The sequence below is a fragment of the Mirounga leonina genome, unplaced genomic scaffold (assembly GCF_011800145.1).
Source record: "Mirounga leonina isolate KUSES-001 unplaced genomic scaffold, KU_Mleo_1.0 Mir_165, whole genome shotgun sequence".
NCBI classification, from domain to species: Eukaryota; Metazoa; Chordata; class Mammalia; order Carnivora; family Phocidae; genus Mirounga; species Mirounga leonina.
In genome coordinates this window covers 14,969,065-15,020,763 of record NW_023270415.1, presented here as the reverse complement: position 1 = coordinate 15,020,763, position 51,699 = coordinate 14,969,065, and the positions used below count along the sequence as shown (strand labels likewise).

Here is a 51,699-nt window from a genome sequence, read left to right as displayed (position 1 = left end):
GGAAGGAAGGAAGGAAGGAAGGAAGGAAGGAAGGAAGGAAGGAAGGAAGGAAGGAAGGAGGCAGATCTCCAAAGCAGTTAAAGAGAATACTGAAGGTAAATGGGGATGTTTCAGCAGCCTACTTCCTCCTTGATAAGGAAAATGAATGTCACATAGCTGTTTTTCAAGCAGTAATTAGCAGCACCAATTTTCTCCTACTCTGTGCCTCCCCAGTTCAGAGGCTGACTTCTGGTTCCCAAGCAATGAAGGTCACCACTGCAGCAGTGATGGCCATGGTGGCCTCCCTCAATCTAAGAACAGGCTTGGAGGAGTGCCTGACTCATTCAGCAGCTCTTGAGCACTTTCTGTGCTAGGCAGCATTTATGGCAATAAAGAAGACACAGTCCCTTAACCTCATGAATGTCACACTTTACAGAACAAAGACCATACAGAGAAAACTTTAGATAAGTTCTAGGAAGAAAATAGGAGGTAAGAGAATAGGGTAACAGAGTAACTACTTCAGATACGGTGATGAGGGACTTACTCTCTGAAAGTTCTTGTAGCAGAGAAGAGAGAAAATATCCAATACAGGCAGAGGACAGAAAAACTTGGAGGTAGCAGTGAATCTTGGGTTTGTGGGGGGACAAGAAAGCCATTGTGGCTGGAGCAGAAGTGACAAGGCAGAAAGAAGGCAGGGACCCCAGCGGGGACCCAGGCTGCCTAACAAATAGGAATGAAAACACAGCTGAGGAAAGTGGAGACAGCAATCACTGATTACTCGGCAATTTCTCTGGCTCTGGTTACCACGGCCTTTGCTTGACGTGTGGTCAGTTAAGTCAGTGGCACGGGAAGAAGTGCAGAGGCCAAGGGCGGTGAGGGAATGCTGACTGAGTGGGAGGGCGGGGCTTAGGGAGACAAGTAAGGAAGACCCAGGATAAAAACCAACACTTCCCTTCAGACACAAGTATCCTCATAAAAGCTCCTTACGCATACATACGTATCCATACTAATTTCATGGCACAAATCAAAACTAACTTCTGGTTAAACCATTCCTGTTCTTATTTTTATAGGCAATAAAGTATCAGATAAGGTGAGCAAATATGAAGTTAAAAAAGTTCAGCGATGACAAAAGCTAACGAATCAATAGATCCCTTGTAACGAATCTGCTGAAATGTGATTTTGACTTTATGTTCATAGATCAAAAAGGAAGAAGACTGGTGTGCACCTGCAGGAAGGTAAGGGGGCCTGGGAGTGTGTATGGTTGCCAAGGGGAGTTGCCAAGACAACTCAAGAAGTGGTTCGACAGATCTTGTTAAGGATACCCATTCACACAGCAGAGTATGTACACCCCCAGTCCATCAACAAAGTGTGCCCCAGAGGGGTCTGCAGAGTCCAATGTATATTCATAATCATACTAAGACTTTTCCTCTCATCTCTCAGGAGGGCACAAGTCCAGTTTTCCAGAGGATTACATGGAAAGTGATACTGCAAAGACCGAACACAAGAAAGATGAAAATCCAGTTACTTTACAATGTTTCAGTTTTAACTTCAGTATGGTGACTATCAACAGATACAACCCGCATGAACAAAAGCTCTTTGGGTTCCTCAATAATTTGTGTGTAACGGGGTCCTGAGACTAAAATGTTTTGAGTACTGCTGCCCAACCTGTTAATAGATTTGACATTATTAATATTATATATTATGAATATTGTACATTACAAATAGGACATTTATATTGGTGGTAGTTTTATTATTAATAAATTAGGAGAGTCCACTAAGTACTGGGAGGTAGATCCAGGTATCAAAACCATTCAAAAACCACTCGAAGGTAGGAAGAATCTGTGTGTCTACTGTTGGCCTGTGCAAAACTCCTGAATGGTGTAAAAAAAGATACACAATACACAATAACACAATAACACTACTTTAAGACCTCACTATGAATGCAAGAGTTTCCTCACCCAACTATAAACATGAACTAAAGAAGACAGGTACCTACATGTTGAGTAAAACTTGGTATTGATGGGTCTTTTTAAAATTTGAACCTTTGTGAGAAAGCTGTTCAAAGGGTCTTCTGTAAAATCTTTTTAATCCGGTTGAAAATAAATACTAATGTGAATAAGTAGTTTATTTCTTCAATTATATGCTATAGGAAAGAATTCCATTGGTTTTTCGTTTGTTTTTAATGTGTGACCTTTCAAATATTGCCTGGACAGCAGTAAAAATTAACAAACAAAATCAAAACGAAGAAAACAAGCCTATCTGGAAAGCCTAGGCTACATAATTCCAAAATAACTATTTAATGGCTTACTTCCTCTTCCTTTTTTTTTTTTTTTCCCTTATTAAAAGGGAGTAATGGGGGAGAAACCACCAGTTTCTATAAGCTCTTAGAAATGAAACATGTGCCTTTCTTTCCAAAAGAGAAGTGGTTTACTCAAAGCAATTTCCAAGACTTGAACAAGGTTTCTGCGGCTGTAAATGTAGATACCAGTAATTATTCTGGGTGTATGTCTTCTCTCCAGCATTTCATACAGAAAACATTTCTTACACTTTAGATATTTGAAATAAATACATAAGTGCTAGCACATTACATTTTCTAAGTGGTATGAATACTTCTTTCTCTTTATTAAATTTATTTGCCAAGATATCGTAACAGATTATCATCACACACGTACACATGCAGCCACATGCAGAAAACGGTTAACCTGTGTAATGCAGAGGGGAGAAAAGGTTTTGGACTTTAAAAGAATAGTTTAGGTTAAAATCTTAAAAACGAACAGTGTTAAATAATGAAATCGATGTTGGTTAAGGAATGGATTCATAAGACGTGATACAAACTTTAAGCATTTTAATTTAAGAGACGTAGACTTTAATTCACCAATTATTTGCTATACGTCCAAGACTTTTTCTTTGATTCGGAATCTGGTGATGCAAGTTCGTTGATGTCTTTCTTCTATGAACCATGCCTCACCTTTAATCGCCTAAGGTTTCCCACGGGAGTGAGAACTGAAAATACACTCGCACACTATGTGCAAACTTGCACATTTTTCTGACTTTGCTGACAAGTATTTACAGTTTTCTGATCTATACCTAATTAGACAACTCACCTCTATCAAGTATTTCCAAAGCCGTCAATTCAGTTTTCATAGAAACAACTCGTTGTCACATTTTATCAGTTTACATGTTTAAATCTCATAATAAAAGAAACAAGTACAACTGGAAGCAACGAGTGCAGAAAGCAGCATAGATGACTTTTTTTTTTTTTTAAAGATTTTATTTTATTTATTTGACAGAGAGAGAGAGAGACAGCTAGAGAGGGAACACAAGCAGGGGGAGTGGGAGAGGGAGAAGCAGGCTTCCCGCTGAGCAGGGAGCCCGATGCGGGGCTCGATCCCAGAACCCTGAGATCATGACCTGAGCCGAAGGCAGACGCTTAACGACTGAGCCACCCAGGTGCCCCTACAAGCACTATTTTTAGTGGGAGTACTATGGCATTCCTCTGCAGGTCCGTCATGGGCCTTTGTATATATTTTTCTAGAATGTATCTTTTTTTTCCTATTGTCAAATTTTCTGCTCTCTGGAATTTTAAATTAATCCCTAAAGTATATCCAGGCTGAATCTATATGGAATTCTTCATCACATTAGTTTTGGGTACTGTCTATGTAGTAGATTCTTATGAGCCATTCTTCACACTTCTTCTGGTTTGTACACAGTATCAAAAGCCTTTCTTTTTTTTTAAAAAAAGATTTTATTTATTTATTTATTTATTTATTTATTTGAGACAGAATGAGAGAGACAGAGAGCACATGAGGGGGGGAGGGTCAGAGGACGAAGCAGACCCCCCGCCGAGCAGGGAGCCCGATGCGGGACTCGATCCCAGGACCCTGGGATCATGACCTGAGCCGAAGGCAGACGCTTAACGACTGAGCCACCCAGGCGCCCCAGCACAGATGACTCTTGGGCATCATACACACATGGACAAACTACAGAACAGCCACGAGATGCGCGAACCGAGCATGCTCCAAGCACCGGGTGCTTCCCAGAGGAGTGCAAAAGTCAGCTCATACAGCGAGCCCAAGCAGAAATAATCCACTTAGTATCTTAGTTGGAGATCACAGCTTCACTATTAGCATGCAACGATATTATGTTGAAGTTGTATTTGTAAACATTTTATCTCAAGGTATCTTTCTTTCAAATACGTACGAGAGGGCTAAAAGTGCCATCTTGTTTCATGGATGTCAAATACCTCTTGCTTCTAAATTGCACAGCATCGCTGATGAAACACGGAGGTAACACATCCACAGTAGTGTTTTTCATTCTGAATTGTTACTATTCATGACGAAGCTTTTACTATTTACTAATGATAAAGTTAATTTGTATAGTGGCACCCACAAAATGGAGGCTGCCCCGGGGGCCAGGCCATCGGGAAACTGAACCCACTTAAGTCAGGCTGCACTCATACCTGAAACACCTGTCAAGGAAACCGAACACACACCAGTCACAGTCCTCCAACTCAGCCTTAGCTAGCTCACCGTACCCTAGGAAAAAGGACCTACTAACCAGGCATGACCTGTTTCCCTGTTGCCTCTTATTGCATTCTGTAAAACTGGCACTTGCCCAAAATCCTTCTTGAAGCATGTTCCACTGCTTGGGAGGCACAGTACTGCCCAATCCATGGATTATTTTCCCTTGAATAAAGGGCATCAAACTCATTACTAAATTGTTTTAGCTTTGTCATCCGATACTAATACACTTAAATGGTATCAATATCAAGGAGTGTGTGTAACAAAGCAAAAAATTTCTTCTTAGGACCTAATTTTCATCTTTGGCTTCAATTTTCTTCTATTGTTTATAGGTTTTCTTTTCTTCTTTTTTTTTTTTTAAGATTTTATTTATTTGAGAGACAGAGAGCAGGAGAGGGAGGAGGGTCAGAGGGAGAAGCAGACTCCCCGCTGAGCAGGGAGGCCGATGCAGGACTCGATCCCGGGACTCCAGGACCATGACCTGAGCCGAAGGCAGTCGCTTAACCAACTGAGCCACCCAGGCGCCCCGGTTTATAGGTTTTCTTATGCTATTCCCCCATATTTGCTTTCCTTTTAGTCTAATTTGCCTTTGGTTCTGCCATCTGCTCTGCTCTAGCCAGATAAACTAATTTTATGTTGTTACATTTTACTTATTTAGAAAAAGCATGGCTGACAGTCAGCTAAAACTCTGGAAACCAAAAGTTGGCAAAACAAAGATAAATGATAATTTAAGCTTTATTCAGGAAGTGACTGTTCTCAGGATCTCAATAATAAAACATGAATTTAAAGTAATCAGTTTTCTACAATCTCTAAACTGCATGTAAGTAGTGAAGATTACCCTGAGAAATCTTCAGTGGCAATCAATAAATTCTAAATTCTCCTAAATCTCTAAATTCTAAATAAAAGAGAATAGAACAGTTAACATTTGAAGGTTTGCCACAGGTCCAGGGATTGTGCTAAGCACTTTCTGAATGTTACCTCATTTAATCCTCCTGGAAAAGGGTCTATTTTCATTCTTTTATTTTTAATTTTTTTAATTGATGAGAAAATCTAGGCTTGGATCTAGTTTAGTGGACCCAGGATTCAAGGACAGGTCTCTAGGCCTCCAAAGTCCATGCTTTTTGCCAGAATATTATGCAGCAGCCTCAGAAGTTATTTCAAAAGAATTCCATCAAAAGACATGCCAAGCTGTTTAAATCACTCTTTCTTTTTAATGGAAAGAACCACTGTAACCTGTTTAGCTCCTAACTCAGGACTTTCAACCCAGCCAAATCTGAATTTGTTCAGATTTGACCATCTGTTCTTATTTATACACATAAGATCAAGATATTTTGCCATCATCTAAATCTCCTTTATTAAGATTTATTTAATACATCTTCAATCCCTTTGTTAAAAATCATCATGCCATACACAAATTTAGAACTCAGGGAGTGGTATGAGTCTCCATTAGAATTCCTCCAATATACAACTGTTTTGAAAAAAGGAGAAAGTGGAAAGAGTTCTAAAATGATACAAGCAAAAAGGAAAATGTATTGACACAACCTGCTGGGATGAGGCTAAGTAGTAATAAAATATGTTCTTATAATTCCTCTTCAAAATTACAAGGATAAGGGGGAACACAACTGCCCACTGAAGTGTAGACTGATTCTTTAGGAGCACAGTACGGCAAGGAGGAAAAGAGTGACTTTACAATGGAGAAAGAGAAACCTAACACTACCTCGGCCAGGTGACCAAGGTCAACATCAACAGGGTAAGTTGGGGCTATGCATCTTCGATATGATGTGATGGGAATGGCAATTTCCCTATGGGTTATAGCCCTTCCCAAAACTCATAACCTCAGTCTAATCCTAAGAAAATCACAAGATATAATTAGAGAGAGACAATCTACAAAATATCTGACCAGTAATGTCAAGATCATCAAAAACAAGTCTGAGAAGCCACCACAGCCAAGAGGAACCTATGAAGACATGGAACTACAAGTAATGTGCTATCCTCAATGGCATCCTGGACTAGAAAGTGGACATTAGGTAAAACTTTAGAATCTCAAAAAAGTATGATGATAATGTATCATCAAAATTGGTCTATTAATTGTAAAAAAACATACCCTACAAATATAAGATGTTAATAGGGAATAGCTGGGCACAAGGTATACGGGAGCTCTGTACTGTCCTCCCAACCTTTCTGTAAAACTATTCTAAAAAAAATAATGTACTGGGGCGCCTGGGTGGCTCAGTCGTTAAGCGTCTGCCTTCAGCTCAGGTCATGATCCCAGGGTCCTGGGATCAAGCCCCGCATCAGGCTCCCTGCTCAGCGGGAAGCCTGCTGCTCCCTCTCCCACTCCCCCTGCTTGTGTTCCCTCTCTCACTGTCGCTCTCTCTGTGTCAAACAAATAAAATCTTAAAAAAAGTGTACTTAAAAAAAAAAATCCATAAGGATAATGTAAAATGGTAGTATAATGGGAAAAAAAAAACAAAAAACCAACCTTGGATTTCTTTGGAACACATTCTCATCTCTTTTTATCAATACTATGGAAAAGGTGGGGATTTTGTACCACTGAACTTCAAAATTCACTAAAGGGAAGCATATTCCCATCAAATACAATGAATAAAATCTAATTTGGGATTTTCATTACTTATATTCTGAAAATAAAGGACTATTAAAAATTATATTCGTTTCCGAATTTATTTTCAAAAGACCTAATATTCACCATTGCTAGAGTAAGTCATAGCGTACAAAGCTATTTAAATCATAAATTATAGGGGCGCCTGGGTGGCTCAGTCTTAAGCATCTGCCTTTGGCTCAGGTCATGATCTCAGGGTCCTGGGATCGAGCCTCACATCGGGCTCCCTGCTCAGCGGGGAGTCTGCTTCTCCCTCTGCCTTTCCTTGTGCTGTCTCAAATAAATAAAATCATCTTAAAAAATCATAAATTATGAAACGAGAAAGGCAAAGAACCTTGCATGCATTCTACACCAATCTCTTGGTAAGTGCACTAAAACAAAGGAAATTTGCTCACTGTCAACCTACCATTTAGAAGTAACTCGAAGTCTGGTCTTTCAACTTTCAATTCTAAGATCTTCCCCTACACGATAATTCCATTCTGATTGCAGACACGTCAGATAGAGCCAATAATGTTTTTAAATGACATTCAAATATCTACATCCCTAAGTGTATTCTATGTAAGGGGTATTCTTTTGACGGGCAAGTGGGGTGGCAGAAGGGATGAGGAACCCATCAGTGTTACAAACTTCACATTTATATCTTCCTTGCATTCTAAGTTTTACAAAAATAGTGTTTCATTTACATTTAGTCCCAATGCTGTACAGGTAACTCAACTTAGAGAGTAGACAAATTCTGAACTTCATGCAGTATTTATAAATAAACTATTTAAGCTGTTACTACCACGTGTAGGTGATATATAGTTCTACTTATCACTAGTACACCAAGAGGAATGAGAAAAGAATACACCTCAAGATTATGCAATTCGAAATACTGTAATTAAAAAGCCTTGGGTTGGTCTGTTAACTTCTGACTGCAAGAATATTTTAGTTCCTAAACTAGACTTACTAAACCTAGTATCACTAAGCAAGATAAAGCCAGGCAGGTAAGAAGTAGGGTCCCAACAATAAATGAGTAGCCTCGAATATGCTGATGAGATGCAAACCCTCCCTTTAGGAAATGACCAGTAAAAAGGAGGTTTCTGATGATGCCAGTGTGGGACACCTGGGGTGATTCTGTTAAACTGTGCCCCAATCACATGCCAACAATGCTGTACGCATCTGGAAAGTTTTGACAGCACAAAACTGAACTCTGGTTTGCCCCATCAGAACAAGTACCTTAGAGCCCAGCCAATAATCAATGCACCAGCCAGATTCATCACGATCTACATAAGCTCTATCTATCCCAAAGGATAACATACAGACTGTTAGAAAAGCATTCCTTGGTACCAAAAATGGGGGATTAGGGTTATTAGACAGCTGGTACCACCACTTCCTCCTGTTACATGAAAACAAATAGGCCTCTTTCTCTTTTGCTCTAAGTTTAGTATTAAGAGCATGTAATTCAATAAGCTCACTGGAGCGGATAAAGATTAGGATAAACTGTTATCCTCCCTCTCTTTAATTCCCCCACTTAATTTAAATGGCCAACTAAAACAAGAGATACAATCTATTTGTACTCGAGAGAAACGTCAATCAGGAAATCCGTAATAGGACAGACAAAAATGTTATGTTTTCTGGCAGGCAATACATATTTTTGAAGATAAAATGGAAAAAACACAGATATGAGTGAACAATTTTTATTGAAACCCTCAAAGATTAAAGAGGACCAAATGGTGAGTTTGGGTACCATAACAGAAAATCTCACCTAACTGTACCATCATTCACAGGAATGAACAAACCCAAACACGACAAAATTCAAATTCTCATGTAATTGCTACAAGTGAATGTAAATGAGCTAATCATTTTATCATAACCTTTCTTTAATCATACGAAAAAGGGAATTTACATGGCATAACAAAAGATATGCAAAACTTAATGAAAACACAATTCTCTTAAATTTTTCAAACTTATTTTTATAGGATGCAGAATGCACTTGAAATGATTAAATGACTTAAGCTGATTCTTTTTTTATTGCAAACTGTTTTAACATCAGCTTAACCCCCATGCATGGTATTCAAAAAGAACACAGCTTTTGAATTAGAAAGACCACTTGAGTTAAAATGAGGAATTAAGTATCGAAATTAGGAAAAGGCTGGGGTTTCTTCTGAAAGGAATCTTCAAGTACCAATACGTATAGAGAAAGAATACTAATTTTGGTTACATTTTCCCCCTTACTGTTAAATATACAAACTATAATACCTTTCAAAATAAAATACCCACATAAGATAACTTTAATAAGAAACATTCAAACCAGATCTTGGAAAAATATTAAGCAAGAAGTTTACTGGGTCAATAATGTCTTAATTTGTGATTATTCCAACATTTGATGATGTGTCTCCTGCTGTAGAGCCCAGGTTCTCTCCCTTTTGGTCCCTACAGTTAAGAAATAGTTAGTTAGTTGTGCTACTGAGACAATCTGTAATAATTTCACTTAGAGAAAAAAACTTTTGCCATACACTGACAGACCAAAGAGGAAGAGAAGGTAGGTGCTCTGAAGAAAACTTAAATGAGAAAAAAATTACCAATTTTGAAAAGTTTTTTTGTTTTTTGTTGTTTTTGTTTTTTTTTTTTTCCCCAAAGGAATGCTGCACCCATTTCACTTAATATTAGAAATCCAGGTTAAAGGCACTGGGATGTAACTCCTCACCATGAGCAGACTACTCAACTACATCTGACATCAGAGTCTGCTATTGCAATCAGCCTGCTTGCTGAGCGAGTGACACTTCTTACATAGAAACCTACTGTAAATTAAACAAGTTTGAATCCACTTATAATGTAACTAGTTTTATAAAAATATTCAGAGTTGCTAATAAAGCACCAAGAAAAAGAGAACCTCAGAGAGGATTCAGACCCGTCCTACAAGGTCACCCCTTTATAGTTTTGTCTAATAGGACCTCCAGAGTGACAACAGTCATCTTTGACATGTCCTACCTACATAATCTTAGGGATGTAGAACATTGCTATGGTGACTATACCCAAATGCCAATTTTCACTATAAATAGTTAAGAGACATGTTACAAGATTTCATGGCTTACTCTTAAAAAGGTAAAATAGGTGCAATTTTCCTTTAAGAAAGTCTTTATAGTGTAATATACCATTAACATTTTGATGTTCCCTTCAGTAAACACTGATATAACTACACTGGGACTACCAAAGAACTGTGAAGTAGCTACGATTACCTACAAATACTGTATTTTTTTCCACTTGAATACAGTATTTGTACATTTAAGAAAACATTGTACAAAAAAGTTATATAAATGAAAGCCTCAAAGAAATATCTGTCACTAAATTTTTGAATTGAAGTGACCAAAGACCATAGTAAATGAAAACATTTCTAAACATGATGTAAACATAAATGGAGTAATGCAAAACATCAAGGTATTCAAATCTACTATATTGCTATTTTCACCCTTAATGTATCTTTCTACATAGTTTTCTCCTTTTGGAACAGTAATATAAGGGGCAGTACATTATCTTCATAACCTTATGCCATCAAATCAATTAATACAGATGCTTGACACATTTAATTATACAAAATCAATTTGTTTCAAGTTACAAAATTAATGTTGATATGTAATTAATGAAAAAAAATAAGATGTTAAAAAGATAACTATAAGAATACCCAGATATATGCTGTATTCCCATTTATATAGATCTGATCAATAAAACATCAACACATTCACTTAGATACTGATTTACCCATGGATCAAGGCCATATTTTCAAAGTATTTTAAGGATGCCAGGACACTGCAAAAGCTGGAGAAAAGAGTTGAGGAACAGTATATGCTTGCTAAACAAGAACTATGTTTATTTAGCTAGTGAATACCTAGAGTAATAAATTTTTACTTCATGATAGCAATCAGGCTCGCAAACACCCAGAAAAGGAATTAAGGGTTTTAAATGTAGTTATAAAGGTCATAAAAAGTCTGATTAGACTGAGGTACATTTACTCAAAATTTTGAGATTCATTAAGTGGTAGCAAACAAAATAATTCCTCAGACAAATGCACATTTTTCAGTATACATATTATTGGGGGAAGGAGGGGAGAAGAATGTGCATTAACTGGTGAAATCCACCAAGCTGCATATCAATATTCTGTTACACCAAACAGTTTGAAGACAAGGGAAATGTTCTAATATAATTTCAGATTATGTTTCATTTGGCTAAAATAGAGCTTAAGGTTGCTTTGCCATATTAAAAGTTTACTACAATAATTTTTCACATAAACATTTAGACTTGAACTCCAGGACTAAATATGGCATGATTATTTTGCTTTTAATCTGTCAAATAGCTAAAAACTGACAATTTAAAAACTACAACAAAGAAAAAGTTGAAGCAGTGTGACTCTTACATCATTGAACCACTTCTAATGGTTAACTGTTAGTACTTAACAAATTCAAAGAGTTAATGAATCCTTGCATTCATTCAGTCTTCTGTGCCTTAGCTAGGATGCATAATTACAAAAGACAGCAGATACTGGTAAAAGCTTCAGGACAGAAAGTGCTTGACAAAGTTACAGTTCTCAAGTGTGTTTGGTGAGAGTATAAGGGCAGATGCGCTGATGAAAACCATTACAAGAAGAGTCAATTCTGTGTTAGAGTTCAAAGATGTCACCTTAAGCAGAAAAAAAGCTTTAATAATGTCTTCTTTGACTTATTAGGCATTTCCAGAGTCTACATCATTAGTGTTGTAATTCTAACAGGACATCTTCATATGGTTATTGTTTGTTTCTATTTCTCTCCTGAAAGAAAAACACAAAAAATTTTAATAATATACTATCATTATTTAAAAATTTAAATTATTTGTACTATAATGCAAACCATCTTCATAAAAACTTCTTCAAATACTAATTGGAGTAATTAAAAAAGATTTACTACTACCCATACACACCATAGAGGGATGATTACCACAAAACATTTTAAAATAAAGCAATCCAAACACAAAGACCTATTTCAGGAGAGTATGGCCCCCTCTATAGCCCTACTTTCCCACGAGATTTTATTTAAGGTGAGAATATGAAATGTCTTTTTAGGCCTTTCAGTGAGTTTTTAATGGTGACGTATCAAATAGACTAAAAGGCCGCTGAAGCAATTTTAAAACTATTGGCTAGGTAGAGTTAGAAGGAAAGGAAGAGTTGCATCAAATTGCGTTCAAGTTGCATTACATTAAGATTCTATTGTTAACTGAAAAATACTATGAATCATAAACTTCCTCTATATCACATTCTTACATTCATCATATTGTAACTTTTTCATATCAAGAAACATGATTATTTATTAATTCCTTTAAGAAAGTGGAAATCCCTTGAACAAAAAGTTAAACTGAGTGATGTTTTCACGATGTTTATTAACCAAATATTTATCTATAGTACTTCTGTCTGTGAAAAATGGATGACCAGCACTGTGCATGTCTATCAAGTGAATGTATCATACAGTTTGTTTGCATCATCGTTTCATTTTTTTTTTAAAGATTTTATTTATTTATTTGAGAGAGAGAAAGAAAGTACAAGTGGGGAGGCGAAGGGCAGAGGGAGAGGGAGAAGCAGCCCCCCCCCCACCACCAAGCAGGGAGCCTGATGAGAAGCTGGATCCCAGGACCCCGGGATCATGACCCAAGCCGAAGGCAGATGCTTAACCGACTGAGCCACCCAAGTGCCCCTAATAAGTTTGAACTTTTAACAAGTTCACAGGTGATCCAGACACTGCTGGTCCAGAGAACACACTTTGAAAACCACCTGTGTTTAAACAAATTATAAGACTCACTCTTTCTGTTTTCACTACTCCCACTTAATTTTCCATGAGTAATACATGTTCCATAATAAATATGAATACACTTTGCAAATGGTCAAATTAGTTTCCCATCCTGTGACAGCATCAGAAAACTGTATTTTACATTCTAAAGAGAACTTTTAAGTTCTTTGTTACTAAATTCCTTTCTTTTTTAATTTACTCCTAGAACTTGAAGAACAGTATTTTTTTTTTTTTTAAAAGATTTTATTTATTTATTTGAGAAAGAGAGAATGAGAGACAGAGAGCATGAGAGGGAGGAGGGTCAGAGGGAGAAGCAGACTCCCTGCCGAGCAGGGAGCCCGATGCGGGACTCGATCCCAGGACTCCAGGATCATGACCTGAGCCGAAGGCAGTCGCCCAACCAACTGAGCCACCCAGGCACCCCCTGAAGAACAGTATTTTATACAGAAAGCTAATAAAATAAATGCCCTACTACATGACAGCTACAAATAATTTTATACACACATTAGTGGGAGACTCTGAAATTAAATAAAACAAAATGAAAGCAGACACAAAGCTAGCTGACTAATCACATTTCAAAAGGATAAACAAAAACAAGAATCCAACAACATAAAGAAAAAAAAGACAAAAAGAGAATTGATACCAGGAAGCTATAGTCTAATTTTATAAAGGCCCTAAGCTCTTAAAAAAAATCCTAAACATAAAATTCAGCTCTAAACTGAAGGAAACAAATAGATTTGTATGAAAAATTTTGAAGCCTGCTTTAATTAGCCAGATATAAAAAACCAGAGAAATTCATCAACTCCACGAAGAGTCCCAGAAGTACAGACAAAAAAAAAAAAAAAAAAAAAAAAAAGACACTATTTAAGGATATGTTAGACAAAGAGAAGTTTAACTCAAGGGAGATGATCAGCTGTATCAGTGAGGATCATGTATTATTTAAATAGAAGTTAGAGATGCTATTTCAGTTTGAACAGTAATCAACTATGCACTTTAACTGGATCAAATTTAAAATATATAAATTACACATGTATTATAAATCTATGTATGTAATGTGTAACTTCGAAAAAAAGGAAAATAAAAAAGAAATCAATCCAACAGAACAGATGGGTCGGGGGTGGGGGGGCTTGAATGATCTAGATTTAATTAGAAAGTATAAAATAAGACAGCAGAAATACACATTTATATCAAGCATCAAAAAATGTATGTTCATCAATGAAAACATAACAGTTCAGATGCTTCAAAAATCCAGTTATACATGATTACAAGAAAACAACCTAAAACATAAGGACACAAAGTTAAAAGTAATGAAAAGACGTAAGACAACACAAACCAAATAAAGACTGACACAACTATATTAATACCAGACAAAACTGATTTGAAGGCAAAAACCATTGTTGGGGAGGTAAAATGGTCACTACATACTAAATTACAGACATTTTTAAAATAAGCTTGACAATATTAAACTAAAAAAACTTTACATTATTAGAAGTTGTCAGAATTATAAAGAAAATTTGACAGGCTTCTCATTATAGCCGAAGAATTTAACACATTTCTCTAAGTAATTGGTAAAACAGAAATATTAGTAAAAATACAGACTGAATATACATAATACAGAAAACGGAGGCAATTATAGGGTACCCTGAACCACCACAAAAGGTGACTATATGTCAGACTAGAAAGCAAATCTCAATAAATACCAAGAGTCCATGTCATGCAACATCACATTTTCTGACATCAGTTTTAGAAGCAAAACAGATAAACAACAAAAAAACACTGTACCCACATTTGGAAATTCTAAAACCACACTTCTAAAAGTCTCCCAAAAAATCATAATGGAAATTCAAAAATTTTTACATCAGTACAATGAAAATGCTTAGTCTAAGCCCCACCGAACACTTAGAAATTTACATGTGCAAAACTGGGGGGGGGGGGAAGCTGAAAAATAATGAGCTCATCATCCAACTCAATATGTTAGGAAATGAGTAATAAGTCCCCAAAAGTAGAAGGAATGAAATAAGATAGCAGAAGAAAATATTGAAACAGAAAACAAGAATAAAGAGAACCAAAGAGAATAAAAATTGGCACTGGCGGGGGGAAGAGCTAGTGTCTGGGGAGGAAAAAACCTAACAACAGCAGAAAAATCTCTGGGAAGACTGATTTAAAAAGAAGATGCATTTAATATCATGAAGACTGATACAACTAAAAAATAAAAATACTATTCATGCCAATATGCAAAAAAAAAGAACCTTAAAACAACTTCCTAAAAATGTAATTTACCTACATACAATTTACCAAACCAAACTCAAGAATAAACAGAAAACCTGACGAGACCTGTAATAACTAAAGAACATAAATCAACAATTAAAAATCTACCCCACACAAAAGCCTACCAGGCTCACGTTTTTGTCTGTTATGTACGTACGTATGTATGTATGCATGTATGAGTGCATGTATGTAATCTCTACACCTAACGTGGGGCTCAAACTCAAGACCCTGAGATTAAGAGCCAGCCAAGAGCCCCCAGACTCACATGGTTTTAGATGTACATTTAACTGAGTTTGTCCTAGAATTGATCATTCTAAACTTAACACCAACTATTCCAGAGACTAGAAAAAGGGAGACTATTTCCTGAGTATTTTGAGGTTAGCAATACTTTGATACCAACAGTGTCAAGAGAAGAATGAAAAAGTAACAGTCTAGTCTCACTTGTCACAAAAGGATCTCTTAAAGGCTGTTTTGCTGGTAACAGACTGTAGAGGAGCAAAGTGAGAATGGGAAGGCCAGAAGGCTAGCACAGTAATAATCCAGGACAATAATAATAGCCCTTAGGTGGGGATGAAAGATGCAGAGCTAGTGAAGAGCCTGGATTCGGGATACATTCTGAAAGCAGAATCAACAAGACTGACTTACTCATGTGTCAACTGATTAGATGCAGAGTGAGAAAAAGTATCAAGAATGAGTCCCGTGACTGGAAGGGCAGTGACCTGTACATAGAGAAGGCTGGGGGCAGGCAAAGAAACAGGAGAGTTATATTAGATTTCAGATGCTTATTAGACAGCCATGAGAAGACAGGCAGTTCGGTGAGTATGGAGACAGGAGGAAAGCTCCAGGGTGGGCATACGAACTCGGAAGTCCTCAGCATAGTAAATGTCCACCAACTTTTAAAACTCAGGTCTTCCTGAATATGATCAATACCTTGGCTTTGAGACAACAAAACCCACATTTACATTAACAAGACCTAGAACTGAGCCTGACACTGTTAATATTAAATAAATATTTAAATATAATGAGAGATCTAGGGCATGCTATCAACTACAGACCACCAGAAATAGGAGACTAAGCAGTATGGAGCTATCAGTGATAACTTCTTGTGCTGTTCTAAAATGAGATACATATTACACAGCTGACATCATAAATTACATGTACTGGCGTGTCGTTGGGAAGTAACACAGGGAGAAAGAAAACCTGAATTATACAGAGGGAGCCATGGTCCAGTACACCTAAAGGACTATGTCTTTAGTGATAGTTCAGAAGAAGGCACTTTAAACACACACTCTTTAGGACACAAACTTTCCAAACTTTTAAAAATCACTGACAATTCAAAAAACAATTGGCAGAGAGATCCCTCCCTCTCTCATTTTCCATTAATAGAGCTAGGCCTCAACCAAGCAGATTTGGGGATTTGAGGGCTTTTGAATCTCTAGTATAGGGCTTCTTCCCCACCTTGAGCTGAGCAGACATTGGAGACCAACATATGATCCTAAGGCCCAGACCCAGAACTTGGCCTGTGGAGACGAGCTCCAGGAGGAAGTTTACTTGCCAACCCATGTCTTTTTGACTGAGCATAATGGATGAGCTAAGACTTCCCTACCTAGTAAACAGCTGGAAAACGAAATTTTCTTCAGGGTCCTCAGAGGGGCCAACAGCTTGCCCTTAATGTTATTTCCTTTTAATCACTGGTAGGTTTATCACTATTAGTGATATTTCAGTAACCAGACCTGAGACTACATAAGCCACAAGGGAAAAAGCAACTGTGTATCTAAGAAGCCACACCATCCAAAAAGAAAATGAGAATAAGCACTAGGAACATAAGTACAATACAAGAGAACTGCAGAAAGAGCCAGTGAATACCTGGGAGGGGTGGGGGAGGAAAGAAAGAGAAAGAGAGAAAGCAGGCAGGCAGGCAGTCACTTGAGACCCAAATGCAACAAACACCTTTTGTCTAGCTTAAAAATCTGACTTCCAAATTGAAAATTTCAGTAGATGAATTAAAAGGGGAAAATGGTCACTGCCTCATTTAAGGAGTAGAATATTAAGTCCAAGAATTACCTCAAATTACAAAGCAGGAAAAAGAGAGCTGGATATCGCAAAGGAAAAAAATAAGAGAACTGTAGGATAGATCTAAAACAAAATGAATATTCTAGAAGTAGGAAAAAGAACAAATACAAGAGCTAAATAAATAACAACTAAATAACAACCAAAAGAATTTCACAAATTCTTTAATATTCTTTCCTGCATGAGGTGGGGGGCTTGCTTTTCGTCCTCTAAAGTGTGGGGCTGGACATTCTGACTTGCTTCTAATTCTAAGAACAGAGTATGCAAAGAGAAAAAAGGGATATTTACATTAGAGAAGCCTAGCAAACACAACCTTAACCAAGTAATCAAAACTAGTATCACTGAGTAGTAAGTTACATATAATCAGATGAGGACACACCACTCACACAATATTCTTCCCATAAACTCAGTCTAATCATGAGAAAGCATTAGGCAAACCAACACTGAAAGACACCTTATAAAACACCTGACCAGCGTCTTCAAAAATGTTAAAGCCATGAGTGGCAAGGCAAGACAGAGAATTGTCATAGCTTAGAGAAGACTTAGGAGACATAAAAACTAAATGCAAAACTGGTTTTCCAAATCTTGAACAGAAAAAGACATTAGTGGGAAAAGTGGGGAAATCTGGAAAAAAGTCTGTAGTTAACAGTACTGTACCAATGTTCATTTCTTAGTTTGGATAAACATACTAGCATTATGTAACATATGTACATATGTAACCAGAAATAGGAGACTAAGCAGTATGGAGCTATCAGTGATAACTTCTTGTGCTGTTCTAAAATGAGATACATATTACACAGCTGACATCATAAATTACATGTACTGGCGTGTCGTTGGGAATTATATATATATAAATATATAATTAGGAGAAATTATATATACAGAAACATCCTGTATTATCTTTGTAACATTTCTGCAAATCTAAAAATTATTCAATATAAAGTTTTAAAAAAGCATGATAAAAAGTTAGAAAAGTGCAACTCCCAAATATATTAAATATCAGTGCTATAGAAATATGAAATACATAGATGTTCTACAGGGTATTGTTAATTTAATGGCTGCCCAGCTTCTCTTTTTATTGTTTATGGGGATAAGTGTTAAATTCTGAAATTTAAAGTTAAAACCAGTAAATTATCAGACTTCATTTTTAAATTAAAAAAAGGGGGGGGATAGGCATGTTTCAAAAAAGACAGATTATATATGAAGAATGACTACAGTTAAAATATATAATACATTCAATTCTTCAGTAAAATTAATTACTTACCAGGAATAAAATCTACTTAGATTGGCTTACAAGACTGAAAATTTCACACTAGAGAGTAGAACAAGGGCAGTAACAGATGGATAAAACCCCCAGCTGTTCAAAAGCCTGTACATTTGTCCAGATCCATTAAAGTGCTTTAATACTGAGATAAGCTTCTGACCTGTACTGTCCCAAAAACATGATCAATCATTTTGCATTAAGAAAGCAAAAGACAAAGAATATAAATATAAAGGAAACAAACCAATTCTGTACTGTAAAATAAATTCAAAATTAAAAAAATCATCACAGGAAAGGACAATGATTATGCTTTGGAGGCTCTCTTTTAGGAAGCCAACTTTTCAATTTTTTTAAACTTGCTTGTCTATGTAACTGAGACGTAACATTCTTGATCCTCTGCATGACCACACTATTAATAAAAAAAAACTGCTTTAAAAGATTCCAGTGCCCAAGTTTGCATTTACAGAATAAAGAAGTATTTCAGGGTTTGAATAAGTATATGCAGTCTGATAATTCATAAACAATTCAGCTGTACCAACCAAAGATAAGTAATCTCAAAGTGTACTATAAAATGGAAGAGTTAAGAGTAAGTTCAAATAGTGAAAAATGGTGAAAAGCCATAATATGTGTCAGTTTAGGTCCAAATGAGAGCAACAGCATGATTCTAAGAAGTCTTAGAATTAGGACTAATTTTGTTTGAGCTGTGATTTAGTTTCAACAAAATAGCATCACTCATCACACTAAATTAACTTTTTTGTTGATGTGTAGCCTTATTTTGGTTTTAGAGTTTTCACTTAATTTCACATTTAAGTCACACTATAAAATCACATACAAAAATGAAGCATAAAGATCAAAAAGGAAGAAAATGGTCTCTATTTACACACAACGTGACTGTTAGGCAGAAAATCCTAAGGATGTTCTATTAGAACTACTAGAACTAATAGGTGAATTTACGAAAGTCACAGGACATAAAATATTTCTATAAATCAGCAATAAACAACTGAAAAAACTGAAATGACAATTACATTTACAATAACATTAAAGAATATAAAATACTAAACAAAAATTAAAAATTAAATATATAAAATCCTTAGAATAAATTCATCAAGAGACATGCGCAGGTCCCCAGCACTGAAAAATACAAAACTTCACTGAGAGAAATTAAGTGTCTGTCTGTCAAGCAGATTGAGTTCTACAAAGAAAGGGCTATTTATCTTTAGTGGCTCACTGGTAACCTTTAATATTTACCTGTTGACTGAATAAGAGATCACAGTTAAGAAAAGAACATACAGGATCAAAATATATGGTGATATAGGTTGACCAGAACACAAGATGTGTGCTAGTTTTCTCACATAAAAAGGATGGTCTGGGGACCCAGGAACAGAGGTTCTGAAAGCCAAACAAAGGAATCCATATGCAATTCCATCTGGGATCATATTTTAGTCTGTTTACAATAAAATGAAAATAATAAAATCATTACATTCCAGACTTTCATTCACAAGTGGAATTTTTCACTAGTAGCTTTTTTATATCTTAGTTCTTTCATTATATATCCTATAATCTTTTTTATTCCCTTATGTTATTTCAAATACAAAAAAATATCAGTATTGAATGTGTAATGTCCAAGAATTGAAATACCTTTCAATAAATTCAGTTTTCTGCCAGGACACAGTAAAGTCAGTTTCACTCAGTAATTAGAGTGTGATATAAATTTCTAAATTAAGAAATTGCACATCAAAATTTTAAAATAATTGTAAGTAAATAGGAAAGATAATTCAACAACTTAAGTTACTTCCTGAAACTTAAAAAAGATATTTCATATTAACCTAAATACGTTCCTGCAGTTAATTAATCATGTATTTGCTGCTCAAGAAAAATAAATAACGGAAATACCATTAAATTTAATGATGACTGTTCATACCGTAATAGGTATGAAAGAAGTATCTCCGAAAGATCTGTAATTAATCCAGTAAATTACAGATAGTTCATTTACTAAATTCCTAAAATTCTTTATCAGCACTGGAACAAAATATAGCCACTATTAACTCTCCTATGGGGCAACAATATTAATCTGAGAAAAAAACAGAAACAAATCGGTATTATAAAATGTTAAATCAAAGCACCTCTTTTTCCACCTCTGGCCTACAAGGAGTATTTACCAAGTTCAAAACAGAGTCTACTACAATTAAAACTACACCTCTTTTTCCACCTCTGGCCTACAAGGAATATTTACCAAGTTCAAAACAGAGTCTACTACAATTAAAACTGTATCATCTTTTTTTTTAAGTGTATCATCTTGAATATACAAAATGTCACTCAATGTTTTATCAGAGAATTTGTCACTTAAATATGCAATATAAAAGTTTATGGTATCCGGGTACCTGGCTGGCTCAGTCAGTATAGCATGCAACTCTTAGGGTCATGAGTTCAAGCCCCACGTTGGGTGTGGAGCCTACTTAAAAAAAAAAAAAAAAAGCTTATGGTATCCAGGTGCCAAAATCTACTTTCCAAAGAAATATTCTCCAAATTTTACAGTAAAGATAAAAGGAAAAGCAAGATTTTATGTACTAAATTTGTTTCTGTTCATCATAATCAACTCATTCAATAAAAAGGAAGTCCATCCATAAAAAAAATTTACCAAAACGTAGTTGAGCACAGACTTTGATTCATTCTTCATCCTAAGCACTATAATTTGATTAATGGGAAAGCATTAAACTAAATGTTCTACTTGAGAAAAAGAAATATAGAACTGTCAGGGAAATGCTGACTGTTGTCACAGGTACAGTTATCGTTGAAGTGACTTTTTTTTTTTAAGATTTTATTTATTTTATTAATTTGACAGAGAGAGACACAGCGAGAGAGGGAACACAAGTAGGGGGAGTGTGAGAGGGAGAAGCAGGCTTCCCGCTAAACAGGGAGCCTGATGAGGAACTCGATCCCAGGACCCCGGGATCATGACCTGAGCCGAAGGCAGACGTTTAATGACTGAGCCACCCAGGTGCCCCTGTTGAAGTGACTTCTTGTATATTAACAAAATCTTGGTTACTCTGAGAAAGACCTATCATCTCAGAATTAAAATTATTCCCATTATGAAAAATAATGTATGAGGTACTAAAACTTACTCTTTCAAAATACCTAACAATATAAAATAGTATACATGACTAAAATTCATAGAAGATTCTAGAAATTAAAACCATTTAATAAGGATTTTATTATAATTATGCCTTGCTTAATTCTACATAAACTGCAGGTTTTCATCTCTTTCTGTGCAACTAGGTAAATGCCATATTTTGGAAATCCATCTCAAAGTTACAGGCAATTGAAAACTCTAATTTTTTTTTTTTTTTAAAGATTTTATTTATTTATTTGACAGAGAGAGACACAGCGAGAGAGGGAACACAAGCAGGGGGAGGGGTAGAGGGAGAAGCAGGCTCCCCGCAGAGCAGGGAACCCGATGTGGGACTCGATCCCGGGACTCCAGGATCATGACCTGAGCCGAAGTCAGTCGCTTAACCGACTGAGCCACCCAGGCGCCCAACTCTAATTTCTATATAGAGATAAAAGAGCTATTAAACAAAAAATTTCACTTGAGATTATGTTTCCTGGTCAATAAGGATTTATAAGAATGAAAGAAACTAGTAGGATCTAAATGACTCACAATCAAGTGCAACAAAAGTAAAATTTCAATAAAAGGATTATCTAAAGTAAATTCTGTCGTGCAGATTACTTAATCTGTACAAATATACTCAGAACATGACTGGTTCTTTGTTTTATTTTCCAATTAAACTAGCTTTATCATTATAAGTAATACAAACAAACAGCAAGTTAAATGTAAAAAGTAAGCTCCCCTATCCACCTCTAGCCCTTTCTATTTTAAGTTCCTCCTATGGGTTGCCCCTATAAGTAGCATACTAATACATCAATTTCTTGTTTTCTCAATGCAGACACTATCAATTCCCATTGTATATAAGTAATTTATCACAGTGGATGGATATGTTATATTCTCCTTCTCTTCTCCCTCCTTACACTAGAAGCCACACTATTTTTAGTTTTAGTGATTATCTTTATGACTCTAAATAATACGCAAGGCACAAGTGCTTGATATATCATCTTTAAACAATTCATTGTTACCTTCAGAAAGATGAGAAAAATACTGCATTTAGTTGTTACTCTTCCTCAAATCTTTCCTTCCCATTCCATCTCATAACATTTTGTTCTAACTATAACTAAATCTTTTACATGTTAGTGTCCATTTCTACAGATGGAAAAACCAAGAGGCAGCATTCATTATGTAACTTGAATGATCAAGTACATAGTTCCTAAATTTAAAAAGTACAGCAATTTAAACCAATAAAGAAAAATTCAATGACATTCAAACTTTCCAAAGGGAAAGAGATTCTTCAAAGCATTTACTCATTTAACAAATATTTAATCGCCTATTTATTTATCAATCATTAGGTGCTAGGGATTCAGCAGAGAACAAAGCAAGCCCTGCTCTCACAGAGCTTATGTTCCAATGAGAACATGATTAGCTAGCAATGTTATTTTCTTTTTAGCTTCCTTCACTTCTCCAAGGTCAGTGGTTCCCCACTGAGGGCTCATTTTCATTTGTCAGGCTTCAAAGACCACAGTGCCAATTTAACAGACTGAGTGGAGATGCTTATAGTCCTGAGATAAACTACATACAATGAAGACCTATCTGATGCACAGTCCCTGTTGAGAGATACTTATTCTAGTATAACCAGTTACCAGGTGTTATCTTTCTTGAAATCCTTTTTCTGCTGAAAAACCTCTTCAGGTTACTTTCTCATGAAGGATAATGTGGCTACTCCTGTACACCTGAAATCTTTATTTTGCATTTCCCCTTCAATGATAAAATGTGACACTCATCTTTAAGAACATAATTCTATATACCCCATTCCCCTCCACTCTGAAATAAGATTTTCCCTATGAGTATCCAGAGTTGTAGATGGAAAAATTCTGATGATAATCTGATTCTCCTTTGTCTGCAGTACGTAATTTGTCTTTTGCTCAGGAAGCTTAAGATTTTCTCTTTATCCTGTCTTTAGTTCTTTTCAATTTGAAATAATCCTGCTACTTACTCAGCTTGAGCCCATTCCTTCTGAAAACATGTATCTTTTGTCTTTGGGCATTTTTCTCCAATCATTCTTCCCTTTGTTTTGGGAAATCTCTTTGATTTGAAATTTCAGATTAACTGGATTTAAAACATTAACATTTTATTATCTGCTGTGCACCGATTTTTTTTTGACATTCATGTTTCTCATTTCCAAGAAAATTTTCTAGTTTTCTTTTTTTACATATGAATCCTCCCTCACTAACAAATTAAATTTTATATTTTAAATTATCTTCTGCTCCCTAAATTCTTTGAGTTTGTCTTCACTGTTCTGCCATTAAGCTTGATTTTAATCAAATATATCAAAAGTATGTGTTCAAATCTAAGAATGAAGAACTAGACAAATACTATGATAACTAGCATGGATTCCTCTTCCAGTTTTAAGTTTCACCAATATCCCTTACTCTAAAAGACACAGCATGACTTTCCAAGTATTATATTAACCTGACAGGATGTCTAGCAAACTCTTCCATGGGGTGCTTTGATGGCAAGGTAACCTGGAGACTTACTCCATTGTCAAAATAACCAGAAGAAAAAACAAAAAGAAAGTCAAAGACCCAGTGATGAAAAGATGGAATTAGCTTCTTAAAGTCCTTGTCTTCTATCACAAGTAGGCCCAAGAACTTAATGAAAAACATGAACACACTAGGAAGAGAAATGAAAATTACTATAACCACAGACCCAAATGTAAAATTTAAAACTAAAAACCCTAGGAAAAACCATAGGAAAAAATATTCCCAAACCAAGGAAAGGCAAACATTTGGGGTCAGATTAGTATAAGCCTTCTAAAATTGTTTTAACTATTTAAAATTGTTTTGGCTATTCTAGGACCTCTACCTGATCTTAGCCTAGGGCTTATACTAGAAAAAAGGCATAAAGGACACCACAGATCAACTGATAAGAGTACTGTAGTTATGTAAGAGAATATCCTTATCCTTAGGAAATATACACTATACTTTTGGGGGGTAAAGAACCATGATATATGGAACTTACTCTCAAATTGTTAAAACAAACAAACAAACAAACACATAAAACAAACAGGGAAGAATGTTAATAGGTAAATCTGGATAAAAGGCATATGAGTGTCTCACATATTATTCTGATTCTTCCAAATAGATTAAAAATTATTTCCAAATGGGGCGCCTGGGTGGCTCAGTCGTTAAGCGTCTGCCTTCAGCTCAGGTCATGATCTCAGGATCCTGGGATCGAGCCCCACATCGGGCTCCCTGCTCCACAGGAGGCCTGCTTCTCCCTCTCCCACTCCCCCTGCTTGTGTTCCCTCTCTCGCTGTGTCTCTCTCTGTCAAATAAATAAATAAAATCTTAAAAAAAAAAAAATTATTTCCAAACAAAAAAAATGAAGGAAAAAAAGATTCGCGAATATTGTTGCATGCTCAATCATTCCCCTATATTACTAAGGCACCAATGTATTTTGGCTATTTTCCTACTGATGAACATTTAGGTTGCTACCAGTCTTTTTACTTCATTCTATTTACTTCATTCTTGTGTGTTTTCTGGAGTATTTGGGAAGTTTCTCTTGGGTATATATCTAGGAAAACTGAATTATAAAATATATGAAATGTTCAGCTTTATAAGAGAATGCAAAACTACTTCCCCACATAGCTATTATCAATTTAATGCTCCTATCTGCAACTGCAGAAGAAATTTTGTTAATCTAGTTTCTCCAATACCTGATACCATCAAATTCCTTAATTTTACCAAATGAATGGATATAAACTATTTTCTCATTATAGTCCTGACTTGTATTTCCCTAATTATAAGACTATCTTTTAATATATTTATTAGCCATATTTGTTTCCTCTTTCATGAAATGACTATCCATCTTTTGCCCATTTTTCAATTGGGTTCATCTTTTTCTTAAACTGATTCACAGGAGCTCTTTACATATTCTTGATACTAATTTTTGGTAGGTTACATCCAACATTCTTGCAGTGCCTAACATGTCTTTCTACTTTCTTTAAAGCATCTTTGGATGAACAGATTTTTTTTTTAAGTAGACTCCACGCCCAACGTGGGGTTTGAACTCACAACCCAAGAGTCACGTGCTCTACTGACTGAGCCAAGTAGGCGCCCCTTAATGAACAGATTTTAATCCGGTCAAATTTTATCAATCTTTTCTAATTAGTGCTATTGTGTGTCTTAAGAAATCCTACTTTACCCAAAGACCGAAGAGTATGCACCTGGGAAAATGTGACCTCCATATATTAGAAGGTTTGAAGAATTTCAGCAAAATACCAGAGGGGTCATGTTAAAAGAGAACACTAAACAATGACTTGCAAATCCTTTTATTTCAAAAAGAAAAAAGGCGTAACAAGTAAAAAAAATTCTACCAAAACACCACTAATTTATCCTTCTTGATGTAACCAAGGAGGACCTACAACAGACAGGGAACAAACACATCCTTCATCACTGGGATGCCAAGAGTATTTAAAAGCAGTTATGCTGGAAAGCTAAGCTGAAGTGCAAGCGTGAGCTTCTCTAAGAGAAAATCTACAAATAAAAGTCTACACATTCTTCCTGGACAAGGGATAACAGCACCAGGAAGAAAACTGGGCAAGGATATATGATACCGCAAATGCTAAACAGTTAACAAACAGGGAGAACTGTTTTCCGACATGGTGGTTTCAAACTCAAAGCAAAGTTGCAGTATGCCCACTAGCACATCCATTGTACTGGTTCTCCCTCCTTACTCTCACAGGCTGATGATTCACTCTTTGACTGGTAAAGTGGACAATCAACATGATTCTCTCATCTCCACATGTGCAGTGTGGGAAGAGAATGTGCAACTAACACGAAGCATTGAAAGGAAGAAAGAAAAAAACAACACAAACCTGTTTTGCAGCAAATACCTGACCTGGATGATTCTCTTCCAGGTTCAATGGTGACAGAAAAAAGTCAAAATGAGTCAAATCATTTCACAAAAAAGGGTACTAATAAAACTATAATAAATCAAACTAAAAAGCTTCTGCACAGTGAAGGAAACCATCAACAAAACTAAAAGGCAGCCTACTGAATGGGAGGAGATATTTACAAATACAAATGACATATCCACTAAGGGGTTAAAGACCTGAATGGACATTTTTCCAAAGAAGACAGATGGTCAACAGACACAAGAGAAGATGCTCAACATCACTAACATTAGGGAAATGCAAACACAATGAGATCTCACCTCACACCTGTCAGAATGGCTAGTATCAAAATGACAAGAGGTAACAAGTATTGGTGAGGATGTGGAGAAAAGGGAACCCTTGCGCAGTGTTTGTGGGAATGTAAATTGGTGCAGCCACTGTGGAAAACAGTATGAAGGTGCCTCAAAAAATTAGAAATACCATACAATCCAGTAGTAATCCCACTTCTGGGTATTTATCCAAAGAAAACCACAGTTTTAAAAATATGTATACATCCCTATGTTTATTGCTGCAATATTTATAAACAGCTAAAATATGCAAGCAACCCAAGTGTCCACCAATAGATGAACGACTAAAAAAGATGTGGTGTGTATTGTATATATACACACACAAATACAATAGAACATTACTCAGCCACAAAAAAAAAAAAAAAAAAAAGAAATCTTGCCAAATGTGACATGGATGAACCTAGAAGGTATTTTTTTTTTTTTAAAGATTTTATTTATTTATTTGACAGAGAGAGACATAGCGAGAGAGGGAACACAAGCAGGGGGAGTAGGAGAGGGAGAAGCAGGCTTCCCCACGGAGCAGGGAGCCCGATGTGGGGCTCGATCCCAGGGTCCTGGGATCACGACCTGAGCCGAAGGCAGACGCTTAACGACTGAGCCACCCAGGCGCCCCTGAACCTAGAAGGTATTATAGTAAGTGAATTGAAAGACAAATACCATATGATTTCACTCACTTATATGTGGAACCTAAAAAACAACAAAACAGAAACAGGCTCATAAATACAGAGAACGGTACAGGAGTGAGGGAGTGGAGGGTTGGGGGGGTGAGGATGGGTAAAACAGGTGAAGAGGATTAAGAGGTACAAACTTCCAGTTATAAAATGTCAGAGATCAAATGTACAGAACAGGAAATAGCCAATACTGTTAATTACTGTAGTAACTTTGTATGGTGACAGTAACTATATTTACTGTGGTGAACATTTTGTAATGTATTTTAAGTGTCAAATCACTAAGTTGTACACCTGAAACTAACACTGCAGGTCAACTATACTTCAATTAAAAAAAACAAAAACAAAACTATATTGAGTCCAAATCATGGCTGCCAGAAGTTAAGACATTGGGGAAGAATGCAAATACAAAGGTATAGTACAAGACAATTTTCTGGGGATGATGATGAACTACTCTGAATCCTAATTGTGGTGGTTATCTACAAATGTGTTAAAATTCATTAACTGCCCACTCCAAAAAAGTGAATTATACTGCATGACTTAACAAAAAAAACTTTTAAAAAGGATATGTACACGAATTTATAGGCGTTTCATTTACATTCTCCAAAAACTGGAAACAACCCAGAAGTCCTTCAAAGGTTGGATGGATGAACTGTAGTAAATCCACACAATGGAATGATGCTTAGTAATTAAAAGGAACAAGAACTGATATATAAAACAACATTAATACATTGCAAAGATATCATGCCAAGTGAAAGAAGCCAGTTTTAAAAGATTACACATTGTGTAATTCTGTTTATATGACATTATGGAAAATGCCTTATAGAGTCAAAGAACAGATTAATCAAAGGGGGAAGGAAGCATTTGACTACAAAGAGGCAACAAAAGGGAATTTACAATTTTACTGTATGTAAATTTTAAAAAAGAAGTTAAAAAGCATATGAAAGAGGAAGAAGTTTCAAAAATGGTAATTACAGGAAGCAGAAATAAGCTTTAAACAGTCAGCTTTGTGCTCAATAAACAAGATGGATTCTGGATCAAAAAAAAAAACAATCAACAGATGTAAGTGGTAGCTAGATGTAATAATGTAAGCAAACTAATATTGTCACTGAAGAATTCAAAACTTGACAAATCACAAAATCAACACAAAGCAAACCAAATTAATGACATGGAAATTCAAATTTTAAAGTCTCCAAATGCAGAGAAAAATGATAAAGAACCAATAGCACCCAAGGACAAAGATGCACTGTATTTTTCGACATAACCAGAAAAAGGAAAATACAAATTAAAAATTCGGCCTATAGACAGATTAAGGAAAATTATAATAGAGGTCCATATTAACCACATTCCACATACATATTCCTATTCCAAGAATAATCTTTTTGTACACAAACAGAAAAAGCTATTTCCAAAGAAAGAAAATTTAGGCTGGCCTCAGACTTCTCCATGATATAAAACTATAAATAATGTAATATAAATATAAAACTGTAGGTCTAAGCCTGAATAAAAAGCCTGTGACCTAAGAATTTTATATCCAGGTAAACTTACTGTTCACATATCATGGTCAAAGAAAGACATTTTCTGAATCTAGAAGGACTTAATACATTTATTATAAATATTTATATTATATATAAATAAATATATATACCAAATTACTCTTCCTAAAAAAAAATAAATAAGTTACATAAGATTAAAAAAAAAGGATTCAAAATAAACATGTCAAAGGTAGGTCATCATCAAAAGACTGGCAGTAAACCATGAAACAATTTAAATGTACCATTTTGAAGTTTAAAAATTATTAACTTTAAATCACTATGGTATGTGATTGTAAAACAATATGTAACTGTCATAAATAATTCCTGAGATAATTACATAATAAAAAAATAATAAAACTAGGACTAAAATTTTCAGACTGGGTAGGGAAGAAATGTGGAAGACATACAAGGGTGACCTCTCCTTAGTAGTGGGAGGGAAGAAAAAAGTTGAGAAATAGTTCCTTGCCATGCATCTTTTTTCCCTGAGCAATCTCATCCCACTTTCGCAGAATCAACTATTTAAGAACAGAAAGCTCCCAAATCTGACTCCCACTTCTAACTGCTTAATCAGAGATTTCACTGTCTGTATTTCTCCAAAGCATCTTACAGTCAGCACATCCTAAAAGGAAAACCTGTACCCCACTTTTCATACCCCAAATCCATTCTCCTGATCCACTATTCGTAATGGCAGTTACAATATGACTATTTACTCAACTGCTGAGCTCAAAAATTCAGGAGCTACTTTCGATCCCTTTTCCCTCATTCTCCCACATTTGACTGGAATCACTAGCACGAGAATCAACTAAGGTTAGCTCATTAAAAATGTACACCACCAGGTCCCTTATCAAATTACAGTTGACCCTTGAACAACATGGGTGTGAACTGTGTGGGTCCGCTTATATACAGATTTTTTCTGTCAAATAGTCAAATACTGTCAAATACAGTACTTTCTCTTCCTGATGATTTTCTTAATACCATTTTTTCTCTAGCTTACTTTAAGACTACAGTATACAATTCATGTAACATACAAAATATGTGGTAATCAACTGTGTTATCAGCAAGGCTTCCTATAAACAGTAGGCTATTAGTAGTTAAGTTCTGGGTGAGCCAAAAGTTATATACAAATTCCAAACTAGGAGTTTGGCACCCCTAACCTGTACATTGTTCGAGGGCCATCCGTATATAAGATTTTCCTGCAGTGGGTCTCAAGAACCTGCACTTCCAAGAAGCACCTCAATAGTTTAAGTGCCCCAAGGTATACAAACGACTGCTCTAGAATCATTATTTCAATTATTATTCACCAGTGAGGAATGTTCACCAAAATAATTCCCTTGTCTGCACAGACCAAGAAGCCACAAGACATGCAAGTTCACACATAGAAACAAATTGTTGACATTTTACAGAGTTAAGTTCCCACTTTACCTTAATTTCTACATAAGAGCTTTCGATAGTAACCAACATAATTTATTAGAAAAGCTTCTAACTTTATCCCTGCTGCATTTGAAAAGAAATTTAAATGTACTACCTATGGAAAAGTCTGCTAGTTGCCTACTCCTTCCATTTTTTCTTTTCCAAAAATAGGACCCAATTTTCTTTTGTGGTTTGAAACAGAAAACATTCCCCAACCTGTCTTACTCTGTGTGCCCTGTGATCAAATTCTGGCTTATATGATGCAAGCAAAAACAGTGCATAACTTCAGGGAAGTCTCCCTTAAGAGTCCCACAGAGGGTCAATAACGGAGTAAGAAATGAAATTCTGCAGTCAAAATCGAAAAGTCCATGCCTTCCCAACTCTAAGCTGCCTTCCTAAAGTCAAATCCTTACTATACTTTGAACAAGTGCTCTAACTGTACAAATTAAAAAAATGACTCAGGAAAGAGTCTCAGGGAAAAAGTCTATTTTACTTCTCATAAATATGAAATAGTCAAACATTTATTTACAAAAGCTGTTTCAAACTCCTAATACATTTTTGCATAAAATTAATAAAATAGAATTAGTACTAGAGTCCCTCACCAGTTCCTAAGTCTGCTTAGTTATAAATGCACAATTTATGGAACTCTGATGAACACAACTCAATGACCTTTATCCCCTGAGTATGAAGAACAGGCAAATTCAGAGTCAGGATGACCCTTGGGAAAAGAAAATGATGCCCATGTGCCATGAGAGGCCCTGAAGGGAGTTTGCAGGGCTCTGTTTCTTAAGCTAAGTAGTTGGTTTCCTTCAGAGTAAAGCTCCTAAACTCAGAATGTAATATTAAAAGGCATTAAAGAACACCCATCCATACACACCACCCCAATAAAAAGACCCTACACAGAAAAATTACTGTACTCTTACCCTACGCATGGCTTCCTCCTCTTCTTGACGCTTTTCATAATGTGCAAAGTCATCAAAGATTGAGGTGGTATGCTTGAAAGTAGCAATTATTTTAAGCACTTGCTTAGCTTTTTCTAGGGGTACCTCTTGAGTGTCCCTTGAATTGGTGACTGGTTTGTTGTCATTATTTTCTAAGCGAATATGCCGTAATTGGTTATTGGGAACATCTTTGACAAAGATCCATTTAACTTCAAATTTGCCCTTCCACTTATCCTGAGACCAGACACCAGCATAAGCATTATAGTCCACAACAGACTTCATTTCAGCCACTCCACAAAAATGTCCACTGCCATTCACACTGAAGAGTAAATACAGTGGGCCTTTCCCATTCAGGGAACGGTAAGCTGCATCCAAACGCTTATTACCATGCTCAGTACTACACCAGATAGAGTACTTAATTGAACGGTGTATGTCATCCTCAGAATAGCTTTTAATTATAAACACACGTCCATTCTTCAGGTTCCAGTCAAAGTCTTTGGGATTATAATTGTTTATGGCCTTTAGCTTTTCCAGCACTGGATGCACTTCTACGCTAGAAGGTGAAGCACTGACAGGAACAACACCTAAACCAAAGTTTTCACCGCCCACTCCATTGTTCTGGTTGAATCCAGCTCCCCTATTCCGAGGAGCTACCCAGCGATTCTGCAGCTGCTGCTGTTGGGGCTGCACTTGGTGAGGCTGGGCCTGTGGCTGAGGTCCTTGTTGCTGCTGTGGCTGTGGTGGCTGAGGCTGCTGTTGAGGCAGTTGGCTTTGCACCAATGGTGGTGGTTGAATTAATGGCTGAGGCTGCTGGATTATAGTTTGAGGAGGCAGAACTGGTTGGGTTGGTGGAGCCTTTACCACTGACCCCTTTTCATCCCAAGTTCCAATATTCATGTTGTGTTTTATAGGAGGTGGTGGCACAGCAGAACCCCCAATTCCCACATTGCCCTTGGGTTTAAGTTTCGGTTGAGGTTTGGCAGGCTTTCTGGCAATGGCAGCCCAGGAGGTTGGTTTAGGCGCTGCACTGCTAACTGGGGGCACACTATTGGTTGCAATGCTAGTCATACCACTGCTGCTCAAGGCTGTACCTACAGTTTTTGTCACTGCAGCTGTCAGGTCACCACCAATTTTCAGTCCGGTCATGCCTTGCTCAATACTACTAATGCCAGGCACCTTACTCAAAGTATCATTGCCAAATCCAGCCTGTCCGTCTGTAATAGCTCTCCCAAGAGAACTAGGTGGATAGCCATAACTGCTACTATAAGCAGAACTTTGTGTTGATTGTCCCTGAGATCCACTTGTCCCCCATGTAGAGAAATCAGCATTACCAGGAAAAAAGTTAAATCCATGTTGACCAAGAAATGGAGGGGTATTTCCTAATGCCCCAGGTTGACTAAACACACCATCTGGTATATAATGATGTTCTCCATTACTCATTTGTCCATAGGTTGTCAGATACGGCATAGGTTGGTCTCCAGCCGTGGACCATGCTGCTTCCCCAAGAGAATATGGAAATCCAATGGATGGAGCATAGTAACTAGGCATGTATGGATCTGACATTGGTGGATAGCTGTTACTCTGGAAGACAAAAGATCATAATCAGGAGCGAAATATCCTCTGACGAGCAGGGGAAAAAAAGACTCTGAAAGATTAAAATCAAATAGTTTTAAATAAATGAAAAACCGATGTGCCCATTCCAGATAACATAAAAATCTCAAATCCGATTTTATCAAGACAAAGATTTGCTGGTAATTTTATTTTAAAATATTTGTTATAAAATTGCAGGATTTTTCGGGGGGAAGGAGATGGGTAGGATGGGGATAATTTTTAAGAGTCAGATCCTCTGGCACAATTTAAAAATACCATCATTTCCTCAAAAATCTGAATTATAAACTCCACACACATGAATTGATCATTTACAGCCAACTTTATTTTAAGCAGCTGATGTATCCAAAAATTTATATGCAAAGATTAAACAAACCTGTAAGGTATGCCAAATAATAGAGGAACTATAGTATACCTATCTATACGATGGGATCCAATTCAGCAATTAAATTTTGTACTTTTATTAAAATACTCAAACTGAGAAAGAAAATAATGATTCAAGATTATACCAATGGCATGATCTAAATGTTTGTTTTGTTTTGTCTTGCTCGTTTTGAAAAAGAATCAAAACAAAATCCTTACTTACTATGATTTCTTAATGGTGGGATAACAGGTGCCTCTTTTCTTTGTACTCTAATGTCCAAATTTTACCCAATAAAATCACCTTCCTGTTCAGAATTTTAATTTAGAAACAGTGAGTTCCTGTATTTTTTTCCAGAATTACTGCAATTAAATCTTGTTTGTTTTGAATACTAATCATTTAGTAATTTGCCAAAAATGAAGGCACCAAATTCTATTTAAAGAAAAAAAAAACCCAACTTTGTTACTAGCCAATGTAAAAAATAAGATATTTTAAGGATTTATTTTGAAATGGGTTTCTTAGGCCAAAAACATGTCTGAGAATAGATTTTCACTCTGGTTTAGCTGTGATTTTTTAAGTGTTGGACAGACCTTTAGAATGTATAGAATTAAGCAAAATTTTAAAATTAAATCCAGTCAGGGCAACTAGTACTCCCCCTTATAAGGGTGAATACCATTCTAAGGGCTGATAATTCACTTAATATAGAGAGGCATTCTTATCCTAAGTCCCCTGGAGCAAAGTATTTAACTTTTTTTTTCTGTTACTCTCTCAGAACTATGCTGCCACTACTTTCCCATCCAAAAAAGTGTATCAATATAAATATGTAACAGTAACTTCATAAATACTACCTGGAATTCAACTGAAATTTCTTTCAAAGGCCTATCAATGAACACTGAGATATTATCACTATTAAGTTACTTTGACACACCTCACAACTGTTGAAATTGTCCTCTATGAGAAAGTTAATTTAAGATTTTGTCCTCTGAAATGATTCTGATATAACGGATATAAAAATAACTTATGAGAGGGTGGCTGGGTGGCTCAGTTGGTTAAGCGACTGCCTTCGGCTCAGGTCATGATCCTGGAGTCCCGGGATCGAGTCCCACTTCAGGCTCCCTGCTCAGCAGGGAGTCTGCTTCTCCCTCTGACCCTCCCCCTCCCATGTGCTCTCTCTCTCTCTCATTCTCGCTCTCTCAAATAAATAAATAAATAAAATCTTTTAAAAATAAATAAAAAAATAAAAATAACTTATGAGAATCAAATAAAGGTTGCATTTAAATTAATAATTGTGACATAGACTTACTGAGTATTTCCAGCAAAGCTTGGACTTAAAAACAAAAACAACTCTGTCACTTAGTACTAGTTAAAGAAAAAAAGGACTTTTTAAATATACTCAATATATTTTACTATATTCAAAATGGGAAATAAATGGGTTACTGTTTACTAATCTAACTGAACATATTCTTTAACGGTATTACATAATTATTAACTATATTTAAAAATATATTCAAAGAATGCTCACAATATTAGTGTGAAGGAAATAACGAACATTTTTGGAACCACAACAGTACTGGCAACACCACACAGACCAACACTGGAAACACTGACTGCCATATTGAATAAAGAGAAAACCGAGGAAAGCTAACAATCACCAACAACGTTTTTCAAAGAAAAAAATCTTTCAGAAATTAGTAATGATTAAACTTTACTAGCCATGAAGAGTGCACGCGCATGCACACACACACGTGTGTAACCCGATCACTAAATTATTTGCTAAAAATAAAAGTACTCAGAGGGCTTCACACTGACAAGGAGGTCCCCGTGATATAAAACACTTAAAAAGCTTAATAAAAATGAATAGGTCAGCCAATATAACATATATAATAGATTAACATTTTTTTAAAGATATTATTCACTTGAGAGAGTATGCAGGAGAGAGCACTCAGGGGGGAGGGACAGAAGGAGAGGGAGAAGCAGACTCCCCATTGAGCAGGCAGCCTGATGCGGGGCTCGATTCCTGGACCCCAGGATCGTGACCTGAGCCAAAGGCAGACGCTTAACTGACTGAGCCACCCAGGTGCCCGTGATTAACATAGTTTTAAAATGATCTTTTTTCTGAAGTTGCTAAAAAAGATCCTTTTATTACTTTATTATTTATTTCAACCACTTACTGAATTCCTACATTGTGAAAAATACTGATACGTTCATTCTAAAAGAAAACCTACAGTTAAAGAGACACAAAACACAGGGAAGTGAATAAATCCCACATCAGGGAAGAGCAAGAGAGCTGTGCTGTATAGGGAGGTAATCAGTTTCAAAGTCTTAATTTAGAATGCTGGCACTGAAATCTGGACTCAGTACATCCTTACCTGGATGTGAGAGTGGAAAATCAGACCAGGTAGGTTTATTTATTTATTTGAGAGAGTGAGAGAGACCGAGAGAGCACAAGCAGGGGGAGAGGCAGAAGGAGAGGGAGAGGGAGAAGCAGACTCCCCGCTAAGCAGGGAGTCCAATGTGGGGCTCCATCCCAGGACCTGGAGATCATGACCTGAGCCGAAGGCAGATGCTTAACCAACTGAGCCACGCAGGTGCCCCACGGCAGAAAGTTTTTAAAGTTCATTCCTCATAATCAAGTTTTTCCAAATTACACTTCTAACTTACATTGAATTTTTTTTTTTAAAGATTTTATTTACTTATTTGACAGAGAAAGACACAGCAAGAGAAAGAACACAAGCAAGGGGGTTAGGAGAGGGGGAAGAAGGCTTCCCGCTGAGCAGGGAGCCCGATACGGGGCTCGATCCCATGACCCTGAGATCATGACCTGAGATGAAGGCAGTCGCTTAACAACTGAGCCACCCAGACGCCCCATGTTGAATATTCTTATTACACCATCACAAATGCTGAATTTTGCAGTTACCTACCAAGTTCGTAATTTATCTGTATCATCTATATCATAGTAATTCAGAGGTTAGCAAACTAAAGGTCAAAGAGTAAATATTTCAAGCTTTGCAAGCCAAATAATCTCTAGTTGCTGTCAGTCATCTTTCTTTCTTTCTTCTTCTTTTTTTTTTTAACAACCCTTTAAAAAGCTACTAGCTTAGGGTTTTTTCCAAAGAAAACAGGGCATAGACTGGATATGATCCCCAACTAGTTTGTCCACCCTGTTTTAACTGATTATCTAATCTGTACTAATTCCTAAAAAAAGGAGGCCAAAATTCTCTGGGGAATGGGAAAACAAATTCTGCCAACTCTGTTACCTATGGGGCTGGACCAGGCCCAAACTCTTTAGGTTAGCTCCATCAAAGTACTTAACCAGCTTCTAAAGGCAAGGCTTCATTTTGGGTTCTAGTAAGAACAAAGTTATAGGAAACTGAATTTCAGAGTTTCAAAGTAAGATATGGTCAACACATTTTGAATTAGTAGAGCTTCAACTGTAACTGGAAATATTTAAAAATATGTTCTGCTAAATTTAAGACATATTTTTAATTGCTAGCTATACGGAATATCAATCAAAGCAATCTACCTTAGTAGTGAAGAGAAACAAAAGTTCCACTTACTGATGATGGAAAATAACAACTGAAAACTTACTTTCATCTTTTACTTCAAACCTAGTTATAATGAGATATAATCAATGTAACAGTTTATGTTCAAATAATCACTTTAATAGAATACTCATAATTTGGAAACTGGTTATAGTGAAATTTTACTATATTCTTTAAAGATATGCAACCTTTAAACCAAATGATGTAAAATGTTTGAAGTTTCCCTCACAGTCAAAGTACTATTTGGAAGAGGAAAAATTACATCAATACATAAATATATAAAGTGACTAAAAAAAAAAAAAATCAATGAATATAATGAAACATACTTGTAACAACAGATCCACAGACCCTTTACCCACAGCATTAACTTAGAAACACAATCTGGGGAGGCCATTTAACATAAGGTTGAAGCGAAGCCATGAGATGTCTAAACCTTAATCCCAGCCCAGGTACTTATCAGCTATGTGAAAGTAGCCAAGTTACTTAAACTGTGAATTGTTTTCTCACCTACGAAAAGGAAATAAAGATACAGTACCTAAGACACATGAAGTATTCAATCAACAATAGTTATATTTGTTAATACAACTTGCCCCTTTAAAATGTAAATTAATCCCCAAACACAAGATATAATTTCAGACCTATACCAGATCTTAAAGAATAAAAACTCACGGTGTTATGTAGTAGTCAAGGATATGGACTCAATTCTTTAATCTTTTACTTTCTATGTCAGTGATCTCATCAGATCATGTAATTTCTCTAATCCTGACTTCGCTGGTAAAATGAGGATAATACCTGCTGATCTTATCAATTGTAAAGATTTTCTAAAATCTACCGTGCTAACTACAAAGTGCTATATGAAAGTATAGGAGTAAGGCCTTTTACCTTCAGTTTTTAAAATTTTTTTTTAAGATTTTATTTATTTGTCAGAGAGAGAGAGAGAGGGTGCACACACAAGCAGGGGGAGCATCAGGCAGAGGGAGAAGCAGGCTCCTCTCTGAGCAAGGAGCCCAATGAGGGACTCGGTCCCAGGACCCTGGGATCATGATCTGAGCCAAAGGCAGACACTTCACTAAGCCACTCAGACATCCCTAGTTTTTTTTTTTTAATTTGAAATCTAAAATACAGAAAAAATTAAAAGATCCTCATTATAATTTTATTATAATTATTTCTTAGTCTTACGATATACATCAACTGTTTTTCTAATATCTCAAAACTTGAACAAGAAGGTCATGATTACTGCTCTGACTTGAGACATTTTAATACAACTCAATCATAGCTAGTCTTTCACACAGAAACTTAAGATCCATTTTTACTTTCTTTCCAAGAAAGAAGAAGCTATAAATACCCCAGAAGTTCAATTAGAAAGGAAAAGGCGTAATTCACCAATAAAAGCATTTCCATACAGAGAAAAACAAAAACTGTTTTCTATTAAGAACTTGAGGTACTTCAAACTCCAGAACAGTTTAGAATACTTTTAATGCTTATGTGTATTTTCTTCTAAAACTTTAAAATTATTATTATACTTTTTAAAAAGTATACCCTACACATATCTAATCACAAGGATGTCACCAAAAAATGTATTATACGTGGTACCCAGTTAACCTAAATATTTCAACTGTAATTCTTTGTTCCCTAATTCTAGCAGATAAAGCAATCCATTAATTCAACACTTAATAAATGCCTACTATGTGCCAGATACAGTGCCAGTCACTGGAGACAAAAAGATGAAGAACATGGACTCTGACCTGGAACACTTCCCAGGTCTAATGGGAAAGACACATATACCCTGAAATTTGATAGGTACTGTAATGGAAGTACAAGCAAAGCAAAACAACCACTCTAGTACAAAGAGCAGGGAAGCAAGTAACTGGGAGAATCAGAAGAGACTTCATCAAGGGATAGATATAGGAGTGAGTGTGTGTACAGATCATACAAAGAGTGAGATCATGAAAGAAAATATTCAGAAAATATTTATATTCTTAGAAAATAGTGACTCCTATATCCTCAAGCAAACTGGAGAAAGTTGACCAAAGACAAGGCAGGGAGGGAAATGGAGCAATTTTAAGGGCACTCATAGAACAAATGTATCCACTGTTGTGAAGCTGTGGTAACTCTTTAACATGACAGTGGCACAGACTTGGACTTTAAGAAGATTGCTGAGTGGCAATATAGAATTACTAGTTAGAAAATCACTCCAACAGGCAGAGATAATGAAAACCTTAACTAAGGGCAGTGATGGCCAGGACGATAAGTAACAAAATTCAAAGTATTTTTTACTTTCTTAGTTCTCTATTCCACTTCTCTGACAAACATGGCTAGGAATTTATTTTCCCATATAGACAAGCAGACAAGCTCAAACTTCTTTTTCCAAGTTATTCTTCAAATTTATATGCACAAATTACACGGCATCTTTAACAGTACCATTTAAACCTAAATCTTCCAATCAACTTAATTACCCGATTATTCTGAGGAACTTTAGAGAACTAATTTTAAGACCTGAAGGATGAACAGTTACTTTTCAAATAACTATAAAAATTATCCCTTAAGAAACTGAGCACTAGAAAATAGAACATGTTACCACTGAAGGCCAACAACCTGTTTTTAAAGTATCCCTGGATTTGATCTGAATTAGATCTAAAGTATAAAAAACAATTTAAGTCATTAGCCAAAAAATTAAACACTTTTCCAGACAAAAGATTCATTTTCTTATTCACAATATTAAAATCAGATGAAGGAATTTAATTTAAAGACATACTACACATTTAATTGAAAAATTTTTTAATTGAACATTGAACTATAAATGCTTACATAATTTTAATATGTTACTAATGGGGCGCCTGGGTGGCTCAGTCGTTAAGAGTCTGCCTTCGGCTCAGGTCATGGACCCAGGGTCCTGGGATTGAGCCCCACCTCGGGTTCCCTGCTAGGCAGGAAGCCTGCTTCTCCCTCTCCCACTCCCCCTGCTTGTGTTCCCTCTCTCTCGCTGTGTGTCTCTCTGTCAAATAAATAAAATCTTTAAAAAATAAAATAAAATAAATAATATGTAACTAATTACTTGAGATATTTCACCAATATTTCTAGTTTTCACTAACCTGCTTTAAAAGGTCAATTTTAAAAAATTTTCCCTTTTATCTAGGTGTTATGAGTAACTTGAAGTCTTATACAAATCATCCCTAAGATTTCAGATAATTTTCAATTTTTCTCTCCAATAAACCCAGTTTTCAACATTCTATAGTGTGAGTACTCCTTCAAAGGTAAATAATATGTGCTCTGGTTACAGATAATTATTTTTAGTATTACAGAAAGCTAATTGCTAAAAACCTATTCGTTAGTACTGACAAGGAGAGGGAGGAGAGTACAGCCTTAGTGGCATCAAATTTTAAAAATTCTCTTTAAATAGCACATGAATATATATTCAAATATCATAAAAAACCTATTAATAGAAAGCATACGACTTTCTATTTAAACATCATATTAAAACAAATCTTTTTTAGATTATTTTTGTCCCAAAATAAGGAAACTTTTATAAATACAATTTAAAAATTGGGTTCACTAAACAAATCTCTTCTACTGTTAGAAAATGACAGTTTTCTGACACTTTCAAAGTTTTTTTTTACAAGTGCCATCTTAGGCAGAATTCCAACATATAAAACAGATAAAAAGCAGAGCACAGCTCTGGTTGCTTCAGGGGATGGGATCAAGAGTACTCTCCCCTGGTTTTCCCTAGGCAGACCTGAAGCACCTCTGTGGAATGCCAAAAAAACAATCTTCTAAGCCCCCGTGACAAATAAATTATATAATCTGTTACCACGTAAAACAAGAGAATTCTTACTGGTTACAATTCTCAAACATTTACATTCCATTAAAATTCCTTGAAAACAGAGGTTGTTTGAAAACAACAGGATCTTTGTAACTATATCCTTGTCTTAGAAAATCATTTTACACTGTAACACATAAAGTATGAAATCAAGTAGCAAAATTCAATTATTTAATATTTAAAACAATTTCCCAAACTTATCTGATCATGAAGACCTTTCTGAGAAAATATCTACTATACTTCATAATATCAGAATGTCTAAAAAAAAGTTGGAAACACTGCCATAAGAGATGTTAACTGAGATTACTGTATGGGCCCAAATAATAGGATACTGAACATTTCTTTTAAAACTTGCACTGCAATTCAAAACAATGATCTCCCTAATTTCCAGTTATACATTTCTTTCACAACCTTTAAGTGCAAAGTAAATCTGTTACCAAGATCATAAAGTTAGATAATATAAGTATGAAATAATTTTTTCATTCTTTTATGAGCAGCCAAACATTCATAGATTTTATAAACCGTTTTTATTCTTTCTCACTTATTTCCTCCCAATACAAGCTAGGAATGTAGATCAACAGACAGAAGTGGGTGGTTAACGAGAAATGACCAAGGGGTAGATCAGGTTGAACAGAACCATGGCTCTCCACACTCCTAAAAACAATCCTACATACCACAAATTGGGAACTACTTCTTTTCAAACTTTCCCTACAACTCTAAAGGCCTACAATGATAGGCCTTTTACAGTTTAAAAAAAATCTAGAAGTTAAGATTTCATGGTTCATTTTTCATATACCTTTTTTTAAGCAAAACAACAAAAGCAGTTTTAATATTCTTTCCCAAAAAACTGGTTAATAATAAAAGTTTATTTTTTTAATTTACATTAACAAATGAATGCAGAAACAGTATATAGAGACCAAAGAATACTCTTTCATTTTTCAATGCTTAAATCTAAATTATACCTGTATACAAACTCAATTATCTGTGAAAAATCTAAACACAAAAGAACCTCAAAAGTCACCAGTTTATTTGATTTTATGAAATTCTCCAAGCCTACAACATAGAAGGCAAGCGTGTTTATAAATCTATTCCCTACGTTAACTGGCTGTATTAAAACTTTAATTCTCAATGAAATTCAAACTGGAATACCTTATAAAAGAGAAAACACTACATTTAACCAGAATTTCAGGCATAATTACTCCTTTCCCACAAACGTGTAGCTAATTAAATCTTGTAATTTGCTTTGGCTATGAAGATACGGCAGCAACATTAAAAGGTTAAATTCTTGGGCGCCTGGGTGGCTCAGTTGGTTAAGCGACTGCCTTCGGCTCAGGTCACAATCCTGGAGTCCCAGGATCGAGTCCCACATCGGGCTCCCTGCTCAGCGGGGAGTCTGCTTCTCCCTCTGACCCTCCTCCCTCTCATGCTCTCTGTCTCTCATTCTCTCTCTCGCAAATAAATAAATAAAATCTTTAAAAAAAAAAAAGGTTAAATTCTTTCAAAATTTAAAAAAAAAAAAAGTCTACCATACCATATACAAATAATGTCCATCTTAAAATTTTTATATTTCACAATCTAGTTGCAGCCACCTAGAATTTCCAAAGAATTCTCCTGTACCACAAACCTGCAACTGTTACTCAGTATTATGCAGGCACACTAGATTGATACATGTCATGGTTAGCCTCAATTAAAATATCTATTTGAAAAATCCATTAATACTAATGTAAGTTTAATTTCCTAAATATGGGACTGTCAGACTTACCTGATTTGTCTGGCTACTTAAGTATGGCTCAAAATCATCATCATTTACAGCATCTTTTTGATGAATCGAACCGTTTTGTACTGAAACTAAAAAATATGTTTATATTAGATGTGTGGTAATTATCTTTATGAAACTGACAGAATAACCTAACATTTTCAATATTTTTTGACCAACTCAGAAAAAGTTATCCTGAGTTGTTCTTTTTGTTAAAAATTTAACTTAATATAGGTACAAATATTTATGTGCAACCAAAAACTTACAAATCTTGTATATACCCAAGATTACATAAACTATATATACACTTCCCATTACCAAAAACATAATGTAAATATCTCACTTTCAACATTGTTGCAAACAGTTAAATTGTTGGAAGGGTTCCCTGATACTATATTTGAATCTAAAATAAACACTTCAAATAGTATTGTAGACAATCGATTGCTGAATGTTCTCTACCTTTGTTAAATCTCTATATAATTTAGTACAAGAAAGGTAAATAAAAAATGAAATAACTTTCCTTGGTAACTTAAGTTAGAGTAAATGTCTTAAGTGTTCCCAGTTAAAGAAAGTGGCTAAAATTCATTGAAGCAGTTATCACAAGGAATAAATTATAAAAAATCTAAATAAAAAGGCCCCTAATTCTAAACCAAAAAATTACAAAAACTTTCACTTGAAAGTACAAATGAAGACACTAAAGATAACCATGATTATTCTTCAAACACATAAGAAAACCAGAGAATAATTTATAATGCTGTATTTGTTCAGAGATCATTTCCCAAAATGCTTTATAAAGTTGTTATTCTCTGAATGCAGTCTCAGAGTGCTTTTGAGCACAGACTAGAAGTAAAGTCCTGGGTTTGAATCCCAAGTCTAACAATGAGAAGCGGGGTGATCTCTAGTTAGTGGCTTAGTCTCTCTAACTCTACTTCTCTGTTCAAGGAGGTAATTAACAGTACCTACCTCATTTCATCTGAGGATTCAAAGACAGTATTCAATAATCCTGGCTATTATTATTACATAAAATATTATAAGATCCAAAAAGACTAAAAATTACTTTAGGACCACATAAACAGAAGCTTTACAAGGCTAACACTTGATATGATGACACTGCCTAAATATACTATTCTACTTTTGAAACACGTGAGATGAAAAAAGCTGAAAGTTTCTTATGTTTGTTGACTAATCCCTTAGAAACAAAAACAAAAAAAACCCTTTCAGAATCTGAAAATTCCCTGCTTAAAAATACAGTGTCACAGTTATTATAAATTAAGGCTGGGGGCAATGAATTTAAGTTGTGTGTTCCTCTAGAGCATCATCACATTTTTATTTTCCCTAATTTTCCAAGAGTTTAGATCACCAAAAATGTAATTATTACAAGCTGACAGTGGCATGGGAGCAAAGATAGGTGAAATCCCTTCACTCTTTGCCACTAATGATCACTCAAAGAAATGATACTACTCTGTGAAGCCTTCAAAGTAGACCTCTTATGGTACTACATTGCCCTCAAATCACAAGAGCAACACGAAGGTCACCTTGATCTTGGCTCCACTGAGATGGTTTAACTGTATTTGGTAAGGATTCCAAGAACCAGAGTTGAGCTAAATGTGCTCCCTACAATTTAAATATATAACAGCTACTAGAAACAAAAATAAAGAGAAGGGTACCTTAGGTTTTTTCTGGTGGGCTAATCATTTCAGCCCAAGAGATTCTAACATGTCCTTCACCACTGGCTTTACCACCCCTTTATCAAAGGTGGTTATGCATGGTCTATTACCTCTGGAAAAAAAAAAAAATCCTCACTACACTACTGGACTATGATACTAGTATATGTTATTATCTTAAACAGCTACCCATTTCAAAATCACAACTATCTATTTCTTGTATTCATCAGATTCTCAGAAATTTAGTCCATGCTGCTAATAATAGTAAAAAGTACCCACTTAAAATCTGTCTAAATCTATATTATGGTGCTACTCTTACTCATTTCCTCTGTTCTATTCTTTATCTTCTAATTCTAAGATGCTGAGACTAAGAACAAAATATTCTCATGCACTAAGTAAATATACAGTCTACGGTCTGTGCATAAATGATGCATAAATATGTCTAAAAAGTTCTAAAAGATTATTCAAGGAGTACGTCAATCTAAGGAAAAAATATTTAATTGAAAGTATTTCATGAATACTAACAAGCAATTTGCATTAAATTAGAATCTGAATAAGAGGCTAGCCCTTGAATTTCAGAAGCATACCTTTCCTTAAGAAATTTAACTGTCTTTAAAGACTTTAGTTTTTGAACATTACTTAATGACAATCTAACGTCTTGGAGACTGAAAGCCATTAAATAGCAAAGATATCCAAGCCAGTCCCATAGTCTGTACAAGTTCTTCAGGGAAAAAAGAACAGATGACTTACATGATTCTTCGCCTGTTTCCTCTGCTCTATGAAGCAGAGTCAAATCAAGATAGAACATGGGCCTTAGGAGCCAGGTGATTCTTTGCTCTGGTCCTGACTACATCAAGTTAGGAAAGTCAACAGATCTGTGCATCATGTTTTCCCACCTACAAAAACAGCGACAATACCATATACCCTCTATCTCCTTAAAGGAATGTTTTGAGGATTAATAATAAAATGAAGCCTAAAATGACAATAAAGTGCTTTGCAATCATTTCCAGAGGGAGTGTGGAGACAGGATACAAAAGAACACTGCCAAAACACTGCATTTTCCACTACTTTTCTGAAACACTAAAATACAGCCAAATTCATCCTAATTCTTTTAAACTGCAATTTTACCAAACAATTCTGTCTCTCTGTTGGGAAGGGGTGGGGGGAAGAGAGGAGGGAAAAGATAAATTCCTTTCCATATATTCGTCTATTTATACACTTAAGGCACAGGAGGAAGCTGGTAGCAAGGCTGCTAGGAGTACAGGATCTGACACTTTTATCTGTGGTGCCTGCAGGGAAAGGAGAGGTACCCTTTTATTCTGGCAAGCAAAAATTCTGGTTATTAATAAATAAAAGTGATATAAAATCAGTTTCAAATTATGAACCAATAAAAATAAATAAATTATGGACCAATACTTAAATTATCCTTAAATTTCTACTATCCTTCAGTACTACCCTAGCCAAGGATAATAAAGAGTTCTAATAGTTAACATAAGGAAAATCTATTAACTAAAAAGAACTCAAACTTACAAAAAAAGAAAACCTAGAATTATTACTTATACTACGAAAGCATTTTTGCCTTACAAAGAGATTGATATAGAATTCCTTTAAAATTTTAGCTGTTAGTGCACTTAAATCCTTAAGGATATACAGGAAAAAACTTAGAAAATCAAAGACACTAAGACAGGTGTTAGGCTCACAGTGTCAAATGAAGATAATTCAGAAAGGAAATACAGCATCTCTGAAATTAAGTCATCTGAAAAGTATTATGCTTTCACAACTTCGACAACTCCTCAGCGACATGTATTTTTCATGTTTGAGAAGTTGAATTCAAGTTTAATACTCAATATTCTTAGAATATTCAGGCTGTAGTTCAAGAAAAATAACTGCTTTCTGCTTCACAAAAGTAAACAGAACTGTAAAACAGTTTTACTGGCTTGAAAACCAAGTCAGCTAAGGCACGGTAGTTTTTCTCAAACACACACATAGCTACTTGTATCAGTTCACTGCAGGTGCTGCCTTCGCCTTGTAATTCTCCCTGCAGGGGCATAAAAATACAAGTGACGTATATGTGTATTTGTGCACTTGCAGCATCTACCATTTTAAAGCATCTTAAATGATTACCAATACTCTTAGGCCAGGAGAGTTTTTCCTCCTGCCATGTCTTAGGCAACAGTCTCCCTGCACCTTGAAAATAGATGAGGTGAGGAAGGTGAAAATAAATCCAGCAAATAAAATGGCAACTAGAGCAGTGGACTACTGTAATTGTAATTCTTCATAACATACAATAGGATTTACAGCTAGAATTATCACTTTTATTTTGTAGATAGAGGGGAAATTCTGACCAAAAGGTGCAATGTGTTCAAGCTCACTTGGCAAGTCAGTAGCCACAGGAAGTATTAGAACACAGGTCTCCTAGGAATCCCAGTCCATCGTTCTATCCATGGATAAAACTATGAATGGAACAATAAGGGTGAAAGAAAGAAAATTTCTTGGAATAAAGAGCTATCCAAATAAATACTCTGTGTGTGTCTAGATACATCTAAAAAAGGCTATGCTGATGGATCAAAAAAATTTTAACCCAAAAAATACTTACTTATAAATGTCAATATGCAATTATTGTCATAGATAACTTATATCTGTATCAGGGATATCACTAGGACATACCTAAGGGAAATGACTATATCACAATCAAACTTAACAGTAACTCAGTAATGGCTTACAATGCTGTAGATGCTTTATTCTGTTTTGTCAAACAAGTAAGTACTTCATTGAACTTGCATACTTACCTTAAAGCAGGTAACACAAAACACTTAGCATTTCAAATAGCCTTGCAAAGTGCCACCTCCCCACAGATCTAGGATAAAATAATTTATGCTAGGCAATAATGACCACAGATTTCATATATCTCCAAGTCTATATACTTCCTCATGAGCAAACTAGCAAAAAAAAAATTAATGGATCACTCTTTTGAAATTTACAATATTTTAAAACATTTAAAATAAACAGTATCAAACTCTGAGGTTTATGCTTACAACGGAAAATAATCCTAAAATTGAACTTTTAACTGTAAAAACTAAAACTTCTAAATGTGTATATACTCCCCCAAAATACATCTTTAATCAAAACAATAAATTTATACTACCTGATACAGTGCCATTTATCTGGTATGTACAAATTCTCAAACTGTACAACTCAAAATTAACTGACCTGAGTACTCAGAACCTATTCTTTTCAAATTTGCAAAGGCAAATAAAAACCCTAAGAATATAAAGAGCACCAATAAAGACCTTGAACTTACATCTAAAAAGCTACTATACCTCTTATTTTCTAGGTAATACTTTACTAACTGAAATAAAAAACAGGAAGCATAATTCTATTTAGTCTAATTTCAGGCCCTATTACAAAATGTTATAAATCTATAATTCACTGTAATGTTAATTGGCACTGTCCCAAGAAAGCAGTTATTGTTCTATACTTACTAATGTCACATGATTAATGTCATAATGTTTCAGTCAGTTGACTGTATTGTTCCATATTAATAGACACAAAAAACATTTTTTTTTAAAATGCTTTACTTTCAATGGTTTTTTGGGGTTTTTTTTTTTAACTGAAGAGTAAAATCATATAGCCAGAGCAGAAACCTCACAAATTATTTCCTTCCCAGTCCTTTCTAAAATACCAGATTGAGTCCTTGCAATCAGGGCTGCACAGCACGATGACATGCCTGTTCAGTTTTGATCTCTCTCATGTTTTAACTGACTTCACTAGAACCAGTGGTTAACAGTACAGTTTTCACTAATGTGACATGGAATACAACTTGAGTTGCATTTTTTAACATAACCCCGCAATGTCGAACAAAATGTCCACTTATCTGCACGCATTTGGAGAAATTTTTGTGGTAGAAGTTACATAATACAGATAAACTGCAAAATTAAAGAAATGTCACCACATTTATAATACCTCCTTAACTGAAATACAACTAAGAAAACTTTTTGTGTATAGTTTGGTTTCTAAAAAAGTAGCTTCAAAGCAAGGAACTACCGAAGTTTTGGGTAGCATTTGGCTGGTTTGGCCGTGATGAGTGTTTCTCTAAACATACATTTCAAAACAAACAAAAAACTGGAGAAAAACAAAAAAGGCCCTGGCCAAGTCTAAAAGTGACATCAGACGAACATTAGCAGATAAGATAAAAATACTCAAACTCACCTTTATTTCCTTGCCCTTTAGGTCTCTGCGCAGCAAGACGAAAGAGGTGGTAATGAGAAGAAAAAAGAGAGAGAGAGAGAAAGTGCGTTAATCAAAGACCTTATCAAAGACAAGTTATTTTCAACAATCCGCGTAGGAGGAAAACCCACCACATCCTCCATAGCCTCCAATTTCCCAACCACCCCCAGTCTTTAAACCTCCCACCCGCCACTCGAAATCCGTCTCCCAGAGGTCGCCTGGTCTCAGCCCCACGTCGGCCGCCCTCCGATTGCCCTAAGGCCCCTAGGAGCGGTCGTTCCCCCACCCAGCGCGGCTCCGCAGCCGCCCGTCTCGGCCGCAGGCTCCCGGGCAGGGCGCACGCCCCGGCCCGGGCGGCAGGACCGCAGCAACTTGCGCCCGAGGCACCGTTATGGGGCCGGCAGCGGCGGCGACGGGGAGGAGCCGAAGCCCCACGCGAGGGTGGAGCTCCAGGGCTCGGGCCTTCGCCGAGCCTGAGGCCTCTGCTCCCTCACCTGATCCACGCTAGTGGCTGACATTCTTCACCGCAACCCGAGAGCTGCTGCCGCTGCCGCCGCCGCCGCCGCCGCCTTCGCCGCCGCTTGGGCCTCTCCCCGTGCACTCACAGCAGTTGGCTGCCGCCCTCCGCCGAGTGACTGATCCAGCCGCCGCCGCTGCCGCCGCTCGTTCAGAAGCCAGAAAGAGGGCCTCGCGCTCGGGGGTCCGTGGAAGGGGCCCTTCTTTTCGGCGTGCAGGCTCCTCTTCCCCCTCTCGCTCTTCGCTCCTCGGGTCCACAATGGCGGACAGACTCCCTAGTCTCACTTCCGCTCCGAGCCTCCCTGACCTTCCGCTCTCCACTCTGACGTCCCTGCTCACCTCGCTCTTCCTCCCCCACCCGCGCGCCCGCCAGCCACCGACCTTGGCTCCGCCTGCGCATCGCCACGTCACCGGAGACGGGCACCGCCGGTCGGCCCCTGGACGCATGCGCCGGGGAGGGAGTGCGCGTGTGCGGCGGCGAGCGCCGCCTTCCAGGGACGCTTCGGTGGCTTCCTTCTGTGCGACTCCCGGGATGCAGGGCGCGCGGCGGGCGGAGGCAGCGGGAAGCGGGCCCGAGCGGGATGCCCTCGCACGATGGGCAGGAGGAGGCCTGGGCGGGAGGCGGCGGCTGCCTGGGAGTAGAGCAGTGCCGGCGGCGCGCTCCTGGTGGCGGAGCGGACCTTGGTGGGTTGCAGCGTCGCAGCCGCACCGCGTGAGCGAGCAACGGTGGCCGGGCCTCCTCCAGAGCCTCCTGAGGCCATCCAAGGCCACGTGGGCGGCCGGGTTAGTCAACCGCCCTCGGGACAGAGATGCTGGGCCTTCCGCACAAGCCAGCACGTGCAGCGAAAGTGGCTGGCTTAGAGCTTTGGGCACTGAAGCAGAGAGGAGGTGCGCCCGCCAAGTGCCCGTTCTCACCAAACCCCAGGCACATGCTCGGAGTAACTCATAATTAATCCATAACCTCTGGAGTCGAATTTACCACCCAGTTCCTGCACTTGTGTCCCCCTCCCGTAATGTTACCATCTCAGGAAACATACACATAGTTACAGGTTTTTCAGTCCTAAAAGTTAGTTTCAAAAGAAACTGGTTAAGTTACTTTCTGCAAACTGGCAAAACCAAAGCAGCCGATTTGCAACATTTTGAAAGTTTTGTTGAAATAACATTTTTGCAATAAAGGCAAAGATTCCTTGCCTAACAGGTGTGACGTGGACTCTAAAAAAAGAAATAATTTAGATGACTAAATCCTTGCTTTACTTCAAAGCCATCAGATAAGTAATAATTGAGAAAGTATAAAATTGTTGAATTATGGGATTCATTTTGTGTTTCACGATGCAACAGTATTTTAGAAGCACTGAGAAATAGAACTGAAACTTATCTTGAGAGTCCACTGCTTCATATAAATCACCAAGAGGCATTTTTCAGATCTGGTCAGCTTCCCATGCTCTCTCATTTTGCCACAGGGCCCAGGGACTCGGCCGGATTTTTGGCTCAGGCTGAACACTCTTGCCACTTCCCAAGACTTCTCCCACCCTTCCAGTTCTTGTTCTCAGTCTCTCCAGTCTACCCATCCTCCACTCCTTACAGTGTGAAAGAGTTTGCTACTACATTCTATGAGTGGGGAGAGAGTATACAAGAGGAAGCTTGTGAAATCTTGCAGGCCTTGTCCTTAATTATCTTTGTTAAAAAACCGTGGCTTTGGAATCCAATCTATCTGAGTTTGAATTCTGGCTGGGCTAGAATTAGTTGCATAACATTGGGAAAGTTACTGAATTTTTCTAAGCCTTAGTTTCCTGATTACTAAAGTAAGGTCAGATATGTACAATTCCTGGCAAAAAAAAGCTTTCAACAAGCATGGCTAGTTTGGGGTTTCTTTGCTAAATAATTACCAGAATGGTGGTAATACTTCATGTTCATTGAGTGTTCATTATGTGTCAGGCACTGTAATAATGATTCAAATCCTCACACCATCCTTGTGTGTTAGTTCTGTTACAAAAACTGGCACACAATAAGGTTAAGAAACACACCCAAAATAACACAGCTAGTTACAGAGAGCCAGGATTTAAACACAGGCCTCCTGGCTGTGTTTAGCTCCAGAGTTTGTATTCTACCCACCATAAAACACTGCCTAATGACATAATGTTTGATGAGCTTCTGTTTTCTTTTATTCCTGCTTTTCAATAGTCTCCTTCCTTGCTTCTTGCCATTTCTAGCACTGAGGTCTGAACTTGCAGAATGGAGTGGTAACTACCATGAAATATATAAGCCCATTTAATTTAGTATTAAATTAAATTTTGAAGTACATTAAGGAGACTACCTAAAATCATTTCCAATGCCTCCAGGAGTATGCAAAGGAAATTTTGGAAAATGCTGCTCTGGAGTTCTGTTTCTAGACAAAATTTCACTTTTCTACAAGGCCACCGGTTTATCAGGCTCTTGGTAAAAAAAACACTGTTCAAAGCTTGGAAAGGGGAGGGTAGGTTGGGTTTCAGCCCCCATTTACCCATCAGCCATCTTGGTGCCTTACCCAGTGGACTTCTACTCTGTATAACTCTAAGCAGTGGCCCTATACTTCTGCATGACTTTTTGTATCAGTTAAAATGAGTTTTGGCTGCAGGTGACATCAAGTCCAAAAGAACAGGAACTTCAGCTAGTGGTCTGTTTTTCTCTCATAAAAGAAGTCTGGAGGTTGTCAGTCCGGGGCTTGGGCTATTGTCACAGTGTTAGGTATCCAGACTTCCAGCCTGTTGTTCCACCGTCCTCGTGATAACACTTCCACCTGTGATCCAAGATGGCCACT

At 36.6% G+C, this 51,699-nt stretch overlaps 2 protein-coding genes across 8 annotated transcripts; one reads left to right on the top strand and one right to left on the bottom strand.

The window, feature by feature from the left end:
* Positions 1-8,781: 8,781 nt before the first annotated feature.
* YTHDF3 (YTH N6-methyladenosine RNA binding protein 3) lies at positions 8,782-49,226 on the bottom strand. 7 transcript variants are annotated; one of them, XM_035011232.1, is made up of 6 exons: positions 48,992-49,194; positions 48,369-48,393; positions 44,910-45,055; positions 42,502-42,587; positions 31,394-32,992; positions 8,782-11,899 (listed from the first exon to the last, which is right to left on the bottom strand). In XM_035011232.1, exons 3-6 carry the CDS (start codon positions 44,965-44,967, stop codon positions 11,876-11,878), a joined length of 1,767 nt encoding a protein of 588 aa, XP_034867123.1. In that variant the 5' UTR covers positions 44,968-45,055; positions 48,369-48,393; positions 48,992-49,194; the 3' UTR covers positions 8,782-11,875. The 7 variants fall into 7 exon arrangements, with proteins under 7 accessions (XP_034867123.1, XP_034867121.1, XP_034867122.1 ...); XM_035011230.1 differs by lacking the exon at positions 48,992-49,194 and adding an exon at positions 48,881-48,933; XM_035011231.1 differs by lacking the exon at positions 48,992-49,194 and adding an exon at positions 48,673-48,792.
* A 76-nt stretch (positions 49,227-49,302) lies between these two features.
* Positions 49,303-51,082, top strand: LOC118014865. Its single transcript, XM_035011239.1, has one exon. The coding sequence runs from the start codon at positions 49,348-49,350 to the stop codon at positions 49,849-49,851; it is 504 nt and encodes a 167-aa protein (XP_034867130.1). The 5' UTR covers positions 49,303-49,347; the 3' UTR covers positions 49,852-51,082.
* Positions 51,083-51,699: the final 617 nt, after the last annotated feature.

Bases quoted from the DNA above. Each gene is read 5' to 3' on its own strand.
- YTHDF3 (XM_035011232.1), bottom strand. From the start codon at position 44,967: ATGTTCTATCTTGATTTGACTCTGCTTCATAGAGCAGAGGAAACAGGC. The intron at 42,588-44,909 runs GTAAGTCATCTG...CATATTTTTTAG, and splicing joins GGAAACAGGCGAAGAATCAT to TTTCAGTACAAAACGGTTCG. The intron at 11,900-31,393 runs GTAAGAGTACAG...TTTTTCTTTCAG, and splicing joins AGGAGGAAGCCATGCGTAGG to GAGAGAAATAGAAACAAACA.
- LOC118014865 (XM_035011239.1), top strand. From the start codon at position 49,348: ATGCGCCGGGGAGGGAGTGCGCGTGTGCGGCGGCGAGCGCCGCCTTCC.